This window comes from Schistocerca gregaria, chromosome 8, assembly GCF_023897955.1.
Source record: "Schistocerca gregaria isolate iqSchGreg1 chromosome 8, iqSchGreg1.2, whole genome shotgun sequence".
In the NCBI taxonomy this organism is placed as follows: domain Eukaryota; kingdom Metazoa; phylum Arthropoda; class Insecta; order Orthoptera; family Acrididae; genus Schistocerca; species Schistocerca gregaria.
Window position 1 is genome coordinate 370,240,237 of NC_064927.1, and position 72,089 is coordinate 370,312,325.

Here is a 72,089-nt window from a genome sequence, read left to right on the forward strand (position 1 = left end):
AGGTGACTGAAATGGCTTAGAAAATTGAGATCAAGTAAAACAAAATGCGAACGAAGTGAGTTAAGGATCTGCTACCGCCTTGGACACAGGTCACACAAAATTAGAATCACTACTTACAATTCGTCATACACATCTACACTGCCACTTTCAACCGGCGGGTACCGCACCCATTATGCAGGTCCACTACAGCCCACATATAAGTTCACAGTATACCTTCATCAGGGCGAAGGTTTGATAGTAACTAATACAGTTTAAAACAACACGTTACACAAGGTACAACATCATACCAGCAAAACTTTTCTTAGTTAAATTCAGGGCTGCTTTACATTAAATGCAAGGTTTAATATCACATTTGCCAATAAAAATCTTTAAATGTCTTGCTCATATTTGCGTGATTACCCCACACAGTAACAAAAATATTGGTTTTGTTATCTCTTATATCTACAGACCATTCAGAAGATAGTCATTGCAACTTAGCAGAAGGCAAAGTGTCTTGCCCAGTAAAAGATACAATAGTCATTGCAACTTAGCAGAAGGCCAAATGTCTCGCCCATTAAAAGTTACAATAAGAAAACTCCACGTTTAAGCGATCCGCACCACCAAAGCTGCAAGAAGATGAACTTTGCACCATAGGGAGGGCCCATACGACCCAGAAGTCGACGACACTTGGACCAGCTAATCGCTAGGATGCAACGGCAACTTACTGTAATGGAACGCCGGGCGCTGCAAAATAAGATAACGATCAACCCGACGAAGGCGGTAGCCGTTATGTTCACACGGAGGAAACCAGTTCTGAACAACAGACTCCAAATAGCTGATCAATTTATTCCACGGTCGCCGAGAGTGAAATACCTCGGTGTGTACCTTGACAAAAAATCACTCTTTACGCAGCAAAGAAGACGGCAGTCCAGAACATGGACAGGCCATTAATTCCGTTCCTGAAGAGTAAGGATCTCAACCCTAAGACTACAGTCCAGTTGTATAAGGCAACGGTGGAACCCACAATGTTATGTTGCTCCACCTCGTGGGGAACTACGTGCGTCCCCAACTACCACGTACTCTAAACGCTGCAAAATATTTGCTACCGATGGATCACAGGAGCTCCATGGTGGACAAGAAACGTCACACATCCGCACCGCACTCCACGAGACCACTATACGAGAGAAGGTCCATGACAAGGCTCTATGAGTTTTTGACAATATCGATGCCCTTAGGGGCGAAGTTCGACAATTAGAATCGGTAGGAACGGTAAACACTGCAAGATGGCACAAGTATCGAGTACCGAAGTCAATAGCGATAAACCCCCCACAGGCAACTTGTCATAACACGAGGAAGCAGTCACACATAACAGCCTAGACACATCTCACCCTCAATAGCAGATAGACATCACCAAAGACAGCAGGCTAAAGGACCCATTGAGTGCCCAAGCCTAACTGAATGTGTAATAAATAAAGTGTTTTCCTTTTATCCTTACATCCCATCCTAGAAGAATAAGTCATCAAGGATGATCTCTTCAGCCAACACTACACGGTAAAAAAATAAATAAAAAAATTAAAAAAATTAAAAAAACTGCACCACCCGTTCTTCACGTCGGCCCCGTTCCAGGGCGATAACAGCAGCAGAAGTTACCATGCCTCCCAAGCGACCAGTCACTTCCAGAGCAACTCCACACACACCGTCGGCACAGCCCATAGCCGCCGTACGCCCGTCACAGCAAGATTCTCTCGCCGCAGTCGCCTCCTGTCCAATCGATCGTGGAAAGCGGGACAACCTTTTGGCGTCGAAAGTCGACCGCGCCGAGCCGCCACCGTTCAGGTGGCTTGCAGAGAATGCATGTAGATTTAGATGTAGAATCTCACTATGGCGTTAAGATTTTTCTTAATATTGTGTGTTTCGGTAGCGTCATAAGAGAGGAATTTTTCAAAAACTCAGACTAATTGAGAACCAACTTACGTCCACTGTGAGTCAAGTACGGCTCTCTAATTTGGCACTTTTGTCAACTGAAAGAAGTGTAGCTGAACCTATCGACTTCGACGTCGCATTTTCAAAATTTGTAGAGGAAAATATTACAGAGTAAAGCTTCAGAGCTGCATCTGAAAGTCACCTATGACTAAAAAGATCTTAAAAATTCGTTTCACTTATTTGTTTCCGTTCCTAAATACTGCTTGCGACGTTGTTTGTTGTTGTGGTCTTCAGTCCTGAGACTGGTTTAATGCAGCTCTCCGTGCTACTCTACCCTGTGCAAGCTTCTTCATCTCCCAGTACCTACTGCAGCCTACATCCTTGTGAATCTGCTTAGTGTATTCATCTCTTGGTCTCCCTCTACGATTTTTACCCTCCACGCTGCCCTCCAGTACTAAATTGGTGATCCCTTGATGCCTCAGGACATGTTCTACCAACCGATCCCTTTTTCTAGTCAAGTTGTGCAACAAACACCTCTTCTCCCCAGTTCTATTCAATACCTCCTCATTAGTTATATGATCTACCCATCTAATCCTAAGTCCTATCATACTTCCATGGGACACTCCGCCGGCCGGAGTGGCCGAGTGGTTCTAGGCGCTACAGTCTGGAACCACAGGACCGCTACGGTGGCAGGTTGGAATCCTGCCTCGGGCCTCAATGTGTGCGATGTCCTTAGGTTAGTCAGGTTTAAGTAGTTCTAAGTTCTAGGGGACTGATGACCTCAGAAGTTAAGTCGCATAGTGCTCAGAGCCATTTGAACCACCCCATCCAATATTCAGCGTTCTTCTGTAGCACCACATTTCGAAAGCTTCTATTCTCTACTTGTCTAAACTATTTATCGTCCATGCTTCACTTCCATACAAATACTTTCAGAAACGACTTCCTGACACTTAAATCAATACCCGATGTTAACAAATTTCTCTTCTTCAGAAACACTTTCCTTGCCATTGCCAGTCTACCTTTTATATCCTCTCTACATCGACCATCATCAGTTATTTTGCTCCGCAAATAGCAAAACTCCTTTACTACTTTAAGTGTCTCATTTCCTAATCTAATTCCCTCAGCATCACCCGACTTAATTCGACTACATTCCATTATCCTCATTTTGCTTTTGTTGATGTTCACCTTATACCCTCCTTTCAAGATACTGTTCATTCCGTTCAACTGCTCTTCCAAGTCCTTTGCTGTCTCTGACAGAATTACAATGTCATCGGCGAACCTCAAAGTTTTTATTTCATCTCCATGGATTTTAATACCTACTCCGAACTTTTCTTTTGTTTCCTTTACTGCTTGCTCAATATACAGATTGAATAGCGCCGGCCGCGGTGGTCTCGCGTTTCTAGGCGCGCAGTCCGGAACCGTGCAGCTGCTACGGTCGCAGGTTCGAATCCTGCCTTGGGCATGGATGTGTGTGATGTCCTTAGGTTTGTTAGGTTTGAGTAGTTCTAAGTTCTAGGGGACTGATGACCTAAGCCGGTGAGTCCCATAGTGCTCAGAGCCATTTTTTTGAATAGCATCGGGGAGAGGCTACAACACTGTCTCACTCCCTTCCCTACCACTGCTTCCCTTTCATGTCCCTCAACACTTATAACTGCCATCTGGTTTCTGTACAAACTGTAAATAGCCTTTCGCCCTCTGTATTTTACCCCTGCCACCTTTAGAATTTGAAAGAGAGTATTCCACTCAACATTGTCAAAAGCTTTCTCTAAGTCTACAAATGCTAGAAACATAGGTTTGCCTTTCCTGAATCTTTCTTCTAAAATAAGTCGTAGGGTCAGTATTGCCTCACGTGTTCCAACATTTCTACGGAATCCAAACTGATCTTCCCCGAGGTAAGGCTTCTACCAGTTTTTCCATTCGTCTGTAAAGAATTCGTGTTAGTATTTCGCAGCTGTGGCTTATTAAACTGATAGTTCGGTAATTTTCACATCTGTCTACACCTGCTTTCTTTCGGATTGGAATTATTACATTCTTCTTGAAATTTGAGGGTATTTCGCTTGACTCATACATCTTGCTCACCAGATGGTAGAGATTTGTCAGGACTGGCTCTCCGAAGGCTGTCAGTAGTTCTAATGGAATGTTGTCTACTCCCGGGGCCTTTTTTCGACTCAGGTCTTTCAGTGCTCTGTCAAACTCTTCACGCAGTATCATATCTCCTATTTCATCTTCATCTACCTCCTCTGCCATTTCCATAATATTGTGCACAAGAACATCGCGCCTGTGTACACCCTCTATATACTCCTTCCTTCGCAAAAATTTCGGCTGAACTTATCTCCGGCTTTATCCAGCTTTCAGTGTCTGTAACGATTTGAGCATCAGTGCTTTCTATTAGCGCTTGTAGCTCTGGAACTTACCCAACACAGCTAAGACAATTTGCATCTCTTATACTGATGGTTCCTAGATTTACGTTCTTCCAGTGTTCAACGGGCACGCTTCGGGACTGAAGCCCTTTTTGGGTTACTCCGAGATCCTGTAACCTAAAAAACCGCTCAGTTCACGCCACATAGCCCTTGCTGTGCGTGCTGTCGCCTCCTGCATGTAATGGACTCCTGACCTATTTAGCAGAACCTGAAAACCCACCCCTTATGGCGCAAGTCGAAGAATCTGCAGCCTTCACGGTCGCAGAACAGTCTGGGCCTCTGATTCAGACTCCCCATTCGGCTCTCTGTCAGAGGTCCACAATCGGTCCTGTCGCCTATGCTGCAAACGATGAGCTTTCCTGTCATCTCGCAAGCGACATTCACAGCCTTTACCACTGCTGATAGCCGCTCGAAACCAGAGGGAATCTCTTCTGATCCAAAGTGACGCACATCATTGGTGCTGGCCGAGCGGTTCTATGCGCTACAGTCTGGAACCGCGCGACCGCTTCGGTGTCAGTTTCGAATCCTGCCTCGGGCATGGATGTGTGTGATGTCCTTAAGTTAGTTAGGTTTAAGTAGTTCTAAATTCTAGGCGACTGATGACCTCAGGCGTTAAGTCCCATAGTGCTCGGAGCCATTTGAACCATTTGAACATCAGTGGTACTGACGGGAGCGACCACCTGCAGCTGGCTGCACTCTGTGCTCTTCATGGCATCCAGAAGTATCCACTCCAAATCTGCAATGACTCCACCCATTGTGCACACAGGTCGCACATCAGCTTTCTTCCCCTTCTTGGCAGCCATGTCACTAATGGTCCCTATGGCGCGCATAATGCTGTAGCTGCCAACTACCAACAATCCCACCCTCTGCGACTTCCCAGATTTTGTTGGCTGGGAGATTTCCTCTGAAACAGGACAAAGGACTGAATCGGGCTGAGGAACAGTGTCAGCTACAGATAGCTCTTGGAATCTGTTTGTCAGACTAACTGGAGAGGCCTTATGTTCGGCCCTCCAGGAAGTCTTTCGCAGCCTGCCTCAACCCTGAGGCGATCTCCTGCTTGAGTACAGATGAGGGGTCAGCCTCAAAGCGAGCAGTAACTGAGCTGCCCACTGGTTCAGACCGATCGGCGGACTCATGGGTCTTGCTGGATGTCCCTTGAATCTCAACTGCTGGCCCACAGCGGCGATGCCCATCCACTGCAGCTTTAACCTGTGTAACCAAATCGCATCCACACACAGCAGTCACAGTTCGTATCCATAATAAACACAGTGGGAAACAGTACTACGCAGACAAACAAGGGACTATGGACACGCACTACGAAACTCTACTGTAGATACTGACGAAATCACAAGAAGTGTGTCTAGTGGGTTAACTCGCAGAGAAACTATACAGGGTGGTCCATTGATCATGACCGGGCCAAATATCTCACGAAATAAGGGTCAAACGAAAAAACTGCAAAGAACGAAACTCGTCTAGCTTAAAGGGGGATACCAGATGGCGCTATGGTTGGCCGGCTAGATGGCGTTGCCATAGGTCAAACGGATATCAACGGCGTTTTTTAAAATAGGAAACCTATTTTTATTACATATTCGTGTAGTACGTAAAGAAACATGAATGTTTTAATGGGACCATTTTTTCGCTTTGTTACAGATGGCACTGTAATAGTCACAAACATATGGCTCACAATTTTAGACGAACAGTTGGTAACAGGTAGGTTTTTAAATTAAAATACAGAACGTAGGTACGTTTGAAGATTTTATTTCGGTTGTTCCAATGTGATACACGTACATTTGTCAACTCATCATTTTTGAGGACGCATGCTGTTACAGCGTCATTACCTGTAAATACCACATTAATGCAATAAATGCTCAAAATGATGTCCGTCAATCTCAGTGCATTTGGCAATACGTCTACATTCCTCTCAACAGCGAGTAGTTTGCCTTCCATAATGTCGGTACAAGCATTGACAATGCGCTGACGCATGTTGTCAGGCGTTGTCGGTGGATCACGATATCAAATATCCTTCAACTTTCCCCAGAGAAAGAAATCCGAGGACGTCAGATCCGATGAACGTGCGGGCCATGGTATGTTGCTTCGACGACCAATCCACCCGTCATGAAATATGCTACTCAATACCGCTTCAACCACACACGAGCTATGTGCCGGACATCCATCATGTTCGAAATACATCGCCATTCTGTCACGCAGTGAAATATCTTGTAGTAACAGCGTTAGAACATTACTTAGGAAAAAAAAAAACATACATTGCACCATTTAGATTGTCATCGATAAAATGGGGGTCAGTTATCTTACCTCCCAAGGTCGCTGACGTGCCACTCGTCGCAGCCATCGGGGATTTTCCGTTGCCCAATTGTGCGTATTATGCCGGTTTACGTTACCGCTGTTGGTGGATGACGCTTAGTCGCTAAACAGAACGCGTCTAAAAAATCTGTTATCGTCCCGTAATTTCTCTTGTGCCCAGTGGCAGAACTGTACACGACGTTCAAAGTCGTCGCCATGCAAATCCTGGGGCACGGAAATATTGAACGAGTGCAATCGATGTTGATGTAGCATTCTCAACACCGACGTTTTTGAGATCCCCGATTCTCGCTCAATTTGTCTGCTACTGATGTGCCGATTAGCCGCGGCAGCAGTTAAAACAGCTACTTGGGCATCATCATTTGTTGTAGGTCGTGGTTGACGTTTCACATGTGGCTGAACACTTCCTTCTTCCCGAAATAACCTAACTATCCGGCGAACGGTACGGACACTTGGATGATGTCGTCCAGGATACCGAGCAGCATACATAGAACACGCCCGTTGGGCATTTTGCTCACAATAGCCATACATCAACACGATATCGACCGTTTCTGCAATTGGTAAACGGTCCATTTTAACACGTGTAATATATCACAAGTTGAAACAAGGCCCCCGGAGTAGACAAAATTCCATTAGAACTACTGGCGGCCTTGGGAGAGCCAGTCCTGAGAAAACTCTACCATCTGGTGAGCAAGATGTATGAAACGGGCGAAATACCCTCAGAGTTCAAGAAGTATATAATAATTCCAATCCCAAAGAAAGCAGGTGTTGAAAGATGTGAAAATTACCGAACTATCAGTTTAATAAGTCACAGCTGCGAAATACTAACACGAATTCTTTACAGACGAATGGAAAAACTGGTAGAAGCCGACCTCGGGGAAGATCAGTTCGGATTCCGTAGAAATGCTGGAACACGTGAGACAATACTGACCCTACTATTTATCTTAGAAGAAAGATTAAGGAAAGGCAAACCTACGTTTCTAACATTTGTAGACTTAGAGAAAGCTTTTGACAATGTTCACTGGAATACTCTTTTTCAAATTCTAAAGGTGGCAGGGGTAAAATACAGGGAGCGAAAAGCTATTTACAATTTGTACAGAAAACAGATGGCAGTTATAAGAGACGAGGGACATGAAAGGGAAGCAGTGGTTGGGAAGGGAGTAAGACAGGGTTGTAGCCTCTCCCCGATGTTATTCAATCTGTATATTGAGCAAGCAGCGAAGGAAACAAAAGAAAAATTCGGAGTAGGTATTAAAATCCATGGAGAAGAAACAAAAACTTTGAGGTTCGCCGATGACATCGTAATTCTGTCAGAGACAGCAAAGGACTTGGAAGAGCAGTTGAACGGAATGGATAGTGTCTTGAAAGTAGGATGTAAGATGAATATCAACAAAAGCAAAACGAGGATAATGGAACGTAGTCGAATTAAGTCGGGTGATGCTGAGGGAATTAGATTAGGAAATGAGACACTTAAGGTATTAAGTGAGTTTTACTGTTTGGGGAGCAAAATAATTGATGTTGGTCGAAGTACATAGGATGTAAAATGTAGACTGGAAATACAAGGAAAGTGTTTCTGATGAAGAGACATCTGTTAACATCGAGTGTAGATTTGTCAGGAAGTCATCTTTGAAAGTATTTGTATGGAGTGTAGCCATGTATGGTAGTGAAACATGGACGATGAATAGTTTGAACAAGAAGAGAATAGAAGCTTTGGAAATGTGGTGCTACAGAAGAATGCTGAAGATGAGATGGGTAGATCACATAACTAATGAGGAAGTATTGAATAGGATTGGGGAGAAGAGACGTTTGTGGCACAACTTGACTAGAAGAAGGAATCGGTTGGTAGGACATGTTCTGAGGCATCAAGGGATCAGCAATTTAGCATTGGAGGGCAGCGTGGAGGGTAAAAATCGTAGAGGGAGACCAAGAGATGAATACACTAAGCAGAGTCAGAAGGATGTAGGTTGCGCTAGGTACTGGGAGATGAAGAAGCTTGCACAGGATAGAGTAGCATGGATAGCTGCATCAAACCAGTCTCACGCCTGAAGACCACAACAACAACAACAATGTATCACGAAGCAAATACCGTCCGCACTGGCGGAATGTTACGTGATACCACGTACTTATAGGTTTGTGACTATTACAGCGCCATGTATCACAAAGCGAAATGTGGTACAACTAAAACATTCATATTTCTTTACGTAGACAAGGGTATGTAATAAAAAATGAGGATTCCGATTTTAAAAAAACGCAGCTGACATCCGTTTGACATTTGGTAGCGCCATCTAGCGGGCCAACCATAGCGCCATCTGGTTTTTCCCCTTCAAGCTATACAAGTTTCGATCTTTGTAGTTTTTTCGTTTTTTCGTGAGATATTTGGGCCGGTCATTATCAGTGGACCACCCTGTATAATTCGTTCCTGCTTAGGAACTCGTAAAATGTCACAGATCGGTTGCTTCCCTAGTGCTCCTGGTGTTTATCGGCGGCCGGCTGCAGACGCAGGCCTTACGGCCATCGGCCAGTGGCACCCCTCGCCCGACCCGGCTGTCAGCGTCAGGTGGTCCCGGCCCGGCCGCGAGGAATTGGCCACGGTCGCGCTCCCTCCAGCGCTGCCGGCCGCCACCATTACGGCTGGCGCTGACTCACCAGCCCCGCGCTGCCCGTCTCTCCGACTGGCTGCTCGTGACGCACCGGACCCGGGCTCACGCAGCTGCGAATCTGCGCTGCAGGGTCAGAAACGCAAGGAAAACAAGAAACGAAACTCATCCACCGACGCGGAGTGAGTATAGCGTGTACCTCCCTGTGCATGAAACAATAATTTAAGATGTGGTAGGCCACCATGAACCACATCACTTGGGGACTTGTAGCGGATCACCGAGAGCAAATGGACTGGTAATGACTGACGGGAAGTCATCGAATGAAACAGAAGTCATAACCGGGCTTTCCCAGCAAAGTCTTATAGGCTTTCTGCTGTTGTTCATCTTTACAGCATAAACGGTTCAGGAGACGATCTGAACAGCACTATTAGTTTCCTTGCAGATGGTGTTCTCGTTCACCGTCTAGTAAACTGATCTGTGTCAAAATGCAAGGGGTACGTTCACCCTTGCTGGTACTGAGCGTCCTGCGTAATAAATTAATGGTAACACCTGGTGGTCACGATAATATACATGTTTGATGTGGTAAAACCGAAAGATGATATGAGAGCGTCTACGGAATAGCAGGTGGCGAGCATGAGCGACTGCAGCGATATACCACATCGCCCTCGCTGCGTCCAGAGATGCCGCCTGAGCGACGCGCAGCAGCCGGCCGCTATTGCGAAGAATCGATATCGTCGATGATTATTACATCAATTGTTAAAAGTTGGCGTGGCGTTGCGTGTTTGTTCGTTTTAAATGGTTCCTACTGTACAACGAAAAGGGTTAGTTAGTTCCCGGACAGACCTCTCACCGGCCAGGTGGTGGTAGTGGTGTATATCAGGTCTGATCTTACAGCGTTTCACTGCGTGGTGTAGTGAGGCTACTCAGTTGACACCTAAGTCTTGGGAGAGTGCACGGAATTTTATTGATTACAGTTGTGGGAACAGTTTCGTTCGTAAAATTTGCTGGGGTGAGTCCCGCGTGAGCCTGCTTTAATTGAGAGATTGCTTTGTTAGGTGCTGAGTTTTGTGGAATCGATGTGACCGATATCCCGTCTGCATTGTATGTTGAGTGGTCGCGACGCGGCCAAAGGTAATTGGGTTGATTGTCGTTTTTATTGAGGTGGTTTGGGTATTGTGAGTGTGTGTATCGAGAAGGGAAAGCCTCGAAAACTTGTTGGTAGTTGTATTTTCAAGACCACTAACTTGCAGCAGACAGCGAATTGCCTCATAGAACGACGAATTGTTTCACTATACGGTGATGGTGTGCACGTATCACTGAGTGGACAAGCGATAGTAAATTGAAGGAACCATTTAACGAGCTACACGTAACTAAACCAAAACTTGATTCATCAAGGTGACGGATGGCTGATTTAAATGTTAGGGAACTTAGCGGGTCGCGTGTGGTCAACGCCTGAAGAGGTCAAGATTTGCTTTTAAATTGTAACTTAAGGTTAGTTGAAAAGTGGCGGTGACATTTAGGATTTTTATTTGATTTTTTTTATTACTTGTTTCCGTATTGTGGGGACTGATAATATATTTGCTGGCACTCGTTCATTGGTGATAACCAACGTGTATTGAGATACCTAGAAGGAAAATAAATCCAATTTTATTGGGGTTAAAGGAAACTTCCCAGTCTATTTAATTGATATCTAGTGTGAATATATCTATATCATTTTCGAAAGTATAAAAGAGTGTAATTTAGAGATATTGATACAGTGGAGTCGATATCACGTATAATGTGGTGTTTTTAAATTTGTTTGGTAAAAGGTTCTTGAACGAATGAAATTATAAATAAGCTACTGAAAGTAGATCTTCTCGATATTCAAGAAAAGATTTCAATTAAGGGGAAAAGTTTTATAAATGATGAATAAGTTTAATTGAAGTAATTGAATTATTTACGGAAAGGCCAAAGATTTTGCTACTAACAAAGATTCGTTGTTCTGTGACGCATGCGAAGTCTCATCACTTAGATATAATCGCTGTGTCGAGTTGGAAAAATATTTAAGGGAGAATTAAAAATGTTTTAATTTCTAACAGTAGTGATGGAAGTGTCCATAAACAGAATAATCATTTCAAGACGGTAGACTGATTGGTATTTTAGTACAAGTAATAAAATAGTTCCGAATTTATGTCAGGGAGTATGTACTGCGTTGTGAAAAGCTCCTTGCGAAAGATAACAATTGCTTGTTGGATGTCGTACGTATCATGATGCAAGATAATCAGGTACTGAAAGTAATTTGTTGCTCTGACGTGATCAGTATCGTAGACAACGAGAGTAGTTCATTAAATAGGCCCATTTATTCACTACTGCTTAACTTCAGTAATCAGTGGCGTGTGAATATTGTTAAGTGATTATTCGCAGTTCTGTCGTGGCTTGATACGATTTCGGCTCGTGTCTAGGCAAGATGTGGTTTCCATTATTTGGCAGACAGGCTGTTTGCATGTTCAGCGGTTGAGGTGGCTGCAATATTAATTGTACTAAGGCTGATTTCGTGTCCGACTGGTTCATTGCCAGTGTGATTGCGTCGCGGGCTAGATTCTTGTCGTCATCAGAGGTTCCGCTCCAACTGGAATCTTCTTCAATTAGATAGCGTTCTGCAGTCTTAACATCTAGTTAAAAATAAGAAACTGTACCTAATTAAATGTGTGGTGGTCGACTGGTGGCCTAAGTACTTTGTGCAACAGGATACTCTGCAGTAACGGCATAGATACGTTGGTATAGTACGATCCATTGTCGTTGTCAATCGATCTTCGGTACTGCCAGTCACGGACCAGTAAAAAACTCATCAGAGGGTCAATACGACTTGCAAAATCTACATCTACATCTACATACATACTCCGCAATCCACCATACGGTGCGTGGCGGAGTGTACCTTATACCACAACTATCACCTTCTCCCCCTGTTCCACTCCCAAACAGAACGAGGGAGAAATGACTGCCTATATGCCTCTGTACGAGCCCTAATCTCTCTTATCTTTGTTGTTCTTCAGCGAAATATAAGTTGGCGGCAGTAAAATTGTACTGCAGTCAGCCTCAAATGCTGGTTCTCTAAATTTCCTCGGTAGCGATTCACGAAAAGAACGCCTCCTTTCCTCCAGAGACTCCCACCCGAGTTCCTGAACCATTTCCGTAACACTCGCGTGATGATCAAACGTACCAGTAACAAATCTAGCAGCCCGCCTCTGAATTGCTTCTATGTCCTCCCTCAATCCGACCGGATAGGGATCCCAAACGCTCGAGCAGTACTCAACAATAGGTTGTATCAGTGTTACAACTAGACAAGTGTATTCCCTAAATTTCATTACTCCACATTAATTATTTTTTGGTGCTGCGATTTTTTTCCGTCAGTGTATAACACCGTACTACACACGCACTGAAATGTCCCCTTTGAAAAATTATTACACGACTGTGCTTAAACTGACAAACAATAGTTTTTAGCGCAACGCAATCTGACTTTCAATAATCCCTACAAGAGAATGGCCCTCACTAACATTAACCTATATGTTTCACAAATCACTTACCTCACAAAAATCTTCGTTACTCGAACTACTGCAATACAGCAAGCGCCACTACTGCCTGCTAACTAAAAGATTCAAACTACGGAAGTCACTAACTACTGATAGGCACAGTTAGCAAATGAAAGATTTTAATAGAGAACAAACAATGTATTTACCTTTATAGTCATTATATATACATCAGTTGATGACACCAATTCTTACAAATTTGAAAACTCCGCCATCTCTCTCCCCACGTCCACCACTGCTGGCGGCTCACCTCCAACTGCGCAACGCTACGCACTGTTAGCATCCAGCTGCCCCTGCCCAACACTACAATGGCAGACAACAATGCAAACCAGCCACAGACTGCACACGGCACTGCCAGTGATTTTGATACAGAGCGCTACGTGGCGGCGGCGTTACCCATAAAGAAACCTAAACAGCCTACTTACATAGCCCCCATGCTCCCCACAAAAAAATTTACAAATTGTTTTGGGCAGTGGCCAATACAGATTTGAAAATTTTTTCATAATTACAATAACAAAGAAATGAAATGCACACACTTATCGATACAATGTTGGTCAAAAGCTAAAATTTTCTCACAGTCCATAAAGACAGTCCTGATCATTCATCAAAGTAAAATTGCAGTGTTTTTCTCAAAGACTGAGTAGTAAAAGAAAATGCACACAGAAGTAGTGGATTTCCATTCTGTCTTGAAGAAGTAGTGTTTTCCTTCCAACGGAAAGACAGTGCTGACTCTTGACATGCAGACAGGTAATGGGCCACAACAGAGCAAATATTGGTAGGTACGTCAACACAGAGTAGACCCATCGTAGTCCTGGTAGAGATTACGGTATTGGTGGGCCACCAGAGGTGCAGATCCACGTCAGTCCTTGTAGAGATAATGGTATTGGTGGGTCATCAAAGGTGTGGACCCACTGTAGTCCTTGTAGAGACAGCCAGCAGCCATCTGTTGCGACTGTGCAGGCGCACAATCACCATTGAAGAGTCTTGCGGATAATATAGCAAGTCCATAACCACCACTTGTGCACTCACAAAAATTGTTTTTTGAAATGTCCTTACAACCAGCAATGCTGTTATCCAGTCCCTTACTGAATTATTAACACACGTGCAAACACTATCAGTCCCTACTTCTCACATATTGTCCATATACTATGACCAACAGAAATGTGTGCAGTGAAATGTAATTTACAAGTTACTTAATTTGATGAACTGGTGTCAATTACAATTTTATAACATAAGAATACAATAACAAAGGACAAAATATATCATTAAAGAACATAACAATACAGATAACATTTGTAGTAGTACAGGCTTTACAAAATAATCGAAATAGCAAATACATCAGTGTTACAAAAATTACGACATAAGTACATACATAAAAGATCAGAATAACTTTTCAAACATCAACTTCACACATGAGCATTAGAACAAAACAGAATAAATAATGTGTAAACATCTTTACAAAGTAAATAACATGTTATTAATGCAAATTATATTTGAGGATAACAGTATTCCTCATCATAAGTCTTATCAGATAAACATATAAAGACAGGAAGAACATAAATACACAAGGGTACACAAACACATAGTGGGATAACACAAGGAAAGGGCAGAGTTTGATTTACTGCAGTATTTTGCAAACAAAACTTTCTTTACTTCTCGGAGATCTCCTTTCGTTCTTCATCATTTCCAAAAAGTCCTATCTATACCTGCTTTCTGTACTTTTCTCATATAACCTCTCAGTGCATTTCTTCAAATCCATCGCAACTCATTTTCTTATATAGGCTACCCCCTCTTAAGCTAACTTAAATCTCTTGAGCTCAGATGCTTAACTAAGGGACGAGGCAATGCAGCAGCACAAAACAATTAATACAAACAGCAATGAAAAAAAGGTGCAGGTAAGCAAAGCAAGCAGCAATAAATGTAATAACTTATATCTAAACATGAAAAACCCACAAGCAGAAAAAATAGTACACTGAAGACAACAACACAGATAAGGGAAATGTATATTCACATCTTAATGTCTATGTAATTAAAATGGTGCACCACTACTTATTCAACGAAATAAATTACCAAGTACTTGAAAAGAAAATTATGTATGCAGTTCCTGTGAAGGGCAATGTCTTTTTGTGCTCCCTCATTTTTTTGGAAGTATATCGCGAAGTTATTCTTTACTGAGTCTGTAGGCATAAAATATTTATGTTAGTACATCTATAAAATTTTACTTTAACCAATGCTGCAGGGCAGCTAGAAACTAGATATTCAACAAAATAGGCAAAGCAAGCGTGAAAAGAATACTGGAAAGTGATCTTTCAAAGAACACAAATTCTGGTCATATGTAAAGGCTGTTAGTGGCACCACAATTAGTGTTCAGTCCGTAATGAATGAGAAAGGAACTTAAACTGAAGGGATCAAAGCAAAAACTGAAACGTCATTCGCTAGCCATAAGGCATTTCATAATGCAGTAAACAATCCTCCAACTAGCAAGACAATAGACGTGAAATGTTTCTCATCATTTCATTTCAGTAAATATCATAAATTAAGAGCTCCACAGTGTAATCATATGTTTTCAAGTTTGGGCGTGTCGTATTTGCGATGCTTTCTACAAAGGAATGAATGTCAATAGCGAGGATAACGGCCTCTTTTTTTTTTTTTTTCTTTTTTTTTTACCTGTGTCTCTGAAAGGCACACACTAATGGCTTTCTTTTTGTCAGGTGGTTGTCACGCACCTGGGTGCCCACGACGCATTACGTGCAGTTGGTCACTTAACTGTCTTATCGAAATATTTACGACACCAGTTTCCGCTACAGTGGCAGTCTCATATAAAAAAAATTCACAGGTCAAGAATTTGCGTTACACATCAGTAGAAACAAAATCCTATTGATATAACAGTGTCCAAAAAATTTTCGTCGGCATTGTAATACATTCACGCATTTACATACATTTCATAACTCTTAAAGTGCGATTCTTGGTTTCCAACAACCCTTTTCACAAACCAGAGTCCCTAACCTCTACTCAATATTTCTTACCTTATTCGTCGACACTTCTTCAATATTCCATCATAACAGATAAGTAGCATAATCAAATAACTCATATAGCATCAGCTTATTGATCATAAACATACCGCAACAGCATAATACACATAGTCATCGTAGTAATAACATCATAACACCTCAGTCAACTCTCAAAATCGTCGTAGCTTCCTCCAATAATTTCAAAACCTAACAAAAATTCTCTGCTCATGTTAAAAGTGTCAGCTGCCTCAAACGTACTTTAAAAATCATGATCCCATACCAAATACATCATTCAAAGCTCTCATAGTATCACAATGGTTCCGAAAAAGTATGAACAGTCCACAAAGTACAGACAAAATACAATTTCATAAGTGTGAATTTATCAACCTGCGTAATTGCGTAAACATGTGTCACTGACGTAGTAAAAAGATGTTGGTTTCTCTGTCAAATGATCAGATAGCTGTGTAATTAATGTGTTAGAGAAATATGGCACCGATGTGTAAAGTTGTATAAGCAAATACCATATTAGCTAGGGCTCCTTGTGCTTGCCATACACATGGTACACAAAGTAAGCGTGTACACCCCTGAGGATTAATGTGATTATATCCTCAGATGTTACAGATTACGGCAATGGAATGAAATGTATCACGGAAAACCTTTGTATCATTGTACTTCAAATATCTTTAAAAATAAATGTTTTAAGTCCAAAATTAATCACTCAAATACGTGTGCTGTAACGCAAAACTGTGCGTTGTTGTAAGATTATCTCTGTGGAAGTGTCGTAGTTATCGTCCTCCGAAAGCTAAGGTCTGCAGAAGTCAATGTACTTACCTCATGATAAACAAAAGTGAAATGCTTTGCGTATAGATATCGTAGTTACTACGCTTATTGGCCTGATGAAGTAAGTACTGTAGCGTACTGTTGTGCTACAGAAAAGGTTGTCTCATTGTAGCTATACCACAAAGTTACTACTAAAACATGTTTTCCTTTCTAGAATAATACCTAAAACTGTGCAGACATAAAACAGAAACACCGCAAAAGCAACATTGTAAATTGTCACTCATTAGTAGCGTCGTGATAAAATCGTGTAGCTGTCACATAAACTAACCACTGAGTCATCTGGTATCTCACAGAAAGTACTTTAAATCCAGAATTTATTTTCAAGTAAACCAAAATATTGCATTAAAATCTCATTAGCAGTACCAGTATATGTTCTAAGTATGTAAGTCTTTTAGTCGTTACGTAATCGTGCAACTAACAAGCAAGAATGTACACACACAATAACACTGTGACGTCTGTTCACTATAACAATGCATTCGTAATTTCTGTTTAAATAAGTTCTCTTGGTTCTTGACTGAATATTTAACTTCAAACATTGTTGCATAGTAACAGATTCTAAGTCTGACAAAGCATACTAGAAATGTGAAGTGAAAAGTTTTATGGTAAAGACAAAGTTAAAAAGCAGATTATCTTTCAATAAACGGTTTTACATGTGAAATGTGGTGCAATCTTTTACTGTTCCTAGTACGCAGAGTTTCAGTCTCAACGCAATTATTATGTGGTTACGTCGGTAAGGAACACTGGAATTTTGCTCAAGGTTAGCTTATGTTATTTTTCTCAGAGCCAGCCGGCGAACGCGGCTGCCTGCGGTGCAAGTCATTGTCTCTTTGTTGGCGCGCGCCGTTATTGGGATTAGGAGTCCTAACTTCTACAATTTCACCTTGACGAGAAGGCCCTGCCCGGTTTGAAGCTCGCCAGTTCTGATGGAATTCAGGTCTGTCGTTTTGTCGGTAGTTTACATAGTTTCTTGTTTGTCGGTCATGTGGTGGAGAATTTCTCCCTGAATTGTAACTGCGCGCTGGACCGTTGCGTCTGAAGTTATTCTGTCTCCCTTGATAATAATAATAGTTCTGGTTGCCATTTTGTCTGTTTCTATGATTGTCTCTGTCATGTTCATTACTACGGAAATACGATCTTTCTCTGTAACTATTACTCTGCCAGTGGTTGTCATACGGGTGGTGTCTGTTTTGGTCACGATTTGAGTTGTGAGAATAGCCTTGTCGTGTCCAATTGTTATTTCTTTCATCGCGGAATTGCGACGGATGTGACCTGTAATTGTTGTGTTCCTGTTTTCGCGTTCCGCAATTGTCAGTGTCAATTTCTAATTCTTGTAAGAGTCCCTGAAAAGCTTCAATGTCGTCTTTGCAACGGCCTGCCAAAATAACATGCCGTAAATGTTCAGGCAATTTGATTAAGCAAATGCGGATGAGTTCTGACGGGCTGTATGGGTTTGAAAGATACTGATTCTTATGTAACATGTCTTCAAAAAATTTCACAAGACTTGAAAATTCAGATTGTTCGAAATTTTTCAGCATTATGATGCCATATTTTACTCGGTCTTGTGTGGCTTGAGACCAGTATGCTGAGAGGAAGGCATGGTAAAATTCTCCTTCACTGTGGCAATCGTGAATGACCGATCGCATTCTTACAGCTGGTTCTTTCTCCAAGTAGCCACACATAAATTCTAATCTGTGCTCTAATGACCAGTTCGGAGGAAAACAATGAGAGAATTGGTGAAGCCACGCTTGTGGATGAATTTCGTTGCCAGAATTCTTAAATGTTTTGAATTTACGTGTAGCAATGAACAGCTTATAGTCAAAATCATCGTGTCGGCGAGTCGCATGTCGGTCATTGTTACATCGTTTCAGCGGTTCCATCTCAAAATTCGGTGTAGTTTGCCAATTTCTTTCATAATCTTCAAAGTGCCCTGTGTTATTATTTTGTGGCAGTTCCGTATTTTTATGTCCCAATTCCCGTATTGGAGTGCGAGTGTCCTCTGAAATACGTAATTCTTGTATTACCTGTGTCAGCTGATGTTGTACTTCCCGGATTTCTCTTTGGTGTTGCGTATTAATTTGATTCTGATTTTGTTTGAATTTCCTAATTTGTTCGAACTCTTCTGTGTCATTAAAGACTACCGGTTTTGTGTCATTCAGATTATCATCTACCTTCGTAGATAAATTATTTAGCTGATCCGAAAGTTCAACTACTTTCTCTGATAATGAACTAATGTCCTCCATGTGTCTTTCTGAACCAATTTTCAGAGTATCTACTGTGTCCTTTAAGTTCGCTTGAGTTTTTGCAAGTTGCGTAACCGAATCGGTAGATGCAACTGAGTCAATTTTAGCTTGCAAGATCTCATGATTTTCATGAACAATAGTTTGCAGTTCTTTTATGGTTGCTTCGTGATTCTGTAATGCATTTTCATGCCGCGAAAAAATAGGTTGGAAATGCTCACAAATTTGTGTTTTTACGTCATTACAGACTTTTTGACATTTCGATTCGATTGTATGTAATTCAGTAGTTAAATCTTCACGTGTTTGTTCCACTGAGTCAAAGTTTTGAAGCTTTTGTTCTATTGCGTCTAACTTTTGAAGATTTTGTTCCATTGTGTCTAACTTTTGAAGCTTTTGCTGCGTTTGTCTCTGATTTTGTTCCATTGTGTCTAACTTTTGAAGCTTTTGCTGTGTTTGTCTCTGATTTTGTTCCATTGTGTCTAACTTTTGAAGCTTTTGTCCCATTTGTTGCATTAATTGTAATAACAATGCACTGGTGTCTGAAACATGTTCCTTAGTGCTATTCGGCAATGCATTTGAACCGGCAATATTCGCAGTTTGAAAAACAGAAAATGTGTCTTGACTTATTTGAGAAAACGGTGAGGACGCAAAACCTGAATCTACAGTATTTGCAAGAATGTGTCCTGTCATTTCGGAATCCTGAGGCGAGCTGTTGCCGACCGATCGATAGATAATTCTTCCCTGTTCACTAATTGTTTCACTGCCTACACCATTATTTGCAGCCCGCTCCATTTCCCTATGCACAATTACCAAATTACTACTTTGAACATTAGTTAATTCATTACATGGTGGCGCTAACACACTGCTTTCGTCTTCACTGTCATTTCTCAGTTTACTTTGGAGCCTAGTATTACGTTTTTCACACGCCATTATTGTCACAATATTTCACACGACAACACAAAAAAAGCACAATTTGAAGAGCAAAACTAAGAGAACACATTAACATATCACTGAAAATAATATCTAGTTAATTGCTAGCGCAGATGCGAAATACTTCGTGCAAAACTACATGCATGCCACAACTATTTTACTGTACAACAATGAAAGACTGCAACTACAAAGGAAATTCTCTCTATATGTACGCGCTAGCAATAAACAAAAGCTACACTAATTACACAAACTACAAGGAAAAAATCAGAAGATTCCAGTGAGGTATCCTCGGCTAAGGGTCGACATATGAAACGTCCCCTTTGAAAAATTATTACACGACTGTGCTCAAAATGACACGCAATAGTTTTTAGCGCAACGCAATCTGACTTTCAATAATCCCTACAAGAGAATGGCCCTCACTAACATTAACCTATATGTTTCACAAATCACTTACCTCACAAAAATCTTCGTTACTCGAACTACTGCAATACAGCAAGCGCCACTACTGCCTGCTAACTAAAAAATTCAAACTACGGAAGTCACTAACTACTGATAGGCACAGTTAGCAAATGAAAGATTTTAATAGAGAACAAACAATGTATTTACCTTTATAGTCATAATATATACATCAGTTGATGACACCAATTCTTACAAATTTCAAAACTCCGCCATCTCTCTCCCCACATCCAACTGCGCAACGCTATGCGCTGTTAGCATCCAGCTGCAGCTGCCCAACACTACAGTGGCAGACAACAATGCAAACCAGCCACAGACTACACATGGCACAGCCAGTGATTTTTATACAGAGCGGCGGCGTTACCAATAAAAAAAACTAAACAGCCTACTTACATTTTATAAGCGGTCTCCTTTACAGATGAACCACATCTTCCCAAAATTCTACCAATGAACTGAAGACGACTATCCGCCTTCCCCACAACTGCCATTACATGCTTGTCCCACTTCATATCGCTCTGCAATGTTACGCCCAAAAATTTAATCGACGTGACTCAAGCGCTACACTACTTATGGAGTATTCAAACATTACGGGATTCTTTTTCCTATTCATCTGCATTAATTTACATTTATCTATATTTAGAGTTAGCTGCCATTCTTTACACCAAGCTCAAATCCTGTCCAAGTCATCTTGTATCCTTCAATAGTCACTCAACGACAGCCGGCAGGTGTGGCCGTGTGGTTCTAGGCGCTTCAGTCTGGAACCGCGTGACCGCTACGGTCGCATGTTCGAATCCTGCCTTGGGCTTGGATGTGTGTGCTGTCCTTAGGTTAGTTAGGTTTAAGTAGTTCTAAGTTCCAGGGTACTGATGACCTTCGAAGTTAAGACTCATAGTGCTCAGAGCCATTTTCACTCAACGACGACACCTTCCCGTACACCACATCATCATCAGGTAAAACAGCCGCACATTGCTATCCACCCTATCCAAAAGATCATTAATGTAGATAGAAAACAACAGCGGCCTACCACACTTCCCTGGGGCACTCCAGATGATTTACACATGATAACTGCATGGTGCAAAAGCGACAACTCACCCTGAACGTTAAACAGTGTGAGCCACACAAGTTAAAAAATAAAAGTAATGATCAGAGGGAGTCTTAGAACGAGATCTAGGGAGGGGGCGGTGGTACCAGTGACTGTATGCTGACCCCTACTTCAACTGTAAAAGTGGTGGGATTCTCCCTATATGTCAGTAATGGGGTTTCAAGATGGCGTAATTTGACACTGAAACTGGTAGCAAAAATAAAATAAAACTGGAAATGTAGACGCCTGAAGGTGTTTTGATTTGACATCTTATACTGAACAGCCAAGGTCCAACAACCTTTCTGTGTTAAGATGGACTTACAGTAATTAAAAAATTGTCCAATCAACTAAATACCTAGGGATTATAATTACAAATTCGAACCGTCATACACCCAATGTTACGGGAAAAGCGAACCAAAGACTGGTTGTTTTTGACAGAGGCTGTAAACATTACGCTTGTCCGTACACTTCTGCAGTACTGCTGCTTGTCATGTGAACATTACCAGACTTGATTGACGGACGACAGTGAAAAAGTTCAAAGAAGGGCAGCTTCTTTTTGTGTTATTGCGAAATAGGAGAGAGGGTGTCACTGACAGAAGCGAACTACGGTGGCAATCATTAAGACAAAGGCGTTTTTCGTAGCGGCGAGATCTTTTCATGAAATTTACGAAAGCGAAAATATCATCTTCACTCCCGCTTAAATAGAGGGAAACGAACGCCTTGATAAAATAACAGGTAATCGACCTATTCCAACGTGAAAAGGTCGAGAAACTAAGCGTGCTGAAAAGGAAGGCTTCAGAATTTTTTATTATGTTACCGGTTGAAGTATAACGTCATTCATATTACTTGGCCAACTTCCCCGACCTTGCTGAGGCTAGCTGCAACTCTCTGTCACTAGAGGGCTCCGAATTACAGCATGCAACATGGCGGTGCATAACGTAGCTATGTCAGTGAGTGAGAAACAGCGTGCTGCAATCTAGTTTCTAACCGCAGTAAGCGTTCCTCCAATTGAAATACATAGAAGAATGAAAGCTGCGTACGGTGATCATAGTATCGACATCGGAAACAACCGATGTTAGGTTGTTCGTGCTCGTAATGGAGAACGGTGGTGCTAACCTCAGCTTGCTCCATCCGATTTTCTTCTGGGTTTGAGAGAAGAGACGAACCAGCGAGGTCATCGGTCTCATCGGATTAGGGAAGGATGGGGAAGGAAGTAGGCCGTGCCTTTTCAAAGGAACCATCCTGGCATTTGCCTGGAGCGGTTTACGGATATCACGGAAAATCTAAATCAGGATGGCCAGTGTGCTAACCACTGCGACACCTCACTCGATGATTTTCTTCTGTTTCGAAAACTTAAAGAATACCAAATAAATTAACAAAGGACGGAGCTGATCCTCTTTGGTGCACAAAACGGGTGAGAACACTGTTCCAGAAACAGTGAAAAATACGTGCCAAATTTAAACGGACGCAAAATCTCCAAGATTGGCTGTCTTTGACAGAACCTCGAAATTTAGTGCAGACTTCAATGCGAGATGCTTATAATAGTTCCACATCGAAACTTTGTGTCGATACTTGGCAGAAAATACAAAGAGATTCTGGTCGCAGGCTTTTGACACAGTACCACACAAGCGGCTTGTAGTGAAATTGCGTGCTTATGGAATATCGTCTCAGGTATGTGACTGGATTTGTAATTTCTTGTCAGAGAGGTCACAGTTCTTAGTAAATGACAGGAAGTATCGAGTGAAACAGAAGCGATTTCTGGCGTTCCCCTAAGTAGTGTTATAGGCCCTTTGCTGTTCCTCATCTATATAAACGATTTAGGAGACAATCTGAGCAACCGTCTTAGGTCGTTTGCAGATGATATTGTCGTTTATCGACTAGTAAAGACATCAGAAGAACGAGACTGAGGAGGGGCGCTCTCGAAATCTGTACCGTCCTCTGTCCGCCGGCGTTTGACTTGCGCTGCAGGAGCTGTCGTACCCTCGTGGCCAGAGGCCGCACTGGGATGCGCCGGTAACGGTGGGAATTCGTAAGGAGTAGGGGGTAATGTTCCTCCAACAGCGCTTAAGGATGGGGATTGACTGTCAGTAGAATGCGGAGACACAATGTCTGCTACTGTTAAAGGAAGACGTTTCTGATAAGACGACGTCAGAACAGTAGTACGGCGCGGACAGTCGGATCTGAGATGACCACTTTCGGTACAGAGAAAACAGGGTCCTTCTTGCCCTTCATACGTAACAAACAGTTAAGTGGGAAGGAATATTCTTTTTAACGCACCTGACCACAGTCTGGATACCATTACAACACTGGAAGCGATGTTGTGCTGACCAGCGTTCCTATCGGATATGTCGTATTACTCCAAACGGGAGCAACACTGTTCTAAGAATTGAATCGTCCACTTCAGGAGGAAGGTTATAAACTGTAACCGGAGTATACTCGAGTGCCGCATTTTCAAGGAGTGCCTGACTAACGGAACCATCTCGATGTGTAAACAACACTTTAGAACCAATCCGAGAGAGAAGCCGTTCTACTTCTACGGGATCATAAAACTTCACAAAGAACGCATACAAATCAGAATCAAAGTACGCTGTATCTACCTGACCAGGTGTACCACGGATAACATCAGCCAACCAATTGTGAATTTCTAAAGGGCCGGGATGAACACAACGGGTACTCTTGTCAAAACTGAAACGAACAGTAGCTCGACGAGGGAAAGACTTACGAGTCTCGACAGACACCATGGCGAGAGCAGAAAACACCGCTGCCAAGAGAAAAACGACAACAAACTCCGCTACGATACTACGATGTGACTCCGGCCGATACACAGGCGGAAGTTAACCGCGACCAGCTCGGTCGACGCGCCAGGCTACACTGAAGCCATTGACCACGCAGAGGATAGTGCGACTGCAGGGACTTATCTCTGGCACTCTCCCTGTGGCACCCACGTTTCCAACTTCCTGTCCACACACTACGTTTGTAGAGCCCATGCCCACTATACTCATTACTCGCGGCAGTCAATCTACCGGTTCCCGTAAGAGTTTGAACAATTTGAGTGCATCCGCACTGAAGAAGGTCATTGGCCGGTCAGCCGTATCTATATGAAAATGGTATATGTCCTTTTTAACTGTCCCCGTTGGTATTTATCAAAACCTGTAAGCAGCTTGATGTGGATTTCATTGTAATTTCATTCTTCGAGAGCTGCAAGATCACCAATGGTATCTGTCCTTCCGTACATGTCCGAAACGACAGATACTATCTTGATACATGTTTCAGAAAAGAAGAATCATAGCATGCCGCACCGACAAACTAGAAACGCCTCCTGGAGCTTCCCTACGCCACAACAGTCGACGGTCTACGTACAGACGAGCATAGGAGCGCTCGCCCCAGTTCGCAGTCAACAGTCAAAACGACATCATCGTCTTAGAGAGGCGGTCTTAAATGTATTAGCTAGAACTTTATGTGAACATTATGTCAGTCGTAATTCAAGTGAAGAATCTTGTAAAATTGTCTGTATCAAGCGATACGTTTCAGAGTCATTTGTAAATGCTCAGATCACTCCTGTGGAAACAGATCGTACAAGTTAAATATACCTTCATTTCCATTTTGTAATAATAAATATAATTTTTAGGCATTATAGTTCCACTCCACCTGCTGCCGGAGCAAACTAGAGAACCCACAGTTGTACCGCCGAGTGTAATTTCGAAAATTAGTGTCCATTTTTTCCGAAGTGTCCAGTAGAACAGACATCACTTCTGATACAACGGCCGCAAAGAATCTACACTCCTGGAAATGGAAAAAAGAAAACATTGACACCGGTGTGTCAGACCCACCATACTTGCTCCGGACACTGCGAGAGTGCTGTACAAGCAATGATCACACGCACGGCACAGCGGACACACCAGGAACCGCGGTGTTGGCCGTGGAATGGCGCTAGCTGCGCAGCATCTGTGCACCGCCGCCGTCACTGTCAGCCAGTTTGCCGTGGCATACGGAGCTCCATCGCAGTCTTTAACACTGGTAGCATGCCACGACAGCGTGGACGTGAACCGTATGTGCAGTTGACGGACTTTGAGCGAGGGCGTATAGTGGGCATGCGGGAGGCCGGGTGGACGTACCGCCGAATTGCTCAACACGTGGGGCGTGAGGTCTCCACAGTACATCGATGTTGTCGCCAGTGGTCGGCGGAAGGTGCACGTGCCCGTCGACCTGGGACCGGACGGCAGCGACGCACGGATGCACGCCAAGACAGTAGGATCCTACGCAGTGCCGTAGGGGACCGCACCGTCACTTCCCAGCAAATTAGGGACACTGTTGCTCCTGGGGTATCGGCGAGGACCATTCGCAACCGTCTCCATGAAGCTGCGCTACGGTCCCGCACACCGTTAGGCCGTCTTCCACTCACGCCCCAACATCGTGCAGCCCGCCTCCAGTGGTGTTGCGACAGGCGTGAATGGAGGGACGAATGGAGACGTGTCGTGTTCAGCGATGAGAGTCGCTTCTGCCTTGGTGCCAATGATGGTCGTATGCGTGTTTGGCGCCGTGCAGGTGAGCGCCACAATCAGGACTGCATACGACCGAGGCACACAGGGCCAACACCCGGCATCATGGTGTTGGGAGCGATCTCCTACACTGGCCGTACAACTCTGGTGATCGTCGAGGGGACACTGAATAGTGCACGGTACATCCAAACCGTCATCGAACCCATCGTTCTACCATTCCTAGACCAGCAAGTTACAGACATTGAAATAAGTCAGTGGTGAAAGCTCAGAATTTGTGCCAGACTGGTACTCGCTGCCGGCCGTTGTGGCCGAGCGGTTCTAGGCGCTTCAGTCCGGAACCGCGCGAGTGCTACGGTCGCAGGTTCGAATCCTAGCTCGGCCATGGGTGTGTGTGATGTCCTTAGGTTAATTAGGTTTAAGTAGTTCTGAGTTCTAGGGGACTGATGACCTCAGATGTTAAGTCCCGTAGTGCTCAGAGCCATTTGAACCATTTGAACCGGTACTCGCTTCCGGTTGCCCCTCTTCTTTAGAATAGTTGCCTTAAGTGCCTCAGCTATTTGGAAACGGTTTTCGTTCAACCCGAATTTTCATCCTCTCACGCACACATAGCCCCCCCCCCCCCCTCCCATCCTTTAGTCGCACTACTCGAGACAATTAAGAGAAGAAGCTTTTTTTTTTAAAAAAAAGGAACGAAAAATCTATGGAGTGAAGGCTGTGATGCCGCCGATAGCCGCGGAGAAATCCATGCACGCCTTCTCTAAAATAATGGGGAATATTGTTGGGAATCAAAGTACCAAAAATTCAGAAATAGTGCATCAGATCAGATGAATTGGTCATTGCAGAGACATTCGAGCAACAAGGCAGGTCGTAAAAAGTACTACAAAGGAAGTTGGGAATGTGTTACCCCTATTTCGGATTAAGCACAATGGCGCAATTTAGTTTTATTTATTTATTTACACGTCAAGTTCCGTAGGACCAAATTGAGGAGCAAATCTCCAAGGTCATGGAACGTGTAAGAATCAGCTTAATTTTTCAAGGAACTCCTCGACAGAATAGAAGCAGTGACCCATGAGGTAACTCTTCAGTTTCTATTTGAAAGCTCGTGGATTACTGCTAAGATTTTTGAATTCGAGTGGCAGCTTATTGAAAATGGATGTAGCAGTATACTGCACACCTTTTTGCACAAGAGTTAAAGAAGTACATTTGATTTCTGCTGAGTATTAACATAGTGAAAGCTGCTTATTCTTGGGAATAAACTAGTATTGGTAACAAGAAACGACAATAAGGAATATACATATTCAGAGGCCAATGTTAAAGTTTTCAGACTCCTGAACAGAGGTCGACAAGAGGTTCGTGAACTCACACCACTTATTGCCCGAACCGCCTGTTTCTGAGCCAAAAATACCCTTTTAGAATGGAAAGATTTACCCAAAATATAATACCATACGACAAAAGCGAATGAAAATAAGCAAAGTAGACTAATTTTCGTGTCGAGCTATCAATCACTTCTAATACCGTTCAAATAGTAAAAATGGCAGTATGAACAAGTTCCTGAACGTGGGCTTTCCAAGACAGCTTACCGTCTATCACTAATGATAGGCCCGTTCTGTGAAGTTACAACGTCAGGTTTCGTTGAATTGTGTGTTAGAAACTGTAAAAACTGAGTCTTACAGTGATTAAGTTTTAGTTTATTTTCTACAAGCCATGAACTTAGGTCATGAACTGCACTATTTGAGCCAGGGTTGCACACTACATCCTGTACTGCCAAGCTAGTGTCATCAGCAAACAGAAATATTTTAGTAATCAAAATATCCACGGGTGTACTGCCGGTCTATAGTGTCCAACGGGCACAATATTTCGGCGATCAAACATGTCGCCATCATCAGGTGAACTGACGGACTGAGCTCCTGTGAACGTGCCGGCACGGAGATCCGTACGCTATGGCTGCTCAGGGGGAACTGGGTTCGGTCGCGGCGGCGGACGACTTAAATACCCTCCGCCCGCGGCGCGCTCCCTCCACCGTCCGCGCCCCGCGCCACGGTCTCGCGGTGGAACAGATTGCGACGGCGTCTGAGATGACGTCGGTGTGATGGCTCTGTCCGCCGTGGTCGTCACAACTATGCGTTTGCTCGATTTACTCTTGATTAACCCAATCGCTGGTTCCCAAGCCTTGCTAAGATTATAGCCACAGTCACCTGATGATGGCGACATGTTTGATCGCCGAAATATTGTGCCCGTTGGACACTATAGACCGGCAGTACACCCGTGGATATTTTGATTATCAAATACGCCGGGAGAAACTCAAGAATCACAGAAATATTTTAGAGTTACCCGTAATACTAGAGGGCATATCATTTATATAATAAATAAGGAATAGGAGTGTCCGCAACACTGATCACTGGGGCATCCCCTAATTGACAATACCTCAGTCAGACCCCTTCACACAGCCGTTATCAACATTGTGAATGATGACCTTTTGCTAAAGTAAGAGGTGAACCAATTGTGAGCTACTGCCCGTATTCCGTAATGGTCCAACTTCTGGAGCAATATTATGTGATCAACACAATCAAATGCCTTAGTTAAATCAAAAAATATGCCAAGCGTTCGAAACCTTTTGTTTAGCCCATCCAGTACCCCACGGAGAAAAGAGAATATAGCATTTTCAGTTGTTAAACGACTTCTAAAGCCGAACTGTGCATTTGCTATCAAATCGTGTGCTATAAAAAGATCAATTGTCCTCACCTACATAGCCTTTTTAATAACTTTAGCAAACACTGATGGCATAGAGGTAGTCTAAAATTATCTACATTATCCCTTTCTCCCTTTTTGTAAAGCGGATTTACTACTACTGAGTACTTTAATCGCTCAGGAGACTGACCATTCCTAAAGGAAAAATTACAAATATCGCTAAATACAGGCTAACATTGGCAGCGCAGTACTTCAATATTCTACTAGACACTCCATCATAACCATGAGAGTCCTTAGTCTTCACTGATTTAATTATTAACTCACTCTCCCTCTTGTCTGTATCACAGAGGAGTATTTCAGACATCAATCTCGGAAAGGCATTTGCCAAGAAAGTTATATGGTTTCCTACAGAAACTAAATTTTTATTTAATTCACCAGCAATGCTCAGAAAATGATTGTCAAATACTGTACATATTTCTGATTTATCAGTAACAGAAATATTTTTATTGCAAACTGACTTTTACTGCTCACCAGGCACTTTCTTCACAACTGACCATATGGTTTTAATTTTATCCTGTGAATTAGCTGTTCTATTTGCATACCACATACTATTTGCCTTCGTTCGTTTGCATAAGTCCAAAAATCGAGAACACTCTTCTCGCCATTTACAAAAAAAAAAAGTATCAACCAGCAAGGCTGCGAAACCAAATCACAGAGAGAGTCTTCAACTGCGGGTAGTACGCTTCATCTGGGAGCAACATCACGTGCGTTGATAATCGGTCAGGAGCGGAAAGTGTGAGAATTCTCTTGACCAAAAGCTATATGTCTGCTGCTGGGCTACAAAAGAAATTATGATCGTGTCTGGCATCCTGCACGCGGTACAAAGTGGGGTGTCGGCGAGGTGAAAGATTTGGTTCTTTCCCGTTGACGGTGACAAATCACGCGGAGCGTGCAGTAGTGTCAAGGAAAGGGGCGTTTACCATCCACCATATACAGGGTGTTACAGAAAGGTACGGCCAAACTTTCAGGAAACATTCCTCACACACAAATAAAGAAAAGATGTTATGTGGACATGTGTCCGGAAACGCTTAATTTCCATGTTAGAGCTCGTTTTAGTTTCGTCAGTACGTACTGTACTTCCTCGATTCACCGTCAGTTGGCCCATTGGAAGGAAGGTATTGACTTCGGTGCTTGTGTTGACATGCGATTCATTGCTCTACAGTACTAGCATCAAGCACATCAGTACGTAGCATCAACATGTTAGTGTTCATCACGAACGTGGTTTTGCAGTCAGTGCAATGTTTACAAATGCGGAGTTGGCAGAGGCCCATTTGATGTATGGATTAGCACGGGGCAATACCGTGGCGCGGTACGTTTGTATCGGGACAGATTTCCAGAAGAAAGGTGTCCCTACAGGAAGACGTTCGAAGCAATTGATTGGCTTCTTAGGGAGCACGGAACATTCCAGCCTATGACTCGCTACTGGGGAAGACCTACAACGACGAGGACACCTGCAATGGTCGAGGCAATTCTTCGTGCAGTTGACGAGAACCCTAATGTCAGCGTCAGAGAAGTTGCTGCTGTACAAGGTAACGTTGACCACGTCACTGTATCGAGAGTGCTACGGGAGAACTAGTTGTTTCCGTACAATGTACAGCGTGTGCAGCCACTATCAGCAGCTGATTGGCCTCCACGGGTACACTTCTGCGAATGGTTCACCCAACAATGTGTCAATCCTCATTTCAGTGCAAATGTTCTCTTTAAGGATGAGGCAACCCCGGTACCAAATGTAGAGACTCTTCGTGCTCGTATTGTGGACGGCTGTGATACAATACGCCATTCTCCACGGCTGCATCAGCGCATCAGGGATTCCATGCAGGGGTGCATGTATGTATCCTCGCTAACGGAGGACATTTTGAAGATATCCTGTAAGAATGTGTTTGAAGTCACGCTGGTACGTTCTGTTGCTGTGTGTTTCCATTCCATGATTAATGTGATTTGAAGAGAGTAATAAAATGAGCTATAAGATGGAAAGTAAGCGTTTCCGGACACATGTCCACATAACATATTTTCTTTCTTTGTATGTGAGGAATGTTTCCCGAAAGTTTGGCCGTACCTTTGGTAAGAGATGGAACGGATCCCCCGTGGTACACAAAAAAGGTCCGAACGCTGTTGCAGAGGCAACGGAAAAAGCATGCGAAGTTCAGAAGAACGCGAAATCCTGAAGATGGGCTAAAATTTACAGACGCGCGAAATTTGGCACGTACTTCGATGCGAGATGCCTTTAATAGGTTCCACAACGAAACATTGTCTCGAAATTTGGTAGAAAATCCGAAGAAATTCTGGTCGTATGTAAAGTACACAAGCGGCAAGACGCAGTCAATACCTTCGCTGCGCAGTGCCGATGGTACTGTTATCGACGACTGTGCCGCTAAAGCGGAGTTATTGAACGCAGTTTTCCGAAATTCCTTCACCAGGGAAGACGAATGGAATATTCCAGAATTTGAAACACGAACATCTGCTAGCATGAGTTTCTTAGAAGTAGATACCTTAGGGGTTGCGAAGCAACTCAAATCGCTTGATACGGGCAAGTCTTCAGGTCCAGATTGTATACCGATTAGGTTCCTTTCAGATTACGCTGATACTATAGCTCCCTACTTAGCACTCATATACAACCGCTCGCTCACCGATAGATCTGTACCTACAGATTGGAAAATTGCGCAGGTCGCACCAGTGTTCAAGAAGGGTAGTAGGAGTAATCCATTTAACTACAGACCTATATCATTGACGTCGGTTTGCAGTAGGGTTTTGGAGCATATACTGTATTCAAACATTATGAATCACCTCGAAGAGAACGATCTATTGACACGTAATCAGCATGGCTTCAGAAAACATCGCTCTTGTGCAACGCAGCTAGCTCTTTATTCGCACGAAGTAATGGCCGCTATCGACAGGGGATCTCAAGTTGATTCCGTATTTCTAGATTTCCGGAAAGCTTTTGACACCGTTCCTCACAAGCGACTTCTAATCAAGCTGCGGAGCTATGGGGTATCGTCTCAGTTGTGCGACTGGATTCGTGATTTCCTGTCAGGAAGGTCGCAGTCCGTAGTAATAGACGGCAAATCATCGAGTAAAACTGAAGTGATATCAGGTGTTCCCCAGGGAAGCGTCCTGGGACCTCTACTGTTCCTGATCTATATAAATGACCTGGGTGACAATCTGAGCAGTTCTCTTAGACTGTTCGCAGATGATGCTGTGATTTACCGTCTAGTAAGGTCATCCGAAGACCAGTATCAGCTGCAAAGCGATTTAGAAAAGATTGCTGTATGGTGTGTCAGGTGGCAGTTGACGCTAAATAACGAAAAGTGTGAGGTGATCCACATGAGTTCCAAAAGAACTCCGTTGGAATTCGATTACTCGATAAATAGTACAATTCTCAAGGCTGTCAATTCAACTAAGTACCTGGGTGTTAAAATTACGAACAACTTCAGTTGGAAGGACCACATAGATAATATTGTCGGGAAGGCGAGCCAAAGGTTGCGTTTCATTGGCAGGACACTTAGAAGATGCAACAAGTCCACTAAAGAGACAGCTTACACTACACTCGTTCGTCCTCTGTTAGAATATTGCTGCGCGGTGTGGGATCCTTACCAGGTGGGATTGACGGAGGACATCGAGAGGGTGCAAAGAAGGGCAGCTCGTTTTGTATTATCGCGTTATAGAGGAGAGAGTGTGGCAGATATGATACACGAGTTGGGATGGAAGTCATTACAGCATAGACGTTTTTCGTCGCGGCGAGAGCTTTTTACGAAATTTCAGTCACCAACTTTCTCTTCCGAATGCGAAAATATTTTGTTGAGCCCAACCTACATAGGTAGGAATGATCATCAAAATAAAATAAGAGAAATCAGAGCTCGAACAGAAAGGTTTAGGTGTTCGTTTTTCCCGCTCGCTGTTCGGGAGTGGAATAGTAGAGAAATAGTATGATTGTGGTTCGATGAACCCTCTGCCAAGCACTTAAATGTGAATTGCAGAGTAGTCATGTAGATGTAGATGTAGATGTATTTCGCCCCCCTATAGTGTAGGTACTACTACAGTTATCACATTGGGGTACGGGTCAGCTACATCTCAATGTAGAACGTCTTCATCACAACAAGTACACAGGCAGTAAAGAGACAGAAAGATAGCTGTACATACGAAAAAAAGAGTACAATATAATAAAAGGGCCCTGGAATGTCAGTGGAGGGGCCAACATGACCGGGCACATGCATGAAGCTATTGCTGGTAAGACATGTCGCGCAACCACACCACATTATCGACTGCGAGCTGACAAAAATGGCCTGACCTCTATCCGGAACATGATAAAGCCTGGGGAAGAGTGAGGGACTCATAGCTGACTTTGAATGTCATCACCTGGCTAACAAATGAAAGCATTAGAGCAAACATGCGGCGAGCCACGGTGTGCGAGAGCGGAGGAGTTTGTGTCGCGTGAGGGATCCGCTACGCTATAGAGGTGCTGTCATAGCGAATACGTTGCAGGAAGTTAAGGGAGCAGAGGTGTTGTTCAACGGGTCCAAATCTGAAGTGTTGCAGTAGTCGTCTGCAGCTAACAGTCACAGTGCTCCACAAATTAGGTCCAAAGTCGGTGTCAAGGCAACTTAAGGCATCGGTCCCTTTCAGCGGATCAACGCACCTTTCAAGCAGATCTGTACCGATAGCTCATGATTTACGTACAATAAAGGAGCTGCTCGTCTCGTCGCCGTGGCTCGCCACCCACCCGAGCGCTGCCTGGGTAATGGCGGCACTTCAAAGGCAGAGGACCAGATCATAGGCGGTGCACCTAGTGACATCTCCGTCTATCGTTTTAGGCCACATAACAATGATTCTAGGGCGAAGATGTAGAGTAGCATCGACAGGGGGCATCCCTGTCGTACTGAGCACCTGATTAGAATCGGTTGTGTGAGCCTACCTTTACATAGCACCTGAAAATCTTTGGGTCCTTTCGACGACTGGCTAACGAAGGCGGCCTTCGTCTATTGAGGAGTGGAAGCCAAGCTGACGATTTGCAGCATTGTGCGCAGGGTGGACCGGGGTCCTTTGGTTTGGGGTCGTGTGCTGAATCTTAACCAGAGGCTATGTCAACTCTGTGACGAAAATGGTTGTAGATTCCTCGACCTATGCTATGGGTTGGAAGGTTGTGGCACGCCGCTCCATAGATCAGGAGTGCATTACACACAGGAAGCAGCTACATGGGTAGCACAGTACTTGTGGCGTGGACATGGGGGTTTTATAGATTAGGTTCCTCCCCATGGGAAACAAACCGTTGGCTTGAAAAATTACCAGCTCATGACACTGATGTGAGTGTGCCATCTGTAAAAATTGTTAGTTCGCCTAAACAGGTCATTCCAAAGGTTTTAAATACGCTAAATCTCATGTTGGTAAATTGTCGAAGTAAATTTGGAAATTTGTGGTTAAGTTCTATGGGACCAGACTGCTGAGGTCATCGGTCCCTAGGCTTACACACTACTTAATCTAACTTAAACTAACTTACACTAAGGACAACACACAAACCCATCCCCATGGGACAACTCGAACCTCCTACGAGGGGAGCCACGCGAACTGTGGCAAGGCACCTCAGACCGCACGGCTATCCCGCGCGGCATTGTCGAAGTGTCTGTAGCAGTTTCCCCGAGTTACTCTCAGAAATAAACTGTAGTAATGCCAATATTGCATTAGGTACCGAAAGCTGTTTTAAACCAGACATAAAAAGCAGTGAAATTTTGAACTCGTTTTGGACAGTGTTTAGGAAGGATAGGACTGATGCTATGGGAGCTGATGTGTTCATTGCAGTTAAAAACTGGTTAAACGCAGTTGAGATCGATACTGAGTCGGACTGTGAAATAGCCTGGATAAAGCTGTCAATCAGACAGTTGTATTGGGATGTTTTCGTAGACCACCAGCATCCGCAACAAACGCCGCAGAACGTTTCAGGGGAAGTCTTGAGTACGTAGGAAATAAATATCCAAATTATCCATTGACTGGGAAGGCAGAAGCAAAGACTCGCTGAAGTTATTCTATGAGCGCTCTCAACATACAACTTGAGCAATTGGTTAGAAAACCAACATGAGGTGGTAACATATTAGATATCTTGGCGACAAACAGACCTGGCCGCTATCGACAGGTGATGTCAAGTTGATTCCGCGTTTCTAGATTTCCGGGAAGCTTTTGACACCGTTCCTCACAAGCGACTTCTAATCAAACAGCGGACCTATGGGGTATATTTTGTTGAGCCCAACCTACATAGGTAGGAATGATCATCAAAATAAAATAAGAGAAATCAGAGCTCGAACAGAAAGGTTTAGGTGTTCGTTTTTCCCGCTCGCTGTTCGGGAGTGGAATAGTAGATAGTATGATTGTGGTTCGATGAACCCTCTGCCAAGCACTTAAATGTGAATTGCAGAGTAGTCATGTAGATGTAGATGTAGATCTTTTTGAGGAAGTTAATCTAGAAGAAGGTATTAGAAACCATGACGTCGTTGTGGATTCTATGTCAGTGGAAGTTGCAAAAAAAGAGTGTCATTAATAATAAATAAAAGTGTCATTAATGAATATCTTCACAGTCAGCTCAAAGCATTCACCGCGGGACACAAAGATACTGAACATCTTTGGTCAGAATTTTAAAGGTATTATCCACTTGTTCACAACGTGCTAGTGAAATATGTGCCTAGCAAAAATATAGGGGAGAGGAGGGAAAGGATCTATCTTGATTCAACAAACATATTAGGAAGTTGCTAAGAAAGTAGAGAATTTAGCGCAATAGTTTTAAATGTAGTCACTGCCCTGCTGACAAACACAAATTATGCAAAATGAAAGCATCTGTCAAAATGTCAATGAGAGATTCTTTTAACGAATTTGAAATCAATATTTTATCTGTAGTTTCTAAAAATAACCGCAAAAAATTTTGGTCGTACGTAAAATCAATGAACGCTACAAATAATTCAATGCCATCTGTTGCTGACAGTACGGGTAATGTAACGGATGATGATAAACAGAAGACCGAAATTCTAAGCCAAACAGAAGGCCGAAATTCTAAACTTAGCTTTCAAAAACTCGTTTATGGTAGAGGACTGCAGCACCATTCCCCCCTTTCAATTAGCGGACAAACGCTAGAATGGCTGACATAGTGTTTAGTGTATCTGGGATTCTAAGACAGTTAAGATCCTTAGACGCCAGGAAGGCATCTAGCCCAGACTATGCTACAAATATAGCACCATTCTTATCCATCATCTGTCAGAGATCATTGGAACTGCGGAAAGTTCACACGTGACTGGAAGAAGGCCCAGGTCATAGCAATCTGTAAAAAGGGTCGTCCGACTCCAGCTCGCCATCCCGCGCGAGCATCCTGAGGAGACAATCGTCAGATGGCATATGACTAAGCTTCTTGCGCTTCTTTGTTTACTTCTATTTCCGAACGTGTTGTTCCGTGTTGGAGTGGGCTCGGCCGTCATCTGACACCGACCCAACCGGAAGGACAGCAGAGGCTGTTACGATGCCCAAGTCGACGTCTGTCGCTGCGTAACATCGCTTCTATGACGGGGGTTCGCCTGTGACGTTTCCGCCGGGGATGAAGCACAGGGTATCTGAATACTCGCCACCCCGTCAGTAACCGGCAACGATGGCAGCTGCGAAGGAATCACCTTCGCAACAGTGGCGTAGGTGATAGGGAGCAGCGTAGGTGTCATGGGTGGTGCGACATCCCCTACTGGCGTCAGAGTTATGTTCACGTTCAGAAAAAAAAAAAAAACGGAACACCTTCAATGACTATAGACAAGACGTTAAGGACATATATATTACTATATTTTGCAGAGATAATTAGCATGTCTGTCACCTCAGTCCAACATGTGACCTATTGCCTAGTAGGCAGAGGGGCCCGCCATGGATCTTGAAGCTTGTCCATGCGTGGTGGCATCGACGCATATAAGACGCAAATGGCGTCCTGTGGTATAGGCATCCATGCCGTATTCAATTGAATCAGTTGGATCACAGTGCTGCACCCGTCGTTTCACCATATCTCACACTTTTTCAATTGGCGACAATCTGGTGTTCTGGCGGGTCATGGTTAAAAGGCTGAAATCCTGTGGCATCAAGAAGGCACGTGTTTGTGCAGAAACATGTGATTGTGCGTTGTCTTGCTGAAAAATGGCGTCTGTGATGTTGTGCAGAAAGGGCATGATTACGGGTCGCAGGATGTCATTCACATAGGTCACAATGGTCACAGTGCCCTGGACACGCACCAGCTGTGATTTGTGGTTTATCCAATAGCACCCCACCATAAGGCCTCGAGACGGCTCTGCACGTCTTGTACGAATGCAGACACGGTACTGCCGCTTCCCCTGTCTGCGGCGAAGCAAAATGCGGCCGTTATTTTTAAACAGAACCTGGATTCGTACGAAAACACTATCTGTCCCCAGTGACGTCGTCTGAACACCATTGCCGTCTGACATGTTTATACACATTCGTCGAAGGTATGTGGAGAAATGGACGACACTCGTGTAACCCATGCCATAATAAACAGCGCCGGACTATTGCTCCTGACAGTGTGCGATGTTTGATTCGGCAACAAAAGCAGCCTGCGTCTCTATCGCTCGGAATTACATAAAATATAGAAATGGTAGTATGCAAGCTGTAGTAGCGAAGGTGGTAAGGCAACGAACTGCTGAGACTAGGGCTGTAGGTTCGAATACTACTGGATGCCAAGATACTTTTTTTTCCCTCTACGTGTTTGCAACGTATTCAGAGACTTCGTTAATCGTCAAAGTTAAGCATTTTTCTGAAATATTCGTTGTAATTTACGCATAAGAGCGCGCTTTCTCAGTAACGAGTATCTCCGATTTCGTGATTTCGAAATGTTCAAGAAATGATAACCTTAGCAGTTAAGTCCTATTAGATTTCACACACATTAGAACATTAGCTCTTGGAGATGTGTTCCGTCTATGCAACTAATTCATGGCAGTTTATTCCCACACCGTTTCGCTTCTTTTATTTGTGATGCATCATCACGAATAAAGGAAGCTAAAGTCGTATGGCAGTTAACAAACTGCCTTCAATTAGTTGCATAGACGTAACGCACATCCATGAATTTTAAAGCAACTAAGGAACGACGGAAAACGGAAAAAACGACGAATTTTTCCGGTGTTTCTATAGATGTATTTGTACAATGCGATAGTACACTCCATTCCTAACTTATATTCCGAAACGTTAAATCTAAAACAAGACGTCAATGTGAATGAGAATAAAATGGCATAATGTGACACTTAGGACAGTTTTCAGAACACAGTCAACATTCTATCGTTATCATGCATTTATGGAAGCCCATGGTCACCGAAATTCGAACAGTATTACATACTCAAACCAGACTTTTCGGTACTGTGAAGAATGGCATGCCTCTGTCGGCTGCCAGCCGCTTCGAGCTCATGCCGCTGTGGCGTTGCAGTGGACATGCACGGATCTGAAGCAGATTGCTTTTCATTGGTTGGCGCGAGGAGAACTGACAACAGCGTTTCGGTTCGCTTGGACCGGTTGGCATCACTTTCTAAATGTGTACTGAATAATGTAGCGGCTCTGTTTCGAAAACAAGACCGTTCGGTGGCTTGCTTACCGAACCGATCGGCAAATTGGCGGAAAGGTACAGCATAGGGCCCTTGGTCACAGCCCACACAACTTCGCAGCTGATCGTCGTACAAGACGATCGCCAACGCGCCGCCAATCACAAGATAAGAAAGAACGTGCTTTGTGAGTTCAAATTTGATATGACGCACTCCATTTAAGACGTGGTAGGTCTCGAAGATGTGCCATTTTTCTACGATTTGACTAATGACATTTTCGTATGGTCGAAAGACAGATACGACCAAGTCTTGCGGTAGCTTGAAACGAAGTTCGAAAGTAGGAAGGGTACAGAGACCCAACCCTGTATGACCCATCGATCCGACGTGGACATCACAGTCTCTGACTTTCAGTCTCTGGGTGGACGTCACACAATAACAGCGCAAATTTCTTCTGTCCGCAGTTTGATGTGCTCGACGCTGCTCGTGATGGAGAAGTGAATTCCTATAACGTCTTGAGGAGCGAGATGAAGTTCGTCACATGTGACTGATCTACTTCGTGTGCTCGAAGTTGTGAAAATGGTTCAAATGGCTCGGAGCACTATGGGACTTAACATCTATGGTCATCAGTCCCCTAGACTTAGAACTACTTATACCTTACTAACCTAAGGACATCACACAACACCCAGTCATCACGAGGCAGAGAAAATCCCTGACCCCGCCGGGAATCGAACCCGGGAACCCGGGCGCGTGAAGCGATAACGCTACCCCACGACCACGAGCTGCTGACCAGTTGTGCACTTTCTGCTCGAAATGTGATATTTATAGTCGCTTAGCGGAAAGATAACGGCACAGCAGGTCAGAACGTGATCGAATATAGCGACGACAGTGGAACAGAGCGGAGGTGCCGGTGTGCGCGGCAGAAGACGGGGAGGTGACAGCTAGGGCAGGTGCTGGCCCTGGTTAGCATGACACTGACGCCGCGCCGCCCCTGTTTGCAGATTAAGGGGCCCTCAGCTAGGCCCTCCCGTCCTCTCCACAGGGAAGTGGAGCACGCCGGATCCGGCTGGCCCCGCGTCCAACGCCGACCGATCCACGCACCACTGCTCACTCGAGGGTGGCCTCGCGCTCAATCTGCTCGCCGGGCACAATATGTCCTCACCCATAGACGGCGCGGCCACCAGGGAAACAAAAAAGAAAAAAAACTTTTGCTCCTAAACACAAAAAATAAATAGATTACAAGGAAAACATACATATACAAATTAAAAAGTTTCTCTAAGAATTCGGCATATTTTTATCCAAAGAAAATATTATTTCTCAGTCTGTCCTCTTTTTAGAAGTTATGTAGCAATTCAGTGAACCAGAGATTCTACACTCCTGGAAATTGAAATAAGAACACCGTGAATTCATTGTCCCAGGAAGGGGAAACTTTATTGACACATTCCTGGGGTCAGATACATCACATGATCACACTGGCAGAACCACAGGCACATAGACACAGGCAACAGAGCATGCACAATATCGGCACTAGTACAGTGTATATCCACCTTTCGCAGCAATGCAGGCTGTTATTCTCCCATGGATACGATCGTAGAGATGCTGGATGTAGTCCTGTGGAACGGGTTGCCATGCCATTTCCACCTGGCGCCTCAGTTGGACCAGCGTTTGTGCCGGACGTGCAGACCGCGTGAGACGACGCTTCATCCAGTCCCAAACATGCTCAATGGGGGACAGATCCGGAGATCTTGCTGGCCAGGGTAGTTGACTTACACCTTCTAGAGCACGTTGGGTGGCACGGGATACATGCGGACGTGCATTCTCCTGTTGGAACAGCAAGTTCCCTTGCCGGTCTAGGAATGGTAGAACGATGAGTTCGATGACGGTTTGGATGTACCGTGCACTATTCAGTGTCCCCTCGACGATCACCAGAGGTGTACGGCCAGTGTAGGAGATCGCTCCCCACACCATAATGCCGGGTGTTGGCCCTGTGTGCCTCGGTCGTATGAAGTCCTGATTGTGGCGCTCACCTGCACGGCGCCAAACACGCATACGACCATCATTGGCACCAAGGCAGAAGCGACTCTCATCGCTGAACACGACACGTCTCCATTCGTCCCTCCATTCACGCCTTTCGCGACACCACTGGAGGCGGGCTGCACGATGTTGGGGCGTGAGCGGAAGACGGCCTAACGGTGTGCGGGACCGTAGCCCAGCTCCATGGAGACGGTTGCGAATGGTCCTCGCCGATACCCCAGGAGCAACAGTGTCCCTAATTTGCTGGGAAGTGGCGGTGCGGTCCCCTACGGCACTGCGTAGGATCCTACGGTCTTAGCGTGCATCCGTGCGTCGCTGCGGTCCGGTCCCAGGTCGACGGGCACGTGCACCTTCCGCCGACCACTGGCGACAACATCGATGTACTGTGGAGACCTCACGCCCCACGTGTTGAGCAATTCGGCGGTACGTCCACCCGGCCTCCCGCATGCCCACTATACGCCCTCGCTCAAAGTCCGTCAACTGCACATACGGTTCACGTCCACGCTGTCGCGGCATGCTACCAGTGTTAAAGACTGCGATGGAGCTCCGTATGCCAAGGCAAACTGGCTGACACTGACGGCGGCGGTGCACAAATGCTGCGCAGCTAACGCCATTCGACGGCCAACACCGCGGTTCCTGGGGTGTGTCCGCTGTGCCGTGCGTGTGATCATTGCTTGTACAGCCCTCTCGCAGTGTCCGGAGCAAGTATGGTGAGTCTGACACACCGGTGTCAATGTGTTCTTTTATCCATTTCCAGGAGCGTATATCATCAGTGTCAGCGATATAATCGTCGATAACATCATTGACGTACGGTATTAAAGTATTCCTTTACTCATAATTTGTCTTTCTTTTGCTTTATGTTATACACTTTTCGCTCCATTTTCTTTTACTTATCAAATACTGGTGACATTAAATGCGAACATCTAGGCTTTGGCTCTAAGCACTATAGGACTTAACTTCTGAGGACATCAGTCCCCTAGAACTTAGAACTACTTAAACCTAACTAACCTAGGGACATCACACACATTCATGCCCGGGGCAGGATTCGAACCTGCGACCGTAGCGGTCGCGCGGTTCCAGACTGTAGCGCCTAGAACCGTTCGGCCACTCCGGCCGGCTGGCTAGGCTTTAGCGTGATCGATAACGATATCTAATGAAACAACTACTTCGCTGTTACCAGTCACTGTTTATTTATCTCCACGAAGCATTTCACAGTTTTAAACTTCCCTCAGCAAGTAGATGACATATGCGTGTGTTGTGTTACGATTTTGGGGGAAGTGGTGGTACTGTCGTAACACATCATGTGTAACTTGCCACATTTTATAAACAAAGATCTTTGTTTACAAAATATGACAATTTACAAGTGTTGTGCTAGGACAGAGAAAGGACCCTTTGATCACTCGAGACAGTGCCACAAATTCCCCCAGATCGCAGACAACGTGCACATATGTCATACTAACATATACAAAACGCATGACGATGGAGGTTTAAGCCGTAGAAACGCGTCTTGGAGAAAAATAAACATTGATGGTAACAGTAAACTTTTTGTTTCAATGGAAATGTTGATGACTGTAACATAATATAAGTAGTCACAGCTATCTTACGTTAAAGTTCTCAACATCTAATTATTGACGTACTGTTACCGCTCTTAATACTCCTCTAATATCTTCGGGACGCTTTGTTATCATAAGGATTTTTTAAGAAAGTTATTTTGAACGTCTAAATACTACGTTATCTGCGTAATACTTAATTTTAAACTGATTACGACAAAACATTAGTTTTTCTTCAATACAAAATATTTTTATTGTGTTTATCGTCTCTTTTTTCTTTAAAGTGGGAATAACTTTTCTCTAACTACTTTTATTATTCTCTTTTTACCTAAATTAACTATGCGTAAACTCAGAAGTCGGAACTTATTTTGATTATAAAGAACATAAACAATCAAAACTTTCCAGCAGATTGAAACTGTGTGCGGGACCGAGACTCGAACTCAGGACCTTTGCCTTTCGCCAGCCCATGCTCTACCACCTGAGCTACGCAACTACGACTCCCGGTCTCTCCTCAGAGCTTTACTGCTGCCAGTACCTCGCCTCCTACCATCCAAACTTTTGGGAACATAAACAGTAGTTTAACTGCTGATAAAATCAATAATCTGGACTTGTTTTGGTTATCAAGAACATAAACAATCGTTTATTTGTCAAACGTAAAATACTACCACACACTTCGAAGGGGTGCGAACGCCAGTGTTCCCCACCAATTAATGTTAGCAAAAATGGTCCAAATGGCTCTGAGCACTATGCGACTTAACTTCTGAGGTCATCAGTCGCCTAGAATTTAGAACTAATTAAACCTAACTAACCTAGGGACATCACACACATTCATGCCCGAGGCAAGATTCGAACCTGCGACCGTAGCGGTCGCTCGGCTCCAGACTGTAGCGCCTAGAACCGCACAGCAACTCCGGCCGGCAAGTAATGTTAACAAATTTGCCTATTTGAAAATTAAGAGATATCGCCACCACCACATTTTTCTATTTGAAAATATTTCAACAAAAACCTGACTACTTCAGACGTTGTCTCCCATTTAACTGAACCTTGCTAAGATTGCAGAAAATTTTGACTAATGAATACAGATTTTTATTGAAGAAAAGTATGATGCTTTCCTTGTTCAGTTAATGGTTTCAAGCCGTAACTCCAGAGTTGGCGGACATAGACACATCATAGCACGCACAGACAGCCAAGATCTACGTAACCGTTAAGAAATACTTATGACACACATTAAAAAAAGAGAGAAATAAAAACTATTCTGATCCTAATTATTGTAGCCTCCATTCAGAAGCCTCGTTTGATGCAGCTCTCCACGTAGAACTGTCTGGTCCAAGTCTCTTCATCTCTGCATAACAACTGAAACCTACGCCCGTTGTTGGAACCTGCTTAATTATTCAAGCCTTGCTCTCTCCCACTACAGTTCACGGGCACCCCTTCGTCCCCGCCCCCCCCCCCTCCCCCCCCCCCCACACACACATACACATACACATACACATACACATATTTCCCGCTATTACGAAGCTATTCCTTTTGCCCTGCTTGTTCCACAAATTTCGTTTTCCTCTATTCGATTCAGTGCCGCTTCATTAATTATCCAACGTGAAAAGTGTCTATGGGGGCACACTTGTATGCGGCACCAGAATACAATATGAATATTAATAAATTACTTTTTTTTGTCATCAGTCTACTGACTGGTTTGATGCGGCCCGCCACGAATTCCTTTCCTGTGCTAACCTCTTCATCTCAGAGTAGCACTTGCAACCTACGTCCTCAATTATTTGCTTGATGTATTCCAGTCTTTGTCTTCCTCTACAGTTTTTGCCCTCTACAGCTCCCTCTAGTACCATGGAAGTTATTCCCTCAAGTCTTAGCAGATGTCCTATCATCCTGTCCCTTCTCCTTATCAGTGGTTTCCACATATTCCTTTCTTCTCCGATTCTCTGTAGAATCTCCTCATTCCTTACCTTATCAGTCCACCTAATTTTCAACATTCGTCTATAGCACCACATCTCAAATGCTTCGATTCTCTTCTGATCCGGTTTTCCCACAGTCCATGTTTCACTACCATACAATGCTGTACTCTAGACGTACATCCTCAGAAATTTCTTCCTCAAATTAAGGCCGGTATTTGTTATTAGTAGACTTCTCTTGGCCAGAAATGCCTTTTTTTCCATAGCGAGTCTGCTTTTGATGTCTTCCTTACTCCGTCCGTCACTGGTTATTTTACTGCCTAGGTAGCAGAATTCCTTAACTTCATTGACTTCGTGACCATCAATCCTGATGTTAAGTTTCTCGCTGTTCTCATTTCTACTACTTCTCATTACCTTCGTCTTTCTCCGATTTACTCTCAAACCATACTGTGTACTCATTAGACTGTTCATTCCGTTCAGCAGATCATTTAATTCTTCTTCACTTTCACTCAGGATAGCAATGTCATCAGCGAATCGTATCATTGATATCCTTTCACCTTGTATTTTAATTCCACTCCTGAACCTTTCTTTTATTTCCATCATTGCTTCCTCGATGTACAGATTGAAGAGTAGGGGCGAAAGGCTACAGCCTTGTCTTACACCCTTCTTAATACGAGCACTTCGTTCTTGATCGTCCACTCTTATTATTCCTTCTTGGTTGTTGTACATATTGTATATGACCTGTCTCTCCTTATAGCTTACCCCTACTTATTTTCAGAATCTCGAACAGCTTGCACCATTTTATATTGTCAAACGCTTTTTCCAGATCGACAAATCCTGTGAACGTGTCTTGAGTTTTCTTTAGCCTTGCTTCCATTATTAGCCGTAACGTCAGAATTGCCTCTCTCGTGCCTTTACTTTTCCTAAAGCCAAACTGATCGTCACCTAGCGCATTCTCAATTTTCTTTTCCATTCTTCTGTATATTATTCTTGTAAGCAGCTTTGATGCATGAGCTATTAAGCTGATTGTGCGATAATTCTCGCACTTGTCAGCTCTTGCCGTCTTCGGAATTGTGTGGATGACTTTTCCGAAAGTCAGATGGTATGTCGCCAGACTTATATTCTACACACCAACGTGAATAGTCGTTTTGTTGCCACTTCCCCTAATGATTTTAGAAATTCTGATAGAATGTTATCTATCCCTTCTGCCTTATTTGACCGTAAGTCCTCCAAACCTTTTTTAAATTCTGATTCTAATACTGGATCCCCTATCTCTTCTAAATCGACTCCTGTTTTTTCTTCTATCACATCAGACAAATCTTCACCCTCATAGAGGCTTTCAATGTATTCTTTCCACCTACCTGCTCTCTCCTCTGCATTTATCAGTGGAATTCCCGTTGCACTCTTAATGTTACTACCGTTGCTTTTAATGTCACCAAAGGTTGTTTTGACTTTCCTGTATGCTGAGTCTGTCCTTAAGACAATCATATCTTTTTCGATGTCTTCACATTCTTCCTGCAGGCATTTCGTCTTAGCTTCCCTGCACTTCCTATTTATTTCATTCCTCAGCGACTTGTATTTCTGTATTCCTGATTTTCCCGGAACATGTTTGTTCTTCCTCCTTTCATCAATCAACTGAACTATTTCTTCTGTTACCCATGGTTTCTTTGCAGCTACCTTCTTTGTACCTATGGTTTCCTTCCCAACTTCTGTGATGGTCCTTTTTATAGATGTCCATTCCTCTTCAACTGTGCTCCCTACTGCGCTATTCCTTATTGCTGTATCTATAGCGTTAGAGAACTTCAAACGTATCTCGTCATTCCTTACAATTTCCGTATCCCACTTCTTTGCGTATTGATTCTTCCTGACTAATGTCTTGAACTTCAGCCTACTCTTCATCACTACTATATTGTGATCCGAGTCTATATCTGCTCCTGGGTACGCCTTACAATCCAGTATCTGACTTCGGAATCTCTGTCTGACCATGATGTAATGTAAGTGAATTCTTCCCGTATCTCCCGGCCTTTTCCTGGTATACCTCCTCCTCTTGTGATTTTGAACAGGGTATTCGCTATTACTAACTGAAACTTGTTACAGAACTCAATTAGTCTTTCTCCTCATTCATTCCTTGTCCCAAGCCCTTATTCTCCTGTAACCTTTTCTTCTACTCCTTCCCCTACAACTGTATTCCAGTGGCCCATGACTATTAGATTTTCGTCCCCCTTTACATACTGCATTACCCTTTCAATATCGTCATACACTTTCTCTATCTGTTCATCTTCAGCTTGCGACGTCGGTGTTGGTCTGCTGTCGATTCTGATTAGAATAACCCGGTCACTGAACTGTTCACAGTAACACACCCTCTGCCCTACCTTCCTATTCATAACGAATCATACACCTGTTATACCATTTTCTGCGGCTGTTGATATTACCCGATACTCATCTGACCAGAAATCCTTGTCTTTCTTCCACTTCACTTCACTGACTCCTACTATATCTAGATTGAGCCTTTGCATTTCCCTTTTCAGATTTTGCACACTGCTGAGCCTGTGGTTAGCATTCATATTTTTTATGATAGTCCTGAATATATCGCGTTACTTCGTTGTTGCTTCAGAGGTAAGACAATTTAATTAAGTTGCTATATGCACAGGGACCAAAGTCATCAGTTTTGAACAGGACCAGATGATTCGGTGCCTAAGGGGCTGAATGTATTTTGCAGTGATTGTATTTCTTTATTGGTATTGGGAGTTGCAAAGCCCAATCGATTCATGTAAGGCTTTCCTAACAATAACACAGAGTAAGCACACCACTTGCAGTTACAACACGCAACACTACAATTCGAGTTCTGTATCCATTCCACATTCAACGTAATCTTTCTCTTTCACGTTATTAAAAGAACGTTACAAACGTACTTATCAAATCTTCAGCATCTTCTGTAGACTACTTGCCAAAAGCTTTCTCCTCTCCTGTTTAAACTTCTTGCCGTCCACGATTCACTTCTGTACAAATTTACAGTTCAGACAAGGCTATACTCCACACAAGGCTACACTCCAGAAAAGGTACCTTCAGAAAAGTCTTACTGACATTTAATTCTATAGCAGATAACAGGTTCCTCTTTTTTCGAAATTTTCTTCTTGCTATTGCCAGTCTGCATCGCTTATCCTGTCTACTTTAGACATTATCATTTATTTTCCTGCTCAAATAGCGAACTCATCCATTTATTTTAGTTTCTCATTTAGTCTCTGTTACCCTCAGCTACGCATCATTTAATTCGATTACATTCCATCATCTTGGTTTTCTTGCTGATCTTCATCTTACAATCTCTCTTCATGACACTCCCGTTCCGTGGAAAGGCTCTTGCAAGTCCTTTGACGTAATGACAGTGAAAATTGATAGTCAAGGGAAGGTAGGATTCGGTTACGATTGTGGACGGGGTTGTAATCATTTACTATTGGTTGCCTTTTACAGTTACAAACAATTTATTTTAAACCAGTAATTCCAGACTCAACGATAAATAAAAATACCACACGTTATTAATGAAGCAATAAACAACTGTGTAAATAATAGTGTTTTCAGTGAGTTACAATTTAGCAAATCATCATTTAAATACAGATACAGCAGATAATGTTTTAAAAGCAAGCCAGATCTGGCCGGAAGGCTTTACACTCCAGGAATGGCAATAAGTTAAGAATTGTCTAAAACTAGCTGCAACTTACAAATTACAGGTATTGAAATATTAAAGGTAAGTCCCCACAAACACAGCAGAAGGCATCAGACACAAAGAATGGCAGTAAATAAGGTTTTAAAGACTTACTGCGTGAATACAAATACCAAATTAGAATTTTAAGGAAAGTGACCACAATCACGGCTGAAGGCCTTACACGTCAAGAATGGCAAAGAATTTTTTAAGAACTCGCTGCAATTTACAACTTACAGGTATTGAAATATTGAAAGTAAGTCGCCACAAACAGAGCAAAAGACATCAGATGCCAGGAATGGCAGTAAATAAGGTTTTAAGGCTTACTGCTAAAATACAAGTATCAAATTAGAATTTTAAGGCAAATGGCTACAATATCAGCTGAAGGAGTTACACGCCAGAAACGCTAATAATATAAAAAATTTAGAAAGCTGCTGTAAAGCAGCAACTACAATAGCAAAGGTTAATTGAAAAAACAAGCAACTGATCACCAAACGGGTGAAATAAGATTATGGTAAACTTTGTAACACAACCCTTAATATCCACTGAACACTACACTGCTAGATTTGTTCCAGAAGCGACTACAACAATTAACAAGACATATATAACTTTTGATATAGGCATTACAAGGTACTGTAATGAATAACACAATAATAAAACACAAGGACCAGTACAGAATACTGAGGCAGGTTATACCCGCAGAAGGCGTGGACTGAAGGAGCGTTACACTGAACTATTGGCCGTCAGACCTCCTCTTAGAAAACACATATCTTACAAGAACCAAGGAGTCACAGACGGTCTCCAAGAATCGACCTCTGAGAAGGTCAGGCGGCAAACACTTTTGCGAGCGATGAGATAGGCAGCCAAGAGTTGCATTCACTTCACAAGATGGTAACTCAGACTAGTGGCAGTCTAACGAGTGACTAATGATAATCTTCCTGAAGCTTCCTGACGTCCGAAAAGCCAAATGCAACGATGAAACAATACGTCAAAGCCGAAAACGGCAGTCTGCGATCCGTCCTCAGAATACTGTGTTTAGAGTGCCCGGAACGAGAAAGGAATCACTACCACCAGAGTAGAAGAATCACCCAGCGGCCTACAATCAAGAAAGCTGTCAAAACTACACGTCTTATCAAACAGCAGTGGCAAAACGAGGAAATGTACACTGCCGTTACATGCACTAACCCCCAGGACAGGTAACTGAGACGTTAGCGGCCACCAGGCAAAAAAAATTACCCCTGGTTGAAATTAAGAAATTGTAACAAGTTGAACGCGGTAAATAGTAATAAGAAGCCGATGACAGCTAATCAGATCCTCCTTCTCCAAGCACTCCACTCGCTGCTCTACTAGCAGCAACACGAACCCAAATCACTGGAGAATCGTGAGATATCACAATGGTAGAGATTTCTCTACCTGGATTGAAATGCACTCATCTTAAAGCTTGCCGGATCCTGTTTACGACGAGATCGTGCACCCTCGTGACCACAGCCCGTCCATCCAGCAGTCCAAGCGTGCCACCAGCGGTCCCGGCGTGTTTTGGCACTGCGTGGACCTGGCTCCTACTGAGTCCCCAACCGAACTCGCACAGTCACGCGACCCGGAAGAAACAACGACGTCGCCCCAAAGCTAGGGCAACAATTACTACATATCGACAACCGCCGCTGCTGCCACTAGCGGTCAGGCAACGCTAATGAAACCGAGTGGCGCCACTCAACACGAGAAAAAGACAAACAACCGCGGCCTTGCCAACTAAACGATACCGTCTGGCCTCCGACAGAGGGCTGAAACCTACAAACAGCACCAACGCTGGCCGCAGCACGGCTCAGACAGAATTACCATGTCATCCTGAAACCTCAATATTTTTATTTCTTCTCTATGAACTTTAAATCCCTTTACAAATTCTTCAGCCTTGCCTCACTTCCTCCTCAGCCACGCCTTCTTTCTCGCCCTCTTAGGATCTAATTATTGCTGTTTGGTTTCTGCACATACACTCCTGGAAATTGAAATAAGAACACCGTGAATTCATTGTCCCAGGGAGGGGAAACTTTATTGACACATTCCTGGGGTCAGATACATCACATGACCACACTGACAGAACCACAGGCACATAGACACAGGCAACAGAGCAAGCACAATGTCGGCACTAGTACAGTGTATATCCACCTTTCGCAGCAATGCAGGCTGCTATTCTCCCATGGAGACGATCGTACAGATGCTGGATGTAGTCCTGTGGAACGGCTTGCCATGCCATTTCCACCTGGCGCCTCAGTTGGACCAGGGTTCGTGCTGGACGTGCAGACCGCGTGAGACGACGCTTCATCCAGTCCCAAACATGCTCAATGGGGGACAGATCCGGAGATATTGCTGGCCAGGGCAGTTGACTTACACCTTCTAGAGCAGGTTGGGTGGCACGGGATACATGCGGACGTGCATTGTCCTGTTGGAACAGCAAGTTCCCTTGCCGGTCTAGGAATGGTAGAACGATGGGTTCGATGACGGTTTGGATGTACTGTGCACTATTCAATGTCCCCTCGACGATCACCAGAGGTGTACAGCCAGTGTAGGAGATCGCTCCCCACACCATGATGCCGGGTGTTGGCCCTGTGTGCCTCGGTCGTATGCAGTCCTGATTGCGGCGCTCACCTGCACGGCGCCAAACACGCATACGACCATCATTGGCACCAAGGCAGAAGCGACTCTCATCGCTGAAGACGACACGTCTCCATTCGTCCCTCCATTCACGCCTGTCGCGACACCACTGGAGGCGGGCTGCACGATGTTGGGGCGTGAGCGGAAGACGGCCTAACGGTGTGCGGGACCGTAGCCCAGCGTCATGGAGACGGTTGCGAATGGTCCTCGCCGATACCCCAGGAGCAACAGTGTCCCTAATTTGGTGGGAAGTGGCGGTGCGGTCCCCTACGGCACTGCGTAGGATCCTACGGTCTTGGCGTGCATCCGTGCGTCGCTGCGGTCCGGTCCCAGGTCGACGGGCACGTGCACCTTCCGCCGACCACTGGCGACAACATCGATGTACTGTGGAGACCTCACGCCCCACGTGTTGAGCAATTCGGCGGTACATCCACCCGGCCTCCCGCATGCCCACTATACGTCCTCGCTCAAAGTCCGTCAACTGCACATACGGTTCACGTCCACGCTGTCGCGGCATGCTACCAGTGTTAAAGACTGCGATGGAGCTCCGTATGCAACGGCAAACTGGCTGACACTGACGGTGGCGGTGCACAAATGCTGCGCAGCTAGCGCCATTCGACGGCCAACACCGCGGTTCCTGGTGTGTCCGCTGTGCCGTGCGTGTGATCATTGCTTGTACAGCCCTCTCGCAGTGTCCGGAGCAAGTACGGTGGGTCTGACACACCGGTGTCAATTTGTTCTTTTTTCCATTTCCAGGAGTGTATTTATAAGTATGTTCTACCTGTGATTTATCTGTGCTACTTTCAAATTTCAAAGAGTGCAGTCCAGACAATTTCCGTTGTCCTCACTTCAGTTGGTCCAAGGAAAAAATTCTTTTTCTTTTATTTTATCACTCAAGAAATTTGTTTACTTCTCTAGGGCATTGCTATATGAGGATGATGGGGGCACATCGTAACTGTTTTTGTAAATTGTGTGTCTTGATCACTCAAATTTTGCAGTTCACCATCAACGATTTCGGTTACAGCCATATTCAGACTGTAAAATATTCTGATTTAGGTATCAATGTCAAAATCCATATACACTACTGGCCATTGAAATTGCTACACCACGAAGATAACGTGCTACAGACGCGAAATTTAACCAACAGGAAGAAAATGCTGTGATATGCAAATTATTAGCTTTTCAGAGCGTTCACACAAGTTTGGCGCCGGTGGCGACACCTACAACGTGCTGATATGAAGAAAGTTTCCATACGATTTCTCATACACAAACTGCAGTTGACCGGCGTTGCCTGGTGAAACGTTGTTGTGATGCCTCATGTTAGAAGGAGAAATGCTTACTATCACGTTTCCGACTTTGATAAAGGTCGGATTGTAGCCTATCGCGCTTGTGGTTTTTCGTTTCGCGACATTGCTGCTCGCGTTGGTCGAGATCCAATGACTGTTAGCAGAATATGGAGTCGGTGGGTTCAGGAAGGTAATACGGAACGCCGTGCTAGATCCCGACGGCCTCGTATCACTAGCAGTCGAGATGACAGGCATCTTATTCGCATGAATGTAACGGATGCTGCAGCCACGTCTCGATCCCTGACTCAATAGATGGGGACGTTTGCAAGACAACAACCATCTGAACGAACAGTTCGACTATGTTTGCAGCAGCATGGACTATCAGCTCGGAGACCATGGCTGCGGTTACCCTTGATGCTGCATCACAGACATGAGCGCCTGCGATGGTGTACTCAACGACGAATCTGGGTGCACGAATGGAAAAGCGTCATTTTTTTCGGATGAATCGACATTCAGTTTACAGCATCATGATGGTCGCATCCGTGCATGGCAACATGGCGGTGAACGCACATTGGAAGCGTGTATTCGTCATCGCCATACTGGCGTATCACCCGGCGTCATGGTATGTGGTGACATTGGTTACACGCCTCGGTCACATCTTGTTCGCATTGACGGCACTTTAACCAGTGGACGTTACATTTCACATGTGTGACGACCCGTGGCTCTACCCTTCATTCGGTCCCTGCGAAACCCTACATTTCAGCAGGATAATGCACGACCGCATGTTGCAGGTCCTGTATGGGCCTTTCTGGATACAGAAAATGTTCGACTGCTGCCCTGGCCAACACATTTTCGAGATCTCTCGCCAATTGAAAAGTCTGATCAATGGTGGCCGAGCAACTGGCTCGTCTGAATACGCCAGTCACTACTCTTGATGAAGTGTGGTATCATGTTGAAGATGCATTCGCATTTTTACCTGTACACGCTGTCCAAGCTCTGTTTGACTCAATGCCCAGGCGTATCAAGGCCGTTATTAGAGCCAGAGGTGGTTGTTCTGGGTACTGATTTCTCAGGATCTATGCACCCAAACTGCGTGAAAATGTAATCACAGTTCAGTTCTAGTATAATATATTTGTCCAATGAATACCCGTTTATCATCTGCATTGCTTCTTGGTGTAGCCATTTTAATTGCTACCAGTGTATGAAGGTTCATTGCAAGTGCTGAGGAGGGCCTGGATACGTCCAATATTTGCAGAAACAACTGAGGCCAGCAACGGCTCTATAGCCAGTGAACATAAGTAACCAGTTTTAACAGTTAAAATGCAGTACGCGTAATCATTTTTGAATCTACTTCACATGGCAAAATGAAAGTCTGACAATAAAACCGAACTGACATACAATAAGTGGAATTTGATCGATGCTTAAAATCCATGTTAAATGTGTAAGGAGCAAAAGTGGGATCCCATAGCTTGTCGAAGACAGCTGTGTAAACGCCACAACAGAAAGTTTACAATTAACATCACATCTATTAATCGAAGCATTTTAGCATGACAAAACAATTCAATGTAACCGTAAGTGTAAGATAATTAACAGAACAGTGACTATTAATTAAAACAATGGTAGTCGATAACACATCCAGACAGGAGTCTCAGTGACGCCGCGTCGTGGCTTCTCTGAATGATGGTCTTGTTTTCCTATGACGAAGCTTGCGCAACGAGGCCCAGCCCCATCGGCACTGATTCCCTGCGCACACGGCCACAGCTCTGACTGCTGTGGCGCTCTACGCTGCCCAAACTGGTAGGTTTCTGAATATATCGAAATAAGCATGCAAATTAAGCTCATTCTTTTCATTAGGCAGTAACTCTGTTTGCCGTTTTCTTTGCACGTAAATTTCCATTTCTGCGAGGAGGTTCAGTAATTGTCGTTTTGGTTAGGCGTTGGTATGTTGTGCGGAAACGACGTGGGATATCTATGATGGAAGAATCTGAAAGGTGGCATGTAGACATTAGAAATGCCAACTGGGCAACGAACTTCATTTGGAATGGGTAATGGGCGGAGAGGGGGGGGGGGGGGGAGGGGGGCGTTTCGGAAAGGCAGGTTATGGTTGGAAGAAAGGATGAATTTGGAATGCGTTCCCAGTCAGGGACTGGTTGGCGAATGAAATTACACTGGGAAAAAGACATGGAATGCTTGGAGATGGAAGGAAGGTCGGGAAGTGTATAGCTGCGGAAGCAGGCAACGTTGGAATCAGTAATGTAGGATACGAAGTTTGGTAGTTGAAATTAAGGTTATGGTTGGAAGAAAGGACGAATTTGGAATGCGTTCCCAGTCAGGGACTAGTTGGCGATTGAAATTACATTGGGAAAAAGACATGGAATGCTTGGAGATGGAAGGAAGGTCGGGAGGTGTATAGCTGCGGAAGCAGGTAACGTTGGAATCAGTAATGTAGGATAAGAAGTTTGGTAGTTGAAATTAAGGTCGACAAACGTTGAAGACGAGACGGATTTGATTGTGTTTATGTAACAGTTACACTGAGATGAACTGGGCGCCTAAGGAATCAGTTGAAGAGTGTGAGATCGTTCGAAAGGATAGATATTTTCGAAACTTTGGTTACAAGTGCATCTTGGATGTAGTAGTGGGACAGAGAGTAGACAGGGTGTGTACATCTATTTAGTGGATTGAGACAGGCGTTTTAGGACTCTTGAGAGGGTTGGTTGGTTGATGTGGGGGAGGGGGCCAAAGACCGAGGTCATCGGTCCCATCGGATTACGGAAGGATGGGGAAGTCAACCATGTTCTTTCAAAGGAACCATCCCGGAATTTACCTGAAGTGATTTAGGAAAATCACGGAAAACTTACATCAGGATGGCCGGACGCTGGTTTGTACCGTCATGCTCCTGAATGCAAGTCCAGTGTGCTAACCACTGTTTTGAGAGGAGCTTTGGCCTTACACTTACGTGAGTTTATGGGGTGTGGCTATTGCAGATGCTACAAGCCGAGAGATTTTTTTGGTTAGGACACTCTCGGTGATGGTGACTGATCTTGCAGTGGGGATAGGATTGTACGTTGATATGTGTCTTGATCGTTGTACTGGAAACAAAGGAAGCAACGGAAGGTCTGACATCGTGCTTTGGATAGTACGACTTTATGGCGTTGCAGGTAAATGGGGGCCTCACACTTTCTTACGAGGGCTATTCGGAAAGTAAAGAACGATAGGTCGCGAAATGGAAACCACAGTGAAAATCAAAACTGTTTTATTTGCAACGGTTAGCTACACCTTCCAGCTACTTCTCTACACAGTCGCCGCTCAGACATAGACATCTGTCGTAGCGCTGTACCAAATTTTCAATTCACTCGTTATAGAAGATTAGCCGCTAGTGCTTTTCGACAATTTTCTACTCTGGACTGCAGCTCGCTGTGTCAGAATATTGTCTTCATATCCAGCTGTTCATTTGAGCAGAGATGAATTTCAGGAGTAGCTAATTACGGGATATATTGGGGGGGGGGGGTGATCAAACACTTCCCATCAAAAACGCTACGGGAGGGTCTTAATTGCCCCTGCAGAGTGCGGCCGAAAACTGTCGTGTAAAACGAACAGCATTTGCATAGTTTAAGGCGAAATCTTTCACCAGGCCCTCATACTTGGCGGGAGACATTAATTTCTAGCCACCTTTACGTTCTCATTGTGAGCTCAGAACTGAAAAGAGCGACATGATGCGATCGATGGGCGTACTAAACACAGTGTCTAACCCATTTGTGCAAAGCTTCATTGGATTTTCACTGAATTTTTCATTTCGCGAACGATCGTTCCTTAGTTCCCGAATAACCCTCGTAGATAATATGTGGTAGCTGGACACCCTGGTTGTTACAGATACGATGGTGGTTCAGATTAAGATGGAGCTGCATTACTGCTTGACATACTTCTCCATTCTCTTGGGTTTGGCACACCTGGCCAGGGCAGGGAGGGCTGGCAGGTGGTGTGAGAGATGTTGTTGTCTGAGGCAAAGAGAGGACGGAGGGGTGGTAATGGTTCCAAAGGCAGGAAGGGGATGTACTAAGTGGGTCCTGAAGTATAAATCGATGGACAGGATAAGGATTGTATCTTTACTTGGGATGATCTGGGACATTTATAGTTTTGGAGAGTATTTTCTGATTTCCCGATTTCCTGTGACCTGATTGAATGGGATGAGGTTTGTGGAATATTAGGTGGCAGTGGGTGGTTGTAGCTAGGAATATTAAGTGAGGTTTATGATGGCAGCATATGTGGCTATAACTACTGGTACTGGCAATGGTGCAGGCGACGGTGTTGGTTGTGGTGATGGTATGGTCTTGGAGATGGTGCTGAAGGTCAGTATAGCTCCTCACACATAATTTATCTTACATGCAAGAAATGGAGTACCGGTATGAACATATTCCCAAGTTAAAGGCTAAGAAACATAACTGAGAATGTGGAAGGAATTGACAGAGCTCACTAAAAATAACAAAGCAATAAGACCATATGAGCATATGTTACTAGCAGGATGTACACTTATCAGTCAGAACATTATGACCACCGACCTACTGTCGATATAAACCCGTCCTGACGATAGCATCGTCACCTGGCAACGAACAACTGCTAGTCAGACACACGCACGGTGCATGTAGTATTAGTGGTCGTGCTATTCTTGTGTAGAATCGAGAAGGCGCGCGATCTATCTGATTTGACCGAGGGCAGACTGTGATGCCCCGAAGGGTCGGCCCGAGCATTTCGGAAACTGCACGACGTGTCCGAGGAGTGCTGTGGTAGGTCTCTTCAACACTTGGCAAAATCAAATTTAAAACATGTCCAGACGACGTGCGATTGGGTAGCCACCCTTCATTATAAATGTCGGCAGCATAGGCTGCGCAGACTGGTAAAGCAGCACAGGAGGCGAACTGTGTCGGAACGAGCCTCAGATTTCAATGCTGGGCAGAGTGGAAGTGTGTCTGAAAACACAGTCCACCGAACACTCCCAATGATGGGCCTCCACAGCCGACGACCCATGCATGTGCTGATGTTGACACAATGTCATTGGCAACTACAGTTGAAATGGGCACGTGATCATCGTTGCCGGGTCTGATGAATCCCGGTACCTCCTTCATCATGCTGATGGGAGGGCGCAATCGTCTTCCAGGGCAATAGCTCCTTGAGGACTGTACTGCACGACGGAGACAGGCTGGCGGCTTCTCCATTAGGCTCTGTGGAAGATTCACATGGACAGACATGGGTCCAGTGGAGCTCGTTCAAGGCACCATGACGCCAAAGAAATATCTTACACTGGTTGCAGATCACGCACATCCATTCCCGACGGCAGTTTTTCAAGTTAATGCGCCATGCCACAAGGCTAGGAGTGTGATGGAGTGGTTCGAGGAACGCAGTGGCGAGTTCCAGTTGATATGCTGGCCCTCTAACTCACCAGATGTGATCCTCATCGAGTACATTGTCGATGTGATTGAAATTGGAGTCAGAGCTCATCGCCTCCTCGCAGGAATTTACGGGAATTAGGTGACATGTGTGTGCAGATGTGGTGTCAATTCCCTCCAGGAACCTACCATATTGCCTCATTGCTTCCCTGCAACGACGCGTCGTCGCGGTTATCCGCGACAATGGAGGAAATACGGTCTATTAGGTAGGTGATCATAATGTTATGGCTGATCAAAGAAGTGCAAATAAAAAACGCACCCTATGGCACCCTTAAAGTGAAACTCTGCTGAAACCTAGCAACTACCATAAAGCTTCACATGAAAACTGCCACATGGAGCCAAGTGTGTCTATGGGATCGAACACGTTCTCCATCAGAATGGACAACGCCTGAGTGGCCGCTCTGTGCAGATGCAGTATCACTTTTTTTTTTTACTTCCTAATGTCAAGTGTTTGTCACTGCGCTATCAAAAGGTCAAAAACACTGCAAAATAAGAGCAAAGCAAAGCTCCGTGTTGTGGCCCTGATCGGCCAATAGAGGGCGACGGACCGACATCTCATCTTCTGCCACCGGCGTCATCGGATCCAGTACGGAAGGTCATGGGGTCACCACACCGCTTTCCGGCCGTTTTCGGCTTTATTGACCTACTTCTCACTCGAGTAGCTTCTCTACTGGCCTCAAGAGGCTGAGTACATCCATATCCAATCCTCCAGCTTAGGAAAAATCCTTGGCAGTACCAGGAATCGAAGCCGGGCCCTCCACACAGTAGCCAGATGCACTGACCACTGAGCAAGTCATTATTTTGCCCTTTCAAAGTGTCCCAGAGAGTCCCGTCGACAAAACGTCTTCGTTGGTCATCAGTGCTCGGTACAAAGCGTGACTAATAACTGAAGACAACTGTACTCGATTCAATGAGCTCACAGGCCAAAGATGTGTCTGGAGACTCCCCGGTAGTAGTGGGATACCAATCTGACTTTCGCCCAATATACAGTTCGAAAACCAGGAGTAATGGTCTGGGGTGCCACGTCTTTTCATAGCAGGACCCCTTTGGTTGTCATCCGCGCCACCCATACAGCATAGTGGCAAGTTGCGATATTGCACGTCCCCTTTTTCGGTTTTCCTGGGCTTACATTTCAGCAAGATCACACAGTGAGAGCTTCTTTTGCTTGTCTTAGTGATTGTCAAACCTTCCGAGTCTCTCCCAAAATAAGAACAGTTGAAATTCGGAACCGGACTGCAACAAATAAAAAGGATTTTAGCTGGCAGAGTCTAGTTCGTATTTACGCGTCAGCTAAACTGTGTGGTACTTACTGCTTTTCCATTCAATAAATATGGAACGATATGTAATAATAACTGTACAATAAGCTGCGACATTACACTCTCTCACTTATGGCTGGTTCCTGTTTGAATTTAAATATCGGTGCAGGGTGTTCATGAACGTCCTTGCACTCCATTTGTTTCTAGGTCTACTAGGTCACAGTGTGACACAACGATTCTAGTCGACTTAGCCACGTATGAGACATACAGATGTGCATTCACGAGAGACCATCGAAAGTAATTAAAACCCATGTGTATTTCTACGGAATTTGGACCTATTCCTTACAACTAAGACGCTCCTTGAGGAAAAAGTATTGAAGAGAAATAGAATAATACAGTAAGAATTATTACGTACCAGAGAGCAGAGTCCCGAAAACTAAAACTGAAACGATAATAATGACAGTTTTTACTTAATTCCTCAAAATAGCGACAACCGTTAAAATCTATTAGAAATTTGAGCGGCCCCTTCTTATTGAAGGAAGCACAATGATACGAAAAACGTCCGACTCTGCGTCGGTTGGCTCCAAGTAGGATGAGTAACATGTGTGCATAGAAGACTTTCTGTGCATACTGCGTCCATAGTGGTAGAACTTGGCCATTGACCTTGGCAACATTTAGTACGAGACCAATTTTTTGAGGCTGGAAGTGTCCCTAATCTTGGATGGAAGCTCGTAATGAAACCGTTTTCATAGGGTTAGCGCAACCATATCCTGCAGGAGCGGTCGGAGAAGGAAGGAGGGAAGATAAGGGGTTTCACGTCCCGTTGACAACTACGTCATTAGAGTTGGAGCACAAAAAAACTCAGATAATTTCAAGGATAGGCAAGGTACCATCCTGACATTTACCTGTGGCGGTTTTGGAATCACGGAATGTCTAGATCTCGACGGTCGTGCGCGGATTTGAAACGTCGCCCTCCCCAATGAGCCCATTGTGCTAACCACTGCGTCATTCCACTCGGTAGCGATGAAGGGACAGCCTAGCTTCTCTGATGCTGCAAACTGACGTCGACATTGATATGTGGTAAGAAATAACAGCAAACCCTTCCACCACTCTTTCATTGCTCGATCGTTCTCTTTCCGACATCTCTGATGCTTCGCGAAAATGTCTCTGGTTCTTCACGAAATCATCCACACGCAGTACGACCAGTACAGGAGTAGAACTGGCCACCAGGACGACGGCATTTTGTTTGCCACTCTGTGTGACAGGCGTAAAAAGCAGATTAGTAGAGGGAAAAAGTGCATTTCTGGCCAACAAATGTGTTCACCGGATTCGTCGTAAATGATATAGAAATCCTGAGGAAGCATCTAGTATATGTGTCTGACTATTAGTGCACTGCATATCGTCTGCGGCACTTCCGAATGGATGTACTGCGCTACCGTCCATCTTCTATCGCAATCCTGTAATACGTGTCATCAAACTTCCAGTTTAAAAATGCTGAGTGACCGAAATCACGAACAGAACCTCCATCTCAATGCTTTCACTGTCATAAGCAAGACGGTACGGGAAATCCACTCTTGCGATTTCTATACCGAGAGGTACCTAAGTTCGTCTTCCTTAGATGGCTTTGATCTTCTGCTAAGCTACAAACCTTAGAAAAAACGACTGTGTATACTCTGCAAGCCGTCATACAACACATTCTGGAGTATATCTTATAGCACTGCTGGAAGTCTACTGGTAAGAGACATAGTCCTTATTTTGAGAAAGAAGCTTCTGAGAACGCACGTTTGGCGTATAAATTGTATGGAAGAGAATTATGGACCGTGGAAAAACTACAACAGAGGGAAATCGAAGCGTTTGAAATGTCGTGCTACCGAACAATGTTGCAAATTAAGTGGACTGATAAGAAATAAGGAGGTTCTCCAAAGAAACGGAAAAGTAGGGAACACATGGACAACATTGACAAGAAGAAGGAAGAGAATGATAGGACATGTGTTAAGACATCGGGGAATAACTTCTATAGTACTAGACGGAGCTGTAGAGAATGAAAACTGTTGGGGGAAACGAATAAATAATTGAGGCCTAGGGAACTTGTGCTACTCCGAGATGAAGAGGTTAGCTTGGAGATGAGTTCGTGGAGGGCAGCATCAAACAAGTGATAAGAGCGATAACTACGGAAAAAAGAAGAACCAGTTGCAGGTTTCCACAGATTTAGGTGGTTAAAGAGTAGATGCGGATGAAGAGGCACGCAGCATGGAGGAGAGTGATTCAGTGAGTAGTGAGCCAGCCGCTGTCACGGGCCCTTGTTATTGCATGTCTCGTCGCCTTGCTGTGGGTCAGGGGAGCAAGCCGGCCCTCAGCCCTAAGCCCTGAGCAAACAGTCGGCAGCTGCTGCGGATACAGGGCCCAGACCACGCACAAGAGGCGCGTGGAGAGCGAGCAGCGAGGTTCTGATTCCACTCTCCTGGAGGACGAAGAAGAAAGAAACTTACCCCTTCCCTCGTATTACACAACGAGATGATCATGTTAATTTAAACAGTTTAATGACTGCGTGATCAAGTGGTGACCTGGTCTCGTTACGTTACACGAAATGAACTTCAGTGTTAGTAAAGACGTAGGGAACACACCGTCAGGTAGCTTGCAGGGTATGGATGTAGATGTAGACTGGTAACTTCTCATGAGAGATTCTGCGGTATAAAGAATGGAATTAAATTTACTGTCCAACTCAAAATCAATGAAGGTGTACTAACTCGCAAGCAAAAAGTAGAATCAAGAATATTAAATAAACGTCGTTTTCTAAAGTTAAATACTCAAGTCAGAAAAAAAGAAAAAACGGAACACCTTGAACAACTAGAGATGTTATTGATGTGGTCTTCAGTCCTGAGACTGTTTCAAGCTGCCTCATCTCCCAGTGCCTACTGCAACCTACATATTTCTGAATCTATTTAGTGTATTCATTTCTTGGTCTCCCTCTACGATTTTTACCCTTCACGCTGCCCTCCAATACTAAATTGATGATCCCTTGATGCCTCAGAACATGTCCCACCAACCGATCCCTTCTTCTAGTCAAGCTGTGCCACAAACTCCTCTTCTCCCCAATTCTATTCAATACCTCCTCATTAGTTATGTGATCTACCCATCTAATCTTCAGCATTTCGAAAGCTTCTATTCTCTTCTTGTCTAAACTATTTCTCGTCCATGTTTCACTTCCATACATGGCTACACTCCATTCAAATACTTTCAGAAACGACTTCCTGGCACTTATATCAATACTCGATGTTAACAAATTTCCCTTCTTCAGGAACGCTTTCCTTGCCCTAGCCATTCTCCATTTTATATCCTCTCTACTACTCCCATCATCAGTTATTTTGCTCCCCAAATAGAAAAACTCCTTTACTACTTTAAGTGTCTCATTTCCTAATCTAATTCCCTCAGCACCACCCGACTGAATTCGACAACATTCCATTATCCTCGTTTTGTTTTTGTTGATGTTGGTCTTATTTCTTCCTTTCAAGACACTATCCATTCCGTTCAACTGCTCTTCCAAGTCCTTTGCTGTCTCTGACAGAATTACAATGTTATCGACAAACCTCAAAGTTTTCATTAATTCTCCATGGATTTTAATACCTACTCCGATGTTTCCTTTTGTTTCCTTTACTGCTGGCTCAAAATACAGATTGAATAACATCGAAGATAGGCTACAACCCTGTCTCACTCCCTTCCCAACCACTGCTTACATTTCATGTCCCCCCGACTCTTATAACTGCAATTTGGTTTCTCTACTTATTGTAAATAGCCTTTCGCTCCCTGTATTTTACCCCTGGCACAAACAGAATTTGAAAGAGAATATTCTAGTCAACATTGTCAAAAGCTTTCTCCAATCTCTACAAATGCTAGAAACGTAGGTTTGTCTTTCCTTCATCTATATTCTAAGATTAGTCGTAGGGTCAGTATTGTCCCAAGTGTTCCAACATTTCTACGGAATCCAAACTGATCTTCCCCGAGTTCGGCTTCTACCAGTTTTTTCATTCGTCTCTAAAGAATTCGCGTTAGTATTTTTCAGCCGTGACTTATTAAGCTGATAGTTCGGTAATTTTCACATCTCTCAACAACTGCTTTCTTTGGGATTGGAATTATTATATTCTTGTTGAAGTGTGAGGGTATTTAGCCTGTCTCATACATCTTGCTCACCAGATGGTAGAGTTTTGTCAGGACTGGCTCTCTCAAGGCTGTCATTAGTTCTAATGGAGTGTTATCTTCTGCCGGGGCCTTGTTTCGACTTAGGTCTTTCAACGACTAGAGATAGGTTGTTCAAATTCACAGGACATGTTCTTTAGTATGTTCTGCAGAAATGATTAGCATGTGAATCATGTCCGCCTGCGGGTTCAAGATCAACATCGACATCGCGGCGCAATACCATCTACCAGTAAAATGCGCCTGAGGTTCTCGTCATCGCTATAAGCTGAAGTAATGAATCAGACTGTCTTGAGCAGACGTGCAGGATGCCTTGAAGACGCATGCGCGAACCGTACCGTCAGATCAGTGAATCCGAAACAGGGCGTATTATTAGTATGAGAGAATGTGATACATCCATCTGGGAAATGCAACGAAAGGCCGTAGAACACGACGAGGTGGGTCGGATCGCACCACCCAGACCACCCCCCGAGAAGATCGATAAATCCGAATACCATTGCAGGACAGATCTGCGTCCTCCTTGGCTCTGGCGCAACAGTAGAACAGTGTAACACATTGTACACTACCAGGGGTGACAGACCGTCGCTGTTAATCATGGCATTGGTGTCATGCGCGTTGTTCACTGCTCCGCCTACCTTTGACGAATGTTCAGAAACGTGTCAGCCGCCCGGTATTAGCCGAGCGGTGAAAGGTGCCGCAACCATGGACTGTGCGACTGATCCCGGCTGAGGTTCGAGTCCTCCCTCGGGCATGGATCTGTGTGTTTGTCCCTAGGATAATTTAGGTTAAGTAGTGTGTAAGCTTAGCGTCCTACGTTTAGTCGTCACAGACAGGGGTAGCGCCGTCACAGTGTCTGCATTCGTACAAGACATACAGCGCCAACACGAGGCCTTATGGTGTGGGGTGCTGCAGGATGGACCACAAATCACAGCTGGTGACCAGTGTGACCTATATGAGAGACATCCTGTGACTCGTAGCCCTACCCTTCCTACAAAACGCTCCACAAGACAACGCACGACCACATGTTTCTGCACGAACATATGCCTTCTTGTTGTCACAGAATGTCAGCCTTTTCTTCTGGCTCACCAGATCACCAGACTTTTCACCAATTGAAAATGTGTGGGACGTGGAGAAATGACGGGAGCAGTGCTGTGACCCAATGCCAGCCACCACAGATGAACTTTGGAACCAGGTGAATGCAGCAAGGGTGGCTATACAACAGGACGCCTTTGGCGCCAGTTCTGCATGCACCGGCATTGTGCTCTTTCAGCAGAGATGCCACAGATCACCATCTATCCTACTTTGCAGAGCAGACAAGCCTTCGAACCGCAACTTCTATGAAGAGTTTGTGGTCATCCAACCGTTTACCGCCTAGAGGTAGTTTCGCTCTCCTGCCTCTTTCCTTAGATGCTTTCGGCAGTAGTACCTTAACATCCAATCAGCTTCGTAGTTTTCGAGATACTTGTTCACAGACTGTGCGTATTAATAATTTGCACTTTATCAAAGTCGTTTGTCTCAATGGATTTCCCCAATTGCATCCCGTAGCTTTGCTTGGGTGATCCCCCGTTCATGCCTGCTCCGGTTACATATTCACACAACGCCACCAGGCGGCATCCAACCTCCAGGTGTGCAGTGACAGCACCGCCTGAAGAATTTAGGGGGTGCTGGCAGTGGTCGTGAAGTTTCAACTCATCAGTGAATGCTAGATAGGCATACTGGAATCTTTTTATAATGGTTAAAAAACGGATATATTACGACCAGACGAAACTACAATCATATGGTCATAAATGTGGATTCTCTTATTGCTCTGGGGGGTGGATCATCGAAGTATAACATATGTAATATTAATTCACTTTATTACAGGAATTAATAAAAAATTACTTAAGATGATACGATCATTTGCCACAGGAGTGTGTAGAATATTTAGAACTATCTTTGACTATTAGTACCATTTGATGCACTAATTAACAACCCCTTCTCTCGAACATGTAAATACTTGTTTCATACCATCAAGCATGGAAGAAATTTCACTATCCATGACGGTCCTGTTCCCACTAGGCAACGGACACTTGCTGAACCGATATGACTGAAGTGCTACTCATTCCTGCAGAAAATACTGATGCACCGGGTGATCAAAAAGTCAGTATAAATTTGAAAACTTAATAAATCACGGAATAATGTAGATAGAGAGGTAGAAATTGAGACACATGCTTGGAATGACATCGGGTTTTATTAGAACAACAAAAAAGTTCACAAAATGTCCCAAAGATGGCGCTAGACAGCAATACTGCTACTGTGACGGGTGAGAGGTACGCCGATATGTTACAGAATCGCATCATCCCCAGCCTGGCTGATAAACACCTGCTCGAACGTCCGATGTTTATGCAGGAAGGCGGTCCACCCCAGATTGATAGACACGTGAACGATCTCTTGCGCGTCGTTTGGTGATGATCGTGGGCTCAGCCGCCACTTTCGTCATGCTCGGCCTCCCAGGTCCCCAGACCTCAGTCCGTGCGATTATTGGCTTTGGGGTTACCTGAAGTCGCAAGTGTATCGTGATCGACCGACATCTCTAGGGATACTGAAGGACAACATCCGACGCCAATGCCTCACCATAAATCCGGACATGCTTCACAGTGCTGTTCACAACATTATTCCTCGACTACAGCTATTGTTGGGAAATGATGGTCGACATATTGAGCATTTCCTGTAAAGAACATCATCTTTGCTTTGTCTTACTTTGTTATGCCAATTATTGCTATTCTGACCAGATGAAGCGCCATCTGTCGGACATAGTTTCAACTTTTGTATTTTTTTGGTTCTAATAAAACCCGATGTCATTCCAAGCACGTGTGCCAATTTGTACCTCTCTATCTACATTATTCCGTGATTTATTCAGTTTTCAAATTGATACTGACTTTTTGGTCACCGGGTACATGTCCTGTGAATCGGAGCGTCCTACGTTTAGTCGTTTTTTGAACATAAGTGCATATTTCCCTTCAGTGTTTTGTCTCTCTAGCGGAGCCCTAAGAGCAACGATGTGTGCTGTACGCTGTCTTCCAGCAAGTTTTCACCCCTACAGGAACTGTTCTTTGTAGTGAATCGTCTCTGTGGCTTTCCGAAGGTGGCATTTACGATCCTTTTATAGGTGCCCCAGGTACTGTGGTACATCCGACCAACCAGTTTTGCACCGTGGTATTTCCGACAAGAGGCTCCTCCCTGTGGCAACTTCCTCTGACGCAGGGACAGAGCGATGAACCCTCATTGCTGCTCGTTTCACTGGCTGCCTGTTAAGATGTGTCCTTGTATTCCTGCCCAACGACATCCTCAGAAACCACTACATATTCGTAAATGAATAACCAAATGTTTGTGACCAGCAAAAGTATAAATGTCATTGCTACACGTTTCACTTGCAGCTATTGAAGCTGTACTCTTAGGTTCCTGCCTAACCACACCGTCGGAGATTGTGAGATATCCGGGAAAAACAGCCGTGGGTCCCGAAAATTCTCCCATGAGTGATGGCATGGAACAAGCATTTACAACTTTTTTACTTCAAGAGAAGTATTTGTAAGTAGTGCATCAAGTGATGCTAATAGTCACAGATAGTTGTAAATATTCTACACAATCCTGTGGCAAAGGATTGTATCAACTTAAGTAAATCTTTTTATTAATTCCTGTAATAAAGTGAATTAATATTTCATATGTTATAGTTCGATGAGCCACCTCCCAGCGCAATCAAAGGACCTACAGTTATGGCCAGACGATTGTAGTTTCGTCTGATCGTAACATATTCGTTTTTTAATCAGTCTAAAAATATAGAATAAAAGATTCAAGTATGCCTATGTAGCATGCACTGATGAGCCGAAACATTTTGACCACTGCCCAACGTGACGTCGGATGTCGCCTGGTGACGTTGCGAGCACGCGGTAACAAAATATGTGAATGGAGCACGCATAGGCGGGGGATCACCCAAGCGATGATATGGAATGCAATTGCGGAAATCCATTGAGACTTTGACAAAGGACAAATTATTATTACGCAGAGCCTGTGAACTAGTATCTCTAAATCGGCGAAGCTGTTCGAATGTTCACGTCCTACTGCCGTGAGCATATAGGGAAACAGTTAGAACGGCAGTGAAACTACCACGAAACGCTAAATGGTTCGACCTCCACGACTCTTCACAGAAGGTGAGGTTCGGACGGTTGTCTGTTTTGAAAAGTAGGATAGACGGTGATCTATGGCATAATGCTGGTGATCTATGGCATAATGCTGGTGCACGCAGAAGTGTTTCGGAGCACACCGTTCATCGTACATTGTTGAAAATGGAGTTTCGCAGCAGATCACCAGTCTTGACTCAACGACATATTTAATAACGATTGCTGCGGGCACTGGACCATAGGATTCGACCGTTGATCAGTGGAAACCTATCGGCTCTTCTGGTGTCACGTTTTTGTTACATTAGGTCGATGGTCGTCACCACATACGCCGTCATGGAGATGAACGTTGGTTCGAAACGTGCAGCACGTCACGGTCTCAGGGTTGTGGGAAACATTCTCCTGCCCTTGCATGGGACCTGTGGTAGTAATCGAAGACTCGTTGACAGCTGCGAACCACCTGCATCCCTTCGTGGTTGATGTCTTCCCCAACGGCAAGGTTGTCTTTCAGCAGTATTATTGTCCGTGTCTCGGAGCCAGAACTGTGATACAGTGGTTTGAAGAGCGTTATAATTAACCCACTTTGATGTGCCTGACTTCTCTGACATACTGAAGAGTAACAATCCAAAAAATCTCGTTCTATATAAGAATAGAAACAACAACAAAGAAAAATTTAAACAGAGTAAAAGTTAACTGAACATTTTAGTCAGAAGGTAAGTGCACATAAAATTGCCTGTATTGCACATCAGTTTATTTACACATATTCAAAATGTCCTTTTTCTGTATCTGTAGGAGAAGAAGCTCTTGACAGAACAAAGGAAACCTCATAATTGATTTAAAGACGTTACGTGGAAGTTGATTTCCTTTATTGTTTTTAGTAAGAGAATGACATACCCAACTCTGACTGACGTTAAGACTATGCCGCACATTCACTGCATTTGGGTCATCTGTATTGATCTTCAGTTAGGTAACTGTACTAATTTTCAAGTTTGGGTCACACATCATAATTCTTTAAAGAACATTGACAGCAACAAAGCCATTCTCGTTCATTTCCTTTATAATAACAGTCGCACTTTAACAGCTTCAGATGTTACATACTTCCATCCTTAGGGAATCATAATTTCCATTACTCTTATTTTTTTCTGGATTAATGCAAAACTCGCAGGACAGAAACGTATATCGCAAAAACAAACTTTTGTTCTACTGTTGTCAAATATCGCGTTGAAAACAAGATAGTCGTTTTTGGTATGGACCCTACAAATATAAACAATATCCCAGGATGGGTTGCAAGAACGTTTTGTAAGCACTCTTTTTGTAGACTGATGTCATTTCGCCGGACGGTGTGGCCGAGCGGTTCTAGGCGCTACAGTCTGGAACCGCGCGACCACTACGGTCACAGGGTCGAATTCTGCCTCGGGCATGGATGTGTGTGATGTCCTTAGGTTAGTTATGTTTAAGTAGTTCTAAGAACTAGGGGACTGATGACCTCTGAAGTTAAGTCCCATAGTGCTCAGAGCCATTTGATGTCATTTCCTTAATGTTCAACCGGTGAACCGAAATCTGCCACCTGTTTTACCTTCTACTGAATCCATCGTCCCATTTCATAACTCTACAAATCGTTAGACCCAGGTTTTTATAGGAATTGACCGATTACAATTGTAAATCGTCGGTATTGTAGTTGTAGGATACATTTTTTTCGTTGTAAGTTTCTGAACATTTAAAGCCAGTTGTCAATCTTTGCAATTTGAAATTTATTACTATCCGACTGAATATCTGTGCAGCTTTTTCCAGACAGTACCTCACTGTTTATAAGTTATCATCTGCGAATAGCCTCGGGCTACTATTACGAGTGTCTGCAAGGTCGATAAGATGTTAATACTACACACTTCAGAGTAGTGCACCTAATGTTACTTCTGAATCTGTCGATGACTCTCTATCCAAGATACCATGCTGTGTCCCTCCTACCAAGAAATGCTCAGTCCCATAAATTTTTTCTCTTGATGTCCCACAGGAACAAACTTTCGACAGCAAACGTAGGAGTGGTCCTGAGTCAAATGGTTTTCGGAAATCAAGACACACTGCATCAACGCGACTGCCTTGATCCACTGTTTTGAGGATGTCACGTGAGAAAACTGAAACACTGGTTTCACGAGATCGATATCATCCAGTATCCATATCGGTTACCAAGAGGGACGTCATTCTCTTCGATACTCCTCATTACGCTTTACCACAGAATATGTTCGCCAATAGATGGACGTCATGAGTACTGGACGGTAGTTTTTGGATAACTTCCGTTACCTTTCTAGCTGACGGGAGCAGTCCATGCTCTCTTCTAACTATTGTGAATGGTTTGTTGTTTGAGGGATCTACTGTACATTATCGTTAAAAGGAGGGCTATCTCAGCCGCAGGTTCGGTACAGAAAGTGATAGGGGTTCCATAGGGCTTTGTTCAACTTCAGCGATATCAGCTGTTCCTCAACAACACAGACACTAAAATATATTCACTCATCTTTTAAGTTGTGCGAGAATTAACTAAGGCAACACCTGGGGATTATGAATTGTAAAGGAAGATTCGAAAACCTAATTCAGAATTTTTGCTTTTGCTTTGTTAACGTCAATTTCAGTTCCAGTCTCGTCCATGAATACCTGAACATTAATTTTGGTGCCACTAACAAGCCATTAATATGAATAGAAATGACTAGAGATTTTTCCACAGTATTCTGCTACGGTAATGGTTGAAGGCTTCACACATTGTTCTCTTGAGACAGGGTGATAGCACATTCTGATACCGGGGCTGGTACTGGTCTGATATTTTCAACATATTGCTATTGATCCCGTATCAGTTCACTTAATTATCATTTTCCTTCAGTAACACCATATCTCAGACACTTAGATTGTCTCCTTTTCCAGTTTTCCCATTCTTCCATGATTACTTTCAACACAACCCTGTGTTCTCAGAATTTCTTTCGCAAGTTAAAACTTTTCATCGTGCCACATTTTAGAAGCAGCATGTTAGAAATATCTAATGCTTAGATGGTTAGAAAGGAACACAAAAGTTGCACATCAAAATATAGACTTGCTCGTGTCTGCCTAGTCTGCTTATTACATTTCAAGAAATGATTTGGTTCCTAACGATCTGAATGGAGTGAACCGCTGAATATTCAAGTTTTAAGATGATGATGTCCCAGGCAGCGCAACTACATGTTAAGTTTTTAAACAACAGCATTCCACTGAACCAGAAGTGTTTGGTCACTTTGTAAAAAGATACGTAGATGGTGTATGTGTTTGAATATTTTTAACTACGTATGTTGTGTTCTTTTATAAACATATAAGCTTCCGATCTGCAGTTTCTAAAATGCAGTCCGATGAAAAAATTCAGTTATTCCCAACACTGGTGCCCTCGGTGCATATGCCAACAAACTGTGAAATATTATTCCCAGTTGTCTTTCATAATGGTTGGTCATATGACTTTTTCTTCCCTCCCCTTTAACAAACCTCATCCCTTGTGAAACTAATTACACATGATGAATTTTTTTTGCTTTTTTTTTTTTTTTGCTGTAGATTCCGTCAGAACAGGCTACAAGTAGCCAGGAGCATGTTACGATTTGCCACTTCAAATACAAAACACAACTCATTTACCTTACTTTTAATGGGCATAGGGTTGAGGAAGAGTGGTAATGAGTAACGAAGTGACATGAGAAGATCTACTAAACAAAATTAACAAAATATGGCCGAAACATGGGAAACATCAGAATGTGATAACGAATGCTTTCTTCAGGAAAATATGTTTGCGGGCAATAACTATTTACATACAATTTCTGAAGATATTCCAGAAAATTTACCCTTTCAGCGAAACATTGTAGTGAACCGTACGCGGTGGAGGAACTGAGAAGAGAACGAAACCATTGACGAATTTTGTGGGCATAGAAAACTAGAACATGTGAAACCGAATTTAGAGAAGATTAGAGTACAATAAGACAAACAGAAGGAGGAAGAGAGAGAGGCAGAGAAAGGGAGATCATGACAGACAGATATTCAGAATCACTTCATAACGTTAGGTAAAAAATGGCTGCCAATAGTATAAAACGAATTAGCCGTATGTCAAATTTAAATACATTAAAAACAATGTCCGGTATTTATTTTCATTTATTTACCAAAACAATAAGCTGGTCATCCAGGCATAGAATTTAACGCAGAATATCAAAGTACTTTTTAAGAAAGGTGTCATCTCGTTTGGTGCAGTTTATGAAATTCTTTTAGGGAACACGATAATCAAACTAGAGAAGAGCACCATAAGAATAATAACCGAAAATAGTATTCGTCCATATTATAAGGATCTGTTGAAAATACTGGGGATTTTAACTACACAATGTGGTTACAATTATCAATTAGTTATGCATATATTAATAGCATTGACAATTACCTATTGCATAAACAGCTCTTTCGACGACCAGGAAACACACTGATCTAACATTTACCAAGAAACAGTAACATCAAACTGAAACTGCATTTTCTACCAAGAAATAGAAATGTACAATAAATTACCCAAGGACGTTAAAAATACTGGTAAAATGAGATTATTAAAGAAGTTTTTACATGAAAATGTAGATCAAAAATACATGTTAAGCAATATATCCTACGAAGTGAGTGATTACTTAGGTAAGACAGAGTAGTGGTTTGGTAAAAAAAAAATGTAACACAAGTACATAATAACAAGGTTAACAATAACAAAACATCTAGCATTTCACGTAACACTTCCACGCTAAATTATTCTTTCTTTTCTTTCTTATCTTTATTTTCACTTTTCTGGAAAACTTTTCTTCTAAATACATCCAGTGTATAATACTTATTCATTTTCTGAGCTAAACATCTTACTCATTATAGGGGGATACTGACTCAGTTTTTCTGCCTAGCGAATGGGAAGATGCGGTACACGTATAGGAAGCCAATAGTCGTCGGTAGGGTCCCGATATCAGCTAATAGTGTGTGTACTGATACATTACGGAACCATGTGAGTATAGTGTGTGCACTGAGTGGGAAATGAATGGACAGCGTAGCACTAACCTTTTCATTGTACGTGAGGGAGCACTGTTTTCAACAGACGCCTTGTATTCTGGATGGTAGAGGCACCAATATTCGTCCGGCTATACCATTTCAGGTTCTCCGTTGTTTCCCTGAATTATTTCACGTAAGTCCCTTGGTGGTTCCTAGCATTAGGCCTTGGCCGACTACCTGTCTCATCCTTTAAACGTAGCCTTGTAAATATGTAAACGCTTGTGTATATGAATTAAGTTAATTTTGCTGCTCTTAAATACGAATTATATTAGTTTTGTTCTTAAATTATAATACCATGACATGTCAAGTATCCTAGTAAAAGTGAACTGCGGATGAATGAAACTACGCTAGTGTGCAAAACTTAAGGACAAAGATACCGTAATTTTCCGATGTTGTGTCACTGCCGAGTAACAGAGATCCATGAAATTTGGCCGGCCGCTGTGGCCGAGCCGTTCTAGGCGCTTCAGTTTGGAACCGCGCGACCGCTACGGTCGCAGGTTCGAATCCTGCCTCGGGCATGGATGTGTGCGATGTCCTTAAGTTAGTTAGGTTTAAGTAGTTCTAAGTTGTAGGAGACTGATGACCTCAGAAGTTAAGACCCATAGTGCTCAGAGCCATTTGAACCATTTTGATGAAATTTGGACCGTACGTAGAAAGAACTGCTACAGTATAATACAGAAGATATCTCGCAGAAATACACAATGAGACGAATAAAAATGAC